General features: G+C 40.1%; 4 protein-coding genes across 4 annotated transcripts in view; 2 read left to right on the top strand and 2 right to left on the bottom strand.

The window, feature by feature from the left end:
* The window catches only part of LOC137271612 (uncharacterized), an 11,830-nt gene extending 3,441 nt beyond the window's left edge, over nt 1–8,389 (bottom strand). The window contains exons 1-2 of the mRNA XM_067804052.1: nt 8,263–8,389; nt 1–82 (exon numbers count right to left, since the gene is read on the bottom strand). The exon at nt 1–82 is cut by the window's left edge and continues 83 nt beyond it. Of these exons, the coding sequence (XP_067660153.1) occupies nt 1–82; nt 8,263–8,389 (209 nt within the window). The remainder of the gene's footprint in view (nt 83–8,262) is intronic.
* An 8,641-nt stretch (nt 8,390–17,030) lies between these two features.
* Nucleotides 17,031–24,151, top strand: LOC137273351 (uncharacterized). Its single transcript, XM_067805961.1, has 3 exons — nt 17,031–17,363; nt 19,805–19,957; nt 20,993–24,151. Exons 1-3 carry the CDS (start codon nt 17,315–17,317, stop codon nt 21,139–21,141), a joined length of 351 nt encoding a protein of 116 aa, XP_067662062.1. The 5' UTR covers nt 17,031–17,314; the 3' UTR covers nt 21,142–24,151.
* A 1,549-nt stretch (nt 24,152–25,700) lies between these two features.
* LOC137273342 (ATP-binding cassette sub-family F member 1-like) lies at nt 25,701–50,081 on the bottom strand. Its single transcript, XM_067805950.1, has 18 exons — nt 49,842–50,081; nt 45,802–46,039; nt 44,053–44,114; nt 42,222–42,332; nt 41,478–41,578; nt 40,352–40,437; nt 39,646–39,785; nt 38,377–38,525; nt 37,342–37,425; nt 36,180–36,417; nt 35,271–35,445; nt 34,335–34,409; nt 31,781–31,851; nt 31,450–31,482; nt 30,881–30,952; nt 29,969–30,130; nt 28,828–28,900; nt 25,701–27,671 (listed from the first exon to the last, which is right to left on the bottom strand). The coding sequence occupies exons 1-18, from the start codon at nt 49,950–49,952 to the stop codon at nt 27,496–27,498; spliced, it is 2,157 nt and encodes a 718-aa protein (XP_067662051.1). The 5' UTR covers nt 49,953–50,081; the 3' UTR covers nt 25,701–27,495.
* A 1,785-nt stretch (nt 50,082–51,866) lies between these two features.
* Nucleotides 51,867–56,728, top strand: LOC137273347 (ankyrin repeat and death domain-containing protein 1A-like). The gene is made up of 4 exons (XM_067805956.1): nt 51,867–52,065; nt 53,299–54,413; nt 55,642–55,843; nt 56,300–56,728. The coding sequence occupies exons 2-4, from the start codon at nt 53,321–53,323 to the stop codon at nt 56,643–56,645; spliced, it is 1,641 nt and encodes a 546-aa protein (XP_067662057.1). The 5' UTR covers nt 51,867–52,065; nt 53,299–53,320; the 3' UTR covers nt 56,646–56,728.
* Nucleotides 56,729–72,089: the final 15,361 nt, after the last annotated feature.

Below are 72,089 nucleotides of genomic sequence, written 5' to 3'. Positions count from 1 at the left end.
TTGGGACAGTGCGGCTGGAACACTCCTTCTACTATGTTGAAACACTCATAACACACTATCTGGCCCTCAGCAGCATTGAACTCTGAAAAAAATAAATTGTAATTATTAAAACAATAACATATAGCATTTATTAACACAATATGATATTATAATTATACAAGCAACATGATATTATAAATAGTTATCAGTGTTGACGCATAACAGTAGTGGAAGTAGTGGCATTAGCAACAGTAGTAGTAGTAGTAGTAGTAGTAGCAGCAGCAGCAGCAATAGTAGTAGTAGTAATAGTAGTAGTAGTAGTAGCAGCAGCAGTAGTAGTAGTAGTAGTAGTAGCAGCAGCAGCAGCAGCAATAGTAGTAGTAGTAGTAGTAGCAAGTAGTAGTAGTAGTAGTAGTAGCAGCAGCAGCAGTAGTAGTAGTAGCAGCAGCAGCAGCAATAGTAGTAGTAGCAGCAGCAGCAGTAGTAGTAGTAGTAGTAGTAGCAGCAGCAGCAATAGTAGTAGTAGTAGTAGCAGCAGCAGCAATAGTAGTAGTAGTAGTAGTAGTAGTAGTAGCAGCAGCAGCAATAGTAGTAGTAGTAGTAGCAATAGTAGTAGTAGTAGTAGTAGCAACAGCAGTAGTAGTAGTAGTAGCAGCAGCAGCAGTAGTAGTAGTAGTAGCAGCAGCAGCAGCAGCAGCAGCAGTAGTAGTGGTGGTGGTGGTGGTGGTGGTGGTGTACTAGTAGTAGTAGTAGTTGTTGTTATTGTAGTAGTAGTAATAATAGTAGTGTGGTGGTGTCGATGTCAGTGGTCGTCGTCGTCGTAGTAGTAGTAGTAGCAGCAGTAGTAGTAGTAGCAGCAGCAGTAGCAGCAGTAGTAGTAGTAGTAGTAGCAACAGCAGCACTAGTAGTAGCAGTAGTAGTAGTAGCAGCAGCAGCACTAGTAGTAGCAGTAGTAGTAGCAACAGCAGCACTAGTAGTAGTAGTAGTAGTAGCAGCAGCAGCAGCAGTTGTAGTAGTAGTAGTAGTAGTAGCAGCAGCAGCAGCAGCAGTAGCAGCAGCGGCAGCAGTAGTAGTAGTAGTAGTAGCAACAGCAGCACTAGTAGTAGGAGTAGTAGTAGTAGCAGCAGCACTAGTAGTAGCAGTAGTAGTAGTAGTAGTAGCAGCAGCAGTAGTAGTAGTAGTAGCAGCAGCAGCAGCAGTTGTAGTAGTAGTAGTAGTAGTAGTAGTAGCTGTAGTATACGTGGTAGTGATAGTAGCAGATCGAGTACAGCATACATGTATATGTATAGTTCGTCATCGGATTGCCTACAATGTGTGAAGCCCATTACGGTGTAAGGCGTGTGTCTATATGTTATGATCAAATCACCAGCAGTGTAGGTCTGTAGTTTATGATCAAATCACCAGCAGTGTAGGTCTGTAGTTTATGATCAAATCACCAGCAGTGTAGGTCTGTAGTTTATGATCAAATCACCAGCAGTGTAGGTCTGTAGTTTATGATCAAATCACCAGCAGTGTAGGTCTGTAGTTTATGATCAAATCACCAGCAGTGTAGGTCTGTAGTTTATGATCAAATCACCAGCAGTGTAGGTCTGTAGTTTATGATCAAATCACCAGCAGTGTAGGTCTGTAGTTTATGATCAAATCACCAGCAGTGTAGGTCTGTAGTTTATGATCAAATCACCAGCAGTGTAGGTCTGTAGTTTATGATCAAATCACCAGCAGTGTAGGTCTGTAGTTTATGATCAAATCACCAGCAGTGTAGGTCTGTAGTTTATGATCAAATCACCAGCAGTGTAGGTCTGTAGTTTATGATCAAATCACCAGCAGTGTAGGTCTGTAGTTTATGATCAAATCACCAGCAGTGTAGGTCTGTAGTTTATGATCAAATCACCAGCAGTGTAGGTCTGTAGTTTATGATCAAATCACCAGCAGTGTAGGTCTGTAGTTTATGATCAAATCACCAGCAGTGTAGGTCTGTAGTTTATGATCAAATCACCAGCAGCATCAACGTGTGTAGATCACTACTTTGTGTATTGATAGTAAAGTGCACAGAGCGTGACATGTTAAAAGTGTGAGTGAAATACGAGCCATACTCCATTACACTCAAAACACACACACACTCTGACTTTGTTACAATTCACGTTTAAAGTTCACATGTGAAAGAATGGATCTAAACACCAACGATGTAGACAACCTCTGTCAGAACTGATACTCCGACAACTTAAATGTACTTCGAAGATGTCCCCAGTGGTGTTTTTTTCACTCCTATACACGTCTCTGCATTTGCCAACAGTTTGACAAGACGAACATGAACGCCCAGTGTCCCGTCATCTATGTATGTATCAGGTCAACAGTCCACAAGGATGTACAGCAGGTCGCACTCCCGCCATTGTCTGGCGTACGTTCTTCCGCACGCCTGTTTGCGGTGTCAACAAAGCCTCACAGGGAGATCACCGGCATTGACATTAATGGTGTACTCCAAGTGTATGGGCTCACTGGGGACGATCCTCTCACCCTGTCTGTAGGTGATGTGTTTCTTGGTGCTTCGGGGAAGTGGGGTAGCCTAGTGGTTAAAGCGTTTTCTCGTCCTGCCGAAGACCTGGGTTCGATTCCTCGCATGAGTACAATGTGTGAAGCATATTACTGGGGTCCCGCGCCGATATTGCTGGAATATTGCTAAAAGCGGAGTAAAACCAAGCTCGTTCACTCACTCACTTTTGACGGTACGACTGCCTTCCGTCTTGTGGCCACACTGCCATCTTGGACAGCGGAAGTTCAGAGGATTGTTAAAGATATAACCTAGTACTTATTGTTACCCTGGCAGTGAGGTGGAATCAGAACATTACTTTTTAATATATTAGAGGAACAGGTACATAGCACCATCATAAGTCCAGACCTCGAGGATCAGTCAAACACACGTGGCAGCATACACGTGGCTATATCAGTTCCATAACCCTTAACACAACCTCAAAGCCCATTTGGTGACGCATGTGAAACACACTGTAGTGAGTGAGTTTAGTTTTACGGATCTTTTAGCAATATTCCAGCATTATCACGACAGCAGAACTCAAACTACCACATCAAATGCTTTGGAGAAATCAGGGTATAGCCGCTGGAACAGTCCAAACTCTTGGGACATTCACTCTTATGCTCACTTTTTATTGATGTGCTCTTTGAAGGTTGAAGGGTCATGGAGAGTTCTACCTCACATGTCGCTATATTTGATCACGAAAGATCGGTAAGAATCAGAAACGGGTTTTCCACATTAAGTGAGGAGAACTGAACCCAGAACTTCATAATGATGAGGGAAGACTTTACCCGAAAATCCTTTTAGCAGATTAGTGAGTGACCGAAATTCTTTAACGCCGCGTTTTAAGCAATATCCCGACTATATCTTGGGCGGGATGTAGCTGATTAAACATAATCTTAGCAGCTGCGGACTGAAAACTCGACTTCAGATGAAACAAGGTGACACTGAAACAGTTTGCTTGACAGTGCTGTACGCAAAGTGTTTGTTTGTTTGTTTGTTTGTCTGTCTGTCTATTTGTTATTGTTCATTCTCAGAACCCACCAAAGGAACTATGAATGAAGAAAACATTTTCCGGTTATTCGAGTTTCGAAGTGTATGAATCAGAGGAAAGTTGTTCACATATAGAAATATAATTTATCGCAATATGTCATGAAATATTCTTTCAAAATACGCGGATGACGTCAATTCCGACAACAGAATTACCTGTAACAGTTCATACAACACGGCCCTGACCAGTCTAGTTCCTCTGATTACATATCTATGTTCAGGGCGTCACAGTAATTCCTTGGGCCGGGGCTGTGTATTTTGCAATTTACACTAAGAACGTTTCCTGGTTATCAGACATAAATAGCATACATTACAAAGATACAGTCTTCACTTCTTCCGCCATTACTGTACAACCGAAAATAGATTTCAAAAGACATTAAAAGAATTCCGTGACCTCCGTGAATTAACTCGTAGTTATTTGTGTGCTGACATTGTGAAATCCCTTCCTGAACTTATCGGATGCGTATGGCAACATTTAATTAAAGGAGGACACTACACCCTGAAATCAGTTCCATCAGTTCTCATTTTGCATATATATCGTATCGCGATACCATGTTCATCGCATCGATAACACCTTCCAGTATATAACACCTTCCAGTATATAACGAATCGTTCTGTATCCGCCTTGCCCACCTATTAATATCTAAGGAAATGTTCTTTCAGATTCGGGTGACCTGTTAGTATGAGACGTCACTAATCACAGAGTTGTCTCCCTTGACTATGCCAGGATCCAATGATCTCTAGTTTGACGCATAGTTTGTGATTATTTACAAATGAACACTATACTCATATTAACGCTATGCTTCGACTTAGATTTTGCTCACATCATGTTATCAAACAGTGTTAAATGACTTCTTAAAATACCTTTCAAAGAGACAGTCAGTCAGACTGAACCACTCACTCGTGAAAGATTTATCATGACCATGTAATCAATATGTCCTTTGTGAATATTGTGGCGTGCTATGCTCATCGCGACATTTCGAAAATCTCAAACCGATTATGATAACTCGTGTTTTCCAGCACTCCATCCGCTATTTTTCAACACTGCTAGTGCTTTTCAGCACTGGCCAAACACGCATTTATCACACCTAATTTTCTTCAATCCTTAAAAAATGATTGAAACAAATATGCCGTCTGTTTATTATATCGTCAGAACGAATGAATTCCTACTCTTGACATCCCCAGATTCCTTTTAATGTAATGGGGAAAAAACAACTGTGAACATTAATAGAAATGGACGTCTAAAAGTACAATGAACTCACAGAAACAAGAACACATTCATTCATGAAATAACAACTAAATGTCATGTCGACCTAAGGAAGCATTCGTTGTACGAGGTGATGGTATTGGGTGATTGGCTGGTTTATTGACATCTGACGATCTATGACAGGTCCCACCAACTTGCCATATCTCTTCAGTCGAATTTTTCACTACTGATTTTTACTCCGTGAAAATCCTTCGAGGTTACCTGTCAAGTTCCAGCACCGAGGTGTTAATCCATGGCTCTCTCACTTCCGATACATTGCCAATGAGGCTATTCTGACAATGGTTCTGTTTCCCTGTCAGCTGCTGTTATTTATTAAACGCCCTACACTGGCTGTCTGGCTGCCTGACACGTTCACATACAAACATGTTCCCGTTGGCTGTTACATAAAATTTTGATGTTTAATGCCGGTTTATAATGTATGGCGAAAAAGCTCTGAAGTAACATGGCGACGGTTATTGATCAGTAGACATGCGCCCTCGCTGACAGGAAGTGGCTCAAAGGTTATTGGTGTCGTACACTCATCCACCGGATGTTAGAGCGGGATAATGCTATGGCATTTTCGAAGGTCATATTTTTCAGTCTATAAACAATCAGTTTCTGTTTAAGATAAGCGATGAGGTCAATTACAGAAAAGGTTTTCTTTCTCGTGAATTTCTCGTATAAGGTGATTATACAATGGTTACGTACAAGGACAAGTTGTTGATCGTAAAAATTAATTGTATGTTGTGGTGACAGTGCAATAGCATATAGGTTGTGTATCGACGACATACTACAACATTGCATTTGTATTAGTGGCCCTTTTTAAAAGCGCCTGTTTCCACACATTTATGCACGCTCAAAACGTAACAAGTTATTACCCCGGATAATTCAAGCTGCCTCTTAGGAGCTAGACGGGTTTTGTCACATGACATCCCACCGGGTACCCATTTTCTCATGGGTGAACAGATTCAGTTTTGAACAAACTCAATTGAAGAGGTGAGACCACATATACCTCATGTTCTTCGTTGCTGGGCAGGAGCGACGCCCTAGAAACTCTCAACAGTCAAGTTGCCAAACACGACCAGTCATCCACAACTCTCGTTGTGTAACTTCATCGTTGTGTAACTTCAACTACTTTGTGACCTGAGTTCTGCAGGAACACATACCACCAAGTCGTAAAATGTGATCATAACGCTACACAGCACCACATTGTATAGTGTTGCTTGGGCACGTGTACAGTGATCTACAGTGAAAAGTATACAATACTGCTTTTTCACATTCTACAACTCTACATTAAGACTAAAGAATGTCGCATTTTGTCACACTACTGTTCTCTGCCTAGTCAACACTATTTACTGAAAACAATATTCTATGTTGTCATTTTGACACGCAGCAACGCTGTTCAATGTGAAAATATACCATGTTGTCATTTTACGGAACTGTCCCTTCTACGAAGATACGATTTAGCCATGGTACGTGCACATGTATATTTATAGTAAAAGTGTGTAATGTTACGTTGACAAGCTACAACATTTTTGTATAATCAAACAAAGTTGATATCTGACATGTACAACTATGGTTACTGAAAATGTTGGTATTTTGTCATGTTGCAACACGCTGTTTACTGACATGATATACACTCTTCTTGGTCTAACATACCTTAGTAGTAGTAGTAGTAGTAGTAGTAGTAGTAGTAGTAGTAGTAGTAGTAGTAGTAGTAGTAGTGGTGGTGGTAGTAGTTGTTATTGTAGTAGTAGTAGTAATAATAATAATGGTGGTGGTGGTGTCCATGTCAGTGGTGGTGGTGGTGGTGGTGGTGGTGGTAGTGGTAGTAGTAGTAGTAAGTAATAATAGCAGCAGCAGTAGTAATAGCAATGAGCAGCAGCAGCAGCAGCAGCAGCAGCAGCAGTAGTAGTAGTAGTAGTAGTAGTAGTAGTAGTAGTAGTAAGCGACTAACGGGACACGTGCTATCGTATCTCAGTTGCATACATGGATGCTCAATCTGGATCACTGGATTGTCTGGTCCAGACTCGATCATTTAAAGAGCGGCCGTTAAACAACAAACAAGCCAACATGACAGATGTAGAACAGTAGAAATCGGAAGCAACAGTTCCATGTCTAATATCGTCAGTAACAACGAGAATCGACATTCGTAACTACTCGTGTCGTTCCGGCAAGTCGGAGTGTAGGTCACGGAAAGAGCCGAGTAGTTACGATTGGGGGACCAAGTCAGATCTCAGGAGGATAATAATTCGTAGTGACTAGCGTAAACGTCATCGTGGTCAATAATCCAGCCCTCAAATGAACAACGCAATGTTCTGGCGACGATCTGAGACTCTGAGGTTGGGCAGTGCTAGTGTTTTGACATGCTGGAAGCAGTCTCGGATTTTTTTCCCTGTGAATTCATGATCCGGCGGCGTCACCTCAAAGTAAGATAAAAACTCAAGTCGATTTATCATATTTGTGAGGGACTTTATCGGATTTGTTCAACCAGGTCAGGGATCGAGGGGGTTTGCCTCAGAGGAGACTAAACTGTGTGCCGGCCAAATTACTCCAATCCCCAGCTCCCCAACCTCGCCCTCTTCACAAACACGGGATCTGCTGGGATTACAGAAACATCATGGCGAGCTGTTCGTCGTGGAATTTGCCGCCTTTTGGCACATTTGGGGCTGATTTGAAATATGAAACAAGTCACTGTTTTCATTTTTCAAGTTATGTTAGTCGCATGTTGCAAATAGTGTAAATATGAATGGTTCGTTAATCAGTACAGACAGTTGAGGGACAACAAAGTCGCAAAGGAATTATGGGAAACGTGTTCGTTGTGACAGTCATGCGCAATGACCACAACGAACACAAGTCAGCAACGTTAATCTTTGTCAGCAATGCCGTATATTGTGAAATCAAGCTAGTTGCAGAAAAATATTATTTTTATCACGCAGCGATTGGTAACGCGAACATGTGAAAAGTCATGTCTCTTGAGCAGTTTAACTAGCAGGATACTGTTTATGTATTTATTAAATCAAACTACGAATAGAATATTTTAAAAAATTAAATTTTAATTAGCTTTATGGTAACAGACTGGGTGAAATTATAAGCACAAACACGGCATAAATGTGCAGGATCTGATTCGGGAGTCCGTTAATCCACCTAATCCGAGGCTTGTGAAGAGTTGAAAAGGCTTTTACATTTCTCAAAAGAATTCGACATCTGACAACTTTTCCAAAATACATTGTCGCGGAAATTCATTCTGCACGTGTGGCACCTGACATGATGTGATTGTTAAAACAACAAAACAAATCATAATAATACTCATGCCGAAAACAGAAAATCTTCTAAATCATATTTCACAACGAATTGGTCAGAGACTCCTGTCGTGTCACTTCAAGCAACTACTTGCTGACGCGGAGGGCAATGAAGCCGTAAGTGAATGCTATGTAAGAGCCATGATAGTAGTACTTACCATCAGAGGTGGCGGGTATCACGGCAAACGTCAGCAGAACTAAGACAACTGTAGAGAACGTCGTGGTAAGATGAGCACTGGTCGCCATATCAACAGTGACTGATAGCTCGCCGTAGCATATCCGCATCCTTGAACACACGGCATTAGATGTTTGACAAAGATCATCAGTCTGTTTACGCTTTCTTGTTCGAGTGACGGTGAGAGTATATTTGCATTGGTTTGGTTAACATTGTATCCAAGTCAAAAATAGATCGTTGTGCACTGTTTACACGTCAACAACAACAATCAAAGGTTGGTCTCCGATTGCAAAGGAGTGATCCTGTTTAATTTGTTGATTTAGGATTTACGCCACAGTTGCCTTGGGGTTTGTCAAATTTAAAGCAGTGTGACAGAGAAAATATGTTCTTTGAAATATGATTCCTATTTCATTTATTTCGAGTGAATCGTCACTTCTTAGCGTTGTAAATTCGAGAAAAAAATGAAAAAAAAATCACACGAAGATCAAACAGCTAGAAGTGCACATCAAAGTACATCTCTAGAGGTGACTGTTATCATTTTGATAAATATCTAAATACAACCAGTGTTATCTGAAATTTACAAAAAACAACAGCTTTAAGGTGAATGAATGAGTATGGTTTTTCGCCGTTCTAGCATCATTCAATATCAAGGTGATAGACACCCAAACAGATTATGTGGATATTGATGACTCTGTCTTCTTGTTAAAGTGGGTTTGTTGCAGTACATGCCTATCGTAAGAGGCGACTAACGGGGTCGGGTGGTCAGGCTGCTGACTTGGTTGACACACTTCATCGTATCCTAGTTACGATGCTCAGGTTGTTGATCACTGGATTGTCTGGTTAAGGCTCTGATTATTTTTTGGACCGCCACCACATAGCTGGAATATTACTGAGTGCGGCCCAAGCCTAAACTCACTCTCTCGCTCACCCCATCGCCACAGGTTATGGTTACAATCATGTCATGTAATATGTGGTAGCAGAGAGAGCAACGAAAAGGGATATCATCTAACTTATTATAACAGCTATAGAACAGGCAATGTAAATAGAACAGGCAATGTACATAGAACAGACAATGTAAATAGAGCAGGCAATGTAATCTTTCATATTTTATATGAGTATGTATACATCGGTTGCATCAATCAGAACACTAATACTGGTTACATTGGGTCTCAACTCAAGCGGTGACTAACGTGATCGACTCGCTGACCCTCGACTGATGCACGTCATTGTATCCCTAGTGCGCAGATCAATGCTTATGATGTCAGTCACTGCATTGTCTGGTTCAGTCTCGATAATATATCTAAACATTTCCGAGTGCAGCGTTGAACAGCAAATACAAGCTTCATCAACGATTTATAGACTATCTATTTACTGCATCTCATCAAGCTATCGGAGTATTTTTGAACATTTAAATTCCACCTACCATATCTCCAAAATACCCACACAAAAAGCAGAGGTACTCGTAATTTCTTTGGACCTTACTACACACTTTTCGTTTAGAATTGCTGTACCTTGTTTGAGTCAGCCCGTCTCCCCCTCATGGTCTTCCTCGCACATCTCCGACAGGTGTTGAAGTGTCAGGCTAATTACACACCTGCATTCCGTGTATATTTACTTACATACGATGGCCAAGGTGTGTTCTGCAATAGTCACGTGGGGACAGGGCACAGGGGCAAAGCGCATGCGCTGAAACCAAACTGTTTCCTGTGGCCTTTAATTAACGATGCAATGACACATAATCTGCACATGTATCACCAACGCGCTGTAAAAATTCTCGGGCTGTTATTTGTTAATTGGTATTTTTTTATGTAATTGTTGGTGCGGCCTACTCCAAACGAGCAAGCAAATACTTTCAAGTTTGAGAACTGAAGATGCGTAATGTATATACTGAATTGTAACTGAATCGGAATTCGTTCTGTGATATGCATTTTAGAAAATGGTTGTAAAGACGAAGGAAAACCTTCAGCTACTACGCAATTGGGCCACAGTTGCAAGTAAGAACCAAGCCAATCTATCCCAGAATGGCGCGGGTGTAGACTTCCGTCCACAAGTAAATAAAGGAAAGGAAGAAAAGACGTATAATTTCATAATCTTTGTAATAAAACCGTATTATGCTCAAACTGGAGTTGTACTTGCATTCTTTTCTGTCATTTTTGTTTGTTTGTTTATTTATATTTTATGTACCTTTCCTATGTGTGTGTTTTCGTTGTTGTTGTTTGTTGGGTTTTTTTTCGTAATTAACGAAGACAACTGACATATCATTCTGTGTTTCGTCGTCTCTGACGTCATTGAACAATTAAACGTGACGCCAATAAAGTGAGCCGTCACAAATGGACGTGTATAAATGGCTAATATAGAAGTTAATTAACTCTCTCTAACAGAGGTTTAAAGTCGTATAACGTGTGGGAGGATAAAGGATCATAAAACCGCTCCATGCTTTTCGTCACGGAGTCTTTGTGTTCTGCTGAATTCAGATGACTGCTTCTGTCACATGGGAATTTGCATTGAATTGCCTTTTTGGCAAATTTTGACGATTTCGTGCTATACAGTCCGTTTGCTGTTTTTACTATTTGCTGCATTATCAAGGCAGCAGGGACAATCTTACCACTAAAGCAGCAGAGATAGGCTTTAACAGTATGTTGAATGGGAGGGCGAAGTATTTCGGTTGTTTGTTTTCAATTCACTTAAGGGCGGTGGTATTGCCCAGTGGTTAAAGCGACCGCGCCTCACCGATGGCCCGGGTTTGAGTCCCACGGGTACAGTTGTGGAGCCCACTTCATATATAATGTATAACATCGAGTGTTAATATCAACGTTTTGAGGTAGACTCCTATATACTGATATTTAGAGAAACTTCCATATATTATTTCAACTCATTAATGAATTCATAACTCGTATTTAGTATGTCAACTGTAAGCCATAACAAATGCCTGTCAAAGGATATTTTTAAATGGTTTACAATAGCAATATGTATTTTTACAAAAGACCTTTGTTGGCATTTAAACGTCTCACAGCAGATACAGTGCACAAGGTTTGTGTTTCTCATGAAGAATATGAGAGCTTCCAGATTTAAAAAAAAAGCTATTCGTGTATGACATAAAACAATGTGTCCAGTTATGTATATAAATAACATGGCCGATAGCCTCGACAAAGTTCGTTTCAAGTGCCCCTATTATTTGTCGAATGCAAATAAACACCACAAATCCAGACGATGTGTTTTTGAGCGTTAAATCGAGATCGACATACCGGGATGTGTGTACATTGACACTCCATCTAAAAACTCGCACATCAAACATGCTGGCGAGCAAGTAGCGGAATCGACGAAGGAAGTTTAAGACACAAACCTGCCACCGAGGGCAGACATCAACGCTGTAGGTATGTGAATATACACTGCCACATACGGTGAATAAAAATCTACAACAAACATATTTTTTCATTTACCAAGTGGGCTTTGTTGACAAGGTATAGGGAAGGTGGTGGTTTCCTTTTGCCACAGTAGAAGGGCGTTGTTTATATTTTCTTTATTTTTTTCTATTGTTGGCATTTGTGTATTTCACTTACCCAAGTGACGTTTGTTCTTTGCAGTCTGGTGTTTGCTATTTTGGGTTTTGTAGATCAGAGTAACGCCGATTCGTGTTTGTTGATAGTAATTATATCAACACGAGTTGATAAAGTTACAAATACCCGAGGCTTGTCGATGATAATTATTACTTTTATCAATGAGTCTTGATATAGTTTATCTCAGAGTACACGAGAGAGAAATTCTATTTATCATAAAAATCACTCATCATTAGATCTCGATAAAAAATGCACATCTCTAAACATGATAATGCCATTAGACTTGCAGTGCAGGTATGTCATAGCATTGTGACGTCATCATGTTTTTGACGTCACAGATGGTATTGATGATGTCAAAGCATCGTGATCTTACGTAAATGATGACGTCAGGGCAGTGTACAAATCTGCTGTCAAAAGAATATCTTCTAGGAGATATCGTTTAATCTCACACAAGTTAATCTTCAGTGGAACACAGTTTTGGATGATAATTACTAATAGTTTTATTACTCACGAAAGCGTACATATCGGGGTTCATATTTTACATGCTATGCCCTAGGGCAAAATATCACTTTGTCATGGTCACGTGACGTCGTGAACAATGCTATGACGTCACATTTCTTCTATGACATTTGTGCTCTACATGTGGCGACGGCGGGTAGTCAGCCTAAAGTTGAAAAGTAGGTATGGGTTCACTTTCCTTATATAGTTTGACGACTATGGTAATAAAAACAGAATATTATATTCGTGCCCATATCATACTATGTTTACGACACTCGTGTCCAGATATCGGTATATCCCTTGCTCTCGCTCGGGAAATGCCCACATGTAAGCACTCGTGTCGTAAACATAAAATGACACGGGCACTTATATAATGTCCTCTATTTACTACCCATTAGGGCGAAAATATCCGGGTTCGTGAACAATGAACAATTTCAGTGATCAGTTCATATTATAAGGTGTATGCTTCTCCTCGGGTAAAACGGTCTGATGTACGTTTCTTTGTAGCAGTGTCACCCGGTAGATCAATAGGCCAGGGATGACACTGCTACAGAGAGGCGAACGTCAGACCTTTTTAAGCTCGAGGTAAGCATACAACTTATAATATGAACTGATCGATGAAATCAGTGATACCACCAGGTAGAGGCGAGTCAGTTTCATTGTGTGAGTGAGTGAGTTATGTTTTACGCAATGTTAAGCAATATTTCAGCAAAATCACGACGGGGATACAAGAAATATCTTCACACATTGTACCCGTATGGGGAATCGAACCTGGGTTTTCAGCTTGACGAGCGAGCGCTTTAACCACTACGCTACTCCACCGCCCCTGGCTACATTGAGGATTCAGTCTGTTTTATTGTAAACAAAGTGTCACAGATCGTCTTGCTCCGAAGACTTTTGTGGCTCGGGCGCCTAACCATGTATAAACCACAGGCAAACTGTAGCTCAAGTGGGGTTGCGCAGCGTAGAGACAATGATCAGTCTTCGTATATGCGAGCGAAGCGAGCAAAGGTTGGCAACACACTTCCCTCGCTTCGGTTCAAAAAGTATTTTTCGTGTCAACATAAAATATCGCCACCATCAAAGGTATACTCCCATTTCCTCACTAGGTTGTGCTCTTCGATTTCCAACCCCATATTTAATAATTACTCACGTGAAATATGTTTTATTCAACATTTTAAACGCCACTCGTGGTATTCAGTTCGTTCTTCGCCTCCATTACCCCTGCCAACTTCCGGCTCAACGGAGTGAAGGAACAAGAATAAGCAGAAATTATTAAGATATACCATATTGCCTAAGTTTATCATGATTCTGTTGGAATGTATTTGTCTCAAGTGTCGGCGTTGTTGCTAGATCTTTTGTAACATTTATTCTACAATAAACACACTTCTGGCGTAGTAGGCGTACGAAGCATGGGAAGTAACTTTTTATGTATTTCATTCGGAATAATAACTTGTTCCTTCACTGCTTTCAACCGGAAGCTGGCAGGGGTAATGGAGGCGAAGAACGGTCTGATGTACCACGAGTGGCGCTTAAAATGTTGAATAAAACATGTTTCACGTGAGTAATTGTTAAATATGGAGTTGGAAGTCTGAGATCACAACCTAGTGAGGAATTTGGAGTGTACCTTTGATGGTGGCGATATTTCATGTTGACACGAAAAATACTTTTTGAACCGAAGCGAGGGAAGTGTGTTGCCAACCTTTGCTCGCTTCGCTCGCATATAGGAAGACTGGTCATATTCTCTACGTTGCGCAACCCCACTTGAGCTACAGTTTGCCTGTGTATAAACATATATTGTTTGTTAGAGGTTTTACGCCGCTCTCCGCATACATATATAAACATAGTTGTGCATCCTGTGAGGTCAAGGATCCGGAAGTCGCAAGTTTGTATCCCAGACTTGTCCTGATTGTAATTCTTACTCCCGGTTTAACCAAGAAACGTCTAGTCCCGAAATAGACATAATTTTGATAGCAACAAATATACCCATGTGAATTGAAAAGGAGTCCCAGATAGCTGGGAGATGAACCTGGGGAAATCTAGACTTGCTTCATTTAGAGCGTAAGCATTGCCGAGAGGACTAGGCAGATGGTAAAATAATGTGGTTCTGGGACTGTGAGGCAGACTACTTCTAGAAACACACCACTTCCAGCTCCCCTTCCTCATCAGCTGACTCCCCGCAGCAGAAAACAGCATTCTTTCACTTACTAAATTATTGATGCTACTCTGGGACAAACAGGCAGACAGGATAATGAGTCGCACCTCAACATCTTACATATGTATATAAAAGGGACTAATAAAACGTTGAACCAATGTTTATAGACGTCTGGGAGACTATATAACATTTAAAATACAAAACCAAAATAATATAGGATATACAATACATATTTATAGTACCAGCCGTGTAAAGGGGCCGATAACGATGCAGGTTTTCGCTGTATAAATGGCACTTAAAGACATAAAACTTGCAATAAGTTGCTCACGTTTACTGAAAAGGAGACCCGTGAAGGTCCCGGAGTAGAACAGGCCTTCAGCAACCCATTCTTGCCATAAAAGGCGACGCCGCGTGTCGTAAGAGGCGACTAACGGGATCGGGTGGTCAGGCTCGCCGACTTGGTTGACACATGTCATCGGTTCCCAATTGCGCAGATCGATGCTCCTGTTGTTGATCACTGGATTGTCTGGCCCAGACTCGATTATTTACAGACCGCCGCCATGTAGCTGGAATATTGCTGAGTACGGCGTAAAACTAAACTCACTCACTCACTCACTCACTAAACAGGACACCTCTTTCAAAACAATACAGTGCAATAAAACATAACACTCATCTTCGATAAAATCTTTACAGTAAGTATCCATTAGAGGAGTACAGTTATCACGTCCAACATCAACACCACATCTCAAAGTGCCTCCATTGCTCATCGTACCATTTACATTTGACGTAGATTTTGTTTTTCCATGAGTGTGAGTGAGTTTGGTTTTACGCCGCTTTTAGCAATATTCCAGCTATATCACGGCGGGGGACACCAGAAAATGGGCCTCACACATTGTACCCATTTTGGGAATCGAACCCGGGTCTTCGGCGTGACGAGCGAACGCTTTAACCATTAGGCTACCCCACCGCCCCTTTTTTCCATGTAGAGTTGAAACGATCAAATAATAATTATCTACGTGTTTCTTCCGAAACGACAAAGAGAACATGAAAATTAACATGTGTGTTATTAAAATATTTGGAGACCAAGATCAGAAAATTTAACATGCGCTCTAAAATTTTGATTCCGTTTCCTTAAAACAGCAGAAACACTACTCCTAACAAAAAACTTTACTTGCTATGCGGAAAGTATCTAAATTACATAATCATCTAAACAATCTAGACACACCTCGCCACTGACTTACAAAGGGTGATGGTGTTGCGTGATACATGTAGTGTGTGGTGCTTTCAGTGTAGATGTTGTGTCTAAAGTTGTGCTTTAAGAGTCCGTTAATGACTAATGCGTGCTTTATGCCGTGAGTGTTGTGTTTTGTGTGCATTGTTTGTGTTCTGTGGAATGTGATCGATGCTTGGTTACGTTCTGTCGAGTATTATTTAGTCTGACTCACAGTCCACATTATTTTCCACATTACTTTCCCTACAGCATAGACACCTTGCAATGCCAAAGCATGGAAAGAAGCAAGTCTGGATTTAGACCAATCACTGTTCCCTTTGGGGCTTCTTTTTCAATTAAAATGGGTCTATTTGTTATATTCAAAATCACAGGGAGACAGACAGAAACACACGCATGCACACATGCACGCACGCACATGCGTTCTTACGCCAATGCATGAATTGTCCGTGTGGAGCAAGTTATAATGAGCGAGTTAGGTCAAAGTGTGACGCCGTGGTAAGATCACTTGCAGGTTTGTCTCTACCAGGAAGATGCGTTCTAGACTAACAGGTAGTCTATGAAATGAACAAATTTAACAGAATAAAACGTTTTAAAATAATATGAAATACAATGAAAAGGAGACCGAAGACTTTTTCAGAATAATGTGACAATCTAGACTCGTCACACATTCTAGACTTGCATGGACTGCATGGGGTATTCATTTCACCCGATGTCAAGAACGTAAGATGTCAAATGATGTATTTTGAGGACGTTTCAGAATATGTTCTTTACTCATCCTCAACTGAATGAAAAACTATGAAGCAGAAATCTATATAAACACACGTGAAACATCAACAGTGTTTAGACAACAAGGGAACTTTCCATACAATGTATTTCGACTGTTAACTAACGACACCATATGGATACTTTACCATTGTTGATGACAATAACTGCACAAATCCACAGACATTTTCTTGAAGTGCAAATACAAGAAAGAGGAAATGTGACTTCGTTTACATCGTTTTTCTCATTTTTAAATTTGCCATCGTTACCATGTGCGTCAAGTTCCCATTACGTCAAACATTTCGGAAAGTCGATTCCGGTCTTGTTCATCGATGTTCACATTTTGTGAAAAAAAATCCAGAACAAACATATTTTTCCTGGCTAATATTTAACAATCAAATCACTTGACGTGTTAAAAGACTCCGCTCCAGCAAACTCGGTGAACCAGCTCCAAGACTGCTATCTTTCACCGTTCAGGACATGCTTCATCAATTCCCCGAACACTTCATTCGGTTACATGTAATTTAAATGTTGCATTTCTCATTCAGGCTTCAAGCATCTAGGTGTTCGATCTGCCGCAAGTCTGTTTGAACTAGTGGTCATGGCGGCAGTAATCGGGGATTAATGGACGATGTCAGTTCACATTGTTTGCCCGCTCGCTTTACACAACGCCATGTTCCAAACATGTCTGGGTTCAGCAAGGTCTTGTAAAATACGGAAATCTCATGTGCTTCCTCTTTTTAATTACCTTGTCTTGTTTGGCGTCCACTAAGAGGGGTAGAAAAGGGGACGTTGATAGTGGAAGGAAGTCTAATATTCTGGAAGTACCAAGATGAGACAGGTCGCGCTTGTCGTGATAGCAGTGTGTATTGTGACAGAAGGTAAGTGCCAATGATACATATCTTTGAGAGGCATCTGGCTCAGTAGGAAACAATGAGGTTATGTGGATGAACAACTTATTGCTGTCTATCCTCACTTGCTTGATAATGGCGTTAGAACCTACACCGAAAAGTCACAATCAAAGTAACAGAATACGTTGTTCGTCCATATACATGTATTGTATGGTACCGTGTCAGTGGTGAACTTTTTGAAATTGCAAGATATCATGAATTCTGTGTGGATTCATTACACAAAATATACTGTTTTTAACGGAAGTCATACACATAATGGCAAGCAAGTGTATCAGTGTATCATTTCTAAGTGCCGTTGAAATACTCAACATGGAGATGGTGCAGTTGGTCTCCAGATAATCCAGTGATTGACGTCATGAGCATGGACCTACGTTCTAAAGATAAACAGATATTATTTGCTCTCCTCTTTTGACAGGTTTGCTCAAGACCGATTCTAACCCGGATCATCTCTGGTTTTAATGTTGTTATGAAATGCATATCACATACTCCTGTACTGTATCCGTGCCATGACAAAAGTTGACTGAAATCCCTTCCGTTGCTTCTCTTGCTGCCTTGTATGATATGACCTTTTCTAACCCGGATCTTCACGGGTTTTAATGTCCTTATGAAACGCATTTTCATTCTCCGATACTGTATCCGTTCCATTACAAAAGTTGATTGAAATCCCTTCCGTTGCTTCTCTTGCTGTCTTTTATGATATGACCATTTGTAACCAGGATCTTCCCGGGTTCAAGCAATGACAGGACGTAAACTTTCAACATATCGCTCGCCTGTTGGGGCGATGGGATGGCCTAGTGGTTAAAGCGTTCGCTCGACACGCAGAAGACCCGGGTTCGATTCCCCATACGGCCACAAAGCGTGAAGCCCATTCTCCTACTTCATACTTCATCCAAAACAACGACATGACACGGTGCACCAACTGAGAAATGTGTGAAGACCAGTTCTGGTGTCCAGCGCCATGATCTTGTTGGAATACCTGCTTAAAGCATCGTAAAACCCAACCCGCTCTCTCATGTGTCAAATGTCCGTTCACTGTAACCAAATCACTTCAGTTGGCAACAGTTCAACACCATGACACACCATCTGTACCGATAAGGTCAAAAACTGTTCTCTGCTACATCGCCAACAACGTTTACTACCATTGATGAATCACAACCAAAACCAAGAAGGCATTGGCGCACATCTAGTCCCTGACAGTGCTTAGACCACCTCAACCCTTGTTGGCTATGATAAACTGTTATGGTCAAATCCTTCACAGGACACCTTGCGCCCAAGCATTTAAAGCATGTCTTATGCTCAGTTTCAATAGTAGTTGTGAATTCAGCTTTGTGCGTTCACATTTAACAAAAAATCGTACCCGCATGATGCAATGTTCGACTCATAAGATTTTGCGTTCGGATGCCACGAGGTAGCCTAGAGGTTAAGGCGCTCGTCACGCTGTTTAATACCAGGGTTTGATTCCCCACACGGGTACAACGAACTCCATTGCACGTGTCCCCTGACGTGATATTTCTGAATTAATGCTGAAAGCGGCGTAAAACTGAACTCACTCACTAACACTTTTCAGATGCCACGCCTAGGTGCTGTAATCAATACCTTAGCTTCACCTACATAAAATACGCATTCCCCATAAGATAGAGTGAGTGTGAGTGAGTGAGTTTAGTTTTACGCCGCTTTTAGCAATATTCCAGCGATATCACGGCGGGGGACACCAGAAAATGGGCTTCACACATTGTGCCCATGTGGGGAATGGAACCCGGGACTTCGGCGTGACGAGCGAACGCTTTAACCATTAGGCTACCCCACCGCCCACCCACAAGATAGAATATACTACTGCGTCATATGAATTGTGAATGAGTGAGTAGTTTTACGCTGTTTAAACAGTATCACAGAGGGACACACCTGAACTGGGCTTCACACACTGCACCCATATGGAGAACAGAACGCGGGTGTCAAGTGTGCCGATCGAACGCTTTAATCCCTTGGCTACCCCACCATCCCGTGTCATGTGAGCACTGCAGCCGTGTGACTGGAGTTTTGTCATGAACTAACCACAGATGCATTGTGAGATTTAGATGTCGGTTTAATAGCAAATTAATAGTAGTATTTATCTAAAATGGTCCATATAAATATTGAGAGCCAAGTTTTTACTACTAAGGGATGTATGTCTCTGAAAACAACCATATGTTTTTATTGTGACTAAAATGTCGGACACCCCTTACCACACTGCCAATTGAAGGAAATGTATTCACATAAACACCAGGCTGGATTTCGTCAGTGACACATTGTGTTGTCGACTTTTTCTCTGTGTCCTATCTGTCACAGCAGCTGAAACACTGCAAAATCAGCATAAACCAAACTCACCCTTTCACTCTCAATGTGAATGCGTCTCTGTCTGTTTTCTTTTTCAGGAAATGGGCTCAGATGTTTTATGTGTCAAAGTGGTGACTCGAAGACTCCTAACTTCGACTGTCCGGCAGAGGGGCAGGTAGCGTACCCTAAAACCCCCATGGCCTCTTGTAACGGCAAGTGCTACATCAGAACCAAAGGCGGCGAGGGCAATGGTAAGTACTATAGACCTGTTTCTGTAGGGAGTACAGGTTGGAAAGGCTGCTGCACGTTACACACTCGCAAACAGAAGAAATATCAGTGTCACTTCCTCTGACGTCAATGGAACTCGGTCAATCCGTTAGATTTCATCTCTGTACCGAATAGTCCTCATATTGCCCTGAAGGCGTAAAACGTTGCATTTCTTCGTGTAGGATATGGCCCCCCATATCATGACACTCTCACAACCATATTTGCCACATTTCTTGGCAAAACTAATATTTCAACGTCGATGGACACGTACTCTTCCGTCATGGCACTGAAGCGGGAGGTGTTTCGACTCTGAACCAAACAGTTTGGTTTCTGTCTCCAGTTTTGTAGATTCCAGAATCTGACGTTACTGCACTATTGCATCCGGTGAATCGCGGCACAACAATATTGTTCCATTTACTGAAAAAATGACAATGACAATCTACAACCAAAATGGCCTTGTACAGGCAATATTCCCGCTCAAAATTCCTCGGAACGTTCGTGCATATTGCATATTCATGAAAGATGACACTTTCGAACGCAAACGTGCATCAACCTTTCCACAGATGCTTTTTCTGCGCCGTGCGTTCGTGTTCTGTTATAATGGCGAAATTATAACAATCAAACACTAAATCTGAAAAATATTTGAAACTTCAAGAATGAACGCGTTTAGGCGTTTCTTTTTGGGAGAGTATATCAACAGATTCTCATGGTTTGTCCATTTCTGAACCTAGTGATGACAACGTGTGTAGTGTCTCTATTATACGGAAGCTGAAATGGTGACATTTGGCAGGTAAAGTGGTCTGCTGTTGTGGTTTGTCGTTCACGAGTGTCCCACACAGCAATATTCTTGCCATATGACGGCGGTCTGTAACGAATCGGGGCTGTGCCACGCAATCCAGTGGTTGATGTTATGAGCTAAATCTGAGATCCATTAATTCAAGTTTTAATCACGATAAATATTAGTTTCTTGGGATCAGTTCCAACAACGGATAACTCACTTTGCCTGTGCTATTCTTCAGCGTCAATACACCGAGGTTGTCTGTCCACGAAATGGCTGCGGAAGTACCTCAAGGACGGATGTGACGTATTGGGCAGCGACATCTGGTGTTTCTGCTCGCGGACTGGTTGCAATGGGAGAAGACTAGGAGAGTGGTTCCCCATTATTTAAGTGGACAAGGGACAGTGATTCAGAGTCTTCGGGAACAAGTATCCGAAGTTGTGACCTGGGCCGAATTTCGCGAGCTGTACAGCAGACATGGACAGTGACGAGGGAGAATGTGAACTGTGCACCCATGGACCATCAAGACCATCATTGTCTCCATTTTAGAACCTGGGCCTCCTTTCACGAAGCACTAAAGTGACTGTAAGTCACTAAGGTGACCTTAGTGCAATGTTAAAGAATGGGACTTAGGTTAACCTTAGTGACGGTTGCTTTGTGATAGGAGGCCCTGATGTGTGGGGCGGGTATTGTTTTAAAAGTGTACTGGGTTGCAGACTAATCAAAACAAAATAGCTTGCCTCACACACACACACATTGTCTTTGTAAAACATGCGCGCGCACACGCACGCACGCACGCACGCACGCACGCACACACTGAACCTGGAACTCATCCCCTCAACTGTACAGTATATTGAGCTGATGTCTCCTGTAATGAGCCTTGAATGACTGGATAACCCCAGCGTCAAGGGGCTGCAAGTGGCTCCTTGTTCCATGGTGCGGTGGGGTAGCCTAATGGTTAAAGCGTTCGCTCGTCACGCCGAAGACCCGGGTTCGATTCCCCACATGGGCACAATGTGTTAGGCCCTTTTTCTGGTGTCCCCCGCCGTGATATCGATGAAATATTGCTAAAAGCGGCATAAAACCAAACTCACTCACTCACCCACTCCATGGTGTATTATTTTCATTATTTATTACATACTGTCAAGCCCTCCCGAGTCACTGGGCATAGACAGGGAGGTCGACGTAATCACACAGTAACTAGTGTTCAGTTTGAAAAAAACCTAATAAACCTGAACTCTACAATGCACACGTTTCATATCACCTCCAGTTTCAGTTTAACACGAAGGTTCATTCCCTCCGACATGAGCGTGTCATGGGTTGCATGTAACTAAATAGAGACTTCCCTTATTAAACTGCTAGAAGTCAGATATTTCTAGCTAAGTATTAACTGTTGCAAAAGCCGGGATGTATTCATGATATACAAGGAGTACTATTTCTGATATACAAGGTGTATTATTCATGATATACAAGGTTTAGTATTTATGAAACACAAGGGGTAGTATTATGGTATATAAGGAGTAGTATTAATGACATACAAGGAGTGGTATTATGATATACAATGGGTAGTAATTGTTGCATACAAGAGGTAATATTTATGATATACAATGGGTAGTAATTATTGCATACAAGAGGTAATATTTATGATATACAAGGGGAGTATTTTTAAAACAAGGGGAAGTATTTATGATATACAAGTAGTAGTATTTATGATATACAATGGGTAGTAATTATGGCATTCAAAAGGTAATTTTAATTATATACAAGGGTAGTATTTAACAAACAAGGGGAAGAATTTGCGATATACAAGGAGTGGTATTTATTATATACAAGGGTATTATTAATGATAATGGTTAGAAATTATGACATACAAGGGGTCGTAATTATGATATAGAGGGGTAGTTTGTATAATACACAATGAGTAGTACTTATGATATACGAATGAGTAGTTTCATGATATGCAAGATAGTATTTATGATATACAAGGGGTAGTATTATAATAAACACATTTCCTGGAGAGAAATCATATCAGGACACACAATTCATGTCAAACATTTCACCTAGACCGTGGCAGTGGGGTAGCCTAGTGGCTAGAGCGTTCGTTCGTCACGCCGAAGACCCGGGTTCGATTCCCAAAACGGGTACAATATGTGAAACCAATGTCAGATGTCCGTCGCCGCTATATTGCTGAAAATGGCGTAAAACTTAACTCACTCACTTAGATCCTGCCTTCACAGAGGTCATAACTCGTATAACGTATGGGAGGATCATGGATCATAAAACCGCTCCATGCTTTTCGTCACGTCTTTGTGTTCTGCTGAATTCAGATGGCTGCTTCTGTCACATGGGAATTTCTGCATTGCATTGTCTTTTTGGCAAATTTTGACGATTTCGTGCTATCCAGTCCGTTTGCTGTTTTTACTATTTGCTGCATCATCAAGGCAGCAGGGACAATCTTACCACTAAAGCAACAGAGATAGGCTCTAACAGTATGTAGAATGGGAGGGCGAAGTATTTCGGTTGTTTGTTTTCAATTCACTTAAGGGGCGGTGGTATTGCCCAGTGGTTAAAGCGATCGCGCCTCGCCGAAGGCCCGGGTTCGAGTCCCACGGGTACAACTGTGGAGCCCACTTCTGGTGTTCCGGAGATTTCTAAAAAAATCTTTACTGTTGTACAACGCTTCTCGTCAAGCTGACCTGGTCTGATCTTGATTTGATTTGTCTGCTATCAAATCTAGGACAGGTGAACCAATGGTATATGGCCCGGAAAGTGTCATCACGATCTTTCAACCAAGACAGACAATGGAAACATTGTCGTCTCCTTGGTTGATATTCTGGATTTATTTGTCTGTACATTCTACAGTGGTCTAGGATAACGTGTTGTTCTTACACTGTCCAGCCTGTCTGTACTGTGCGGGGTAGAGTGTCTACCCGGGAAACAGAAGTTGGTGGTTCGATTTTCATGATAGTGCTAGTTGTTACCTTGTTTGGCGCTCGGCATTAGATTAAACAAAGACTGCTCAGTTCCAAGTGACTAAAACTACATGGGATTGAGGTGTCCATATGTGGAACTGCGCATGACCTACAGACCTACCTCAAGGGTCTGGCACCATAAGGCCGACATACTCGGACCAGTACAAACCCTATCCGCCTACAATACACCTGCATTTACCTGGCATGTGTCTTGAATGCTGAGGCGTTGAACATATCCTGAAAATATTAATCTTTCTCAGACTTGTTTACATTGTGTCCCAGAGTGTTGTTTTCCGTTTAGTACTATATTTTCGCCAAAACAGATAAAACTGTACTTTTTTATATTTTCACAGTCTGGTTTCTTCGGTGTTGAATTCTGTATATAACGCAAACTGTTGATATTTTGTGCAATAAAAACTATCACTTTAGGCATTGTTTGGCTTACATTCCCTCCTTCCCGTGAGGATCCGGGTTAGAATTCAGTCTTCAGTAATGGGTCGTCAGACTCGCCATCTTGGTTGACACACTATCGTATCCCAATTGTATAGATCGATGCTCTTGCTGTTGATCACTGGAATGTCTGGTCTAGCCACAATAATTACATACCAACGCCATATAGCTGGAATACTGCTGGGTGCGGCGTTAAACAACCAGCCAACCAACTACTACATTCCCTCTGATCCTCAACATACCTACACGTATACAACGTGCTCCACAACCGAGGTGACTGACGTCACTTCCGTCACGTACTGCCGCTGCAGGACTTTAAGATATTTGATGTTTTGTTGTGACATTATTGTCTATACAGAAGAGGCCTTTTTGGCTGGGGTCGGTTGATGTTATTTGTATTATTATATCACGAAAATAATACACATTGTTTAGATAATAGAATATTCAGTGACAAAATTAAGAGCTATGCAGGAGTGAGTGAGCAAGTTTCGTTTTACTTCACTCTGAGCAATATTCCTACACGGAAGACCAGGAATGGGCTTCACACATTGCACCCATGAGTGGAATCGAACCACCTGTCCTGTTTGAATGAGAGACAAGGTTTATTTCCATAGTTTCACTGGTAACTTACGGATATTAGAAGTTAGACTGATGTTAGAGTGGCCCCCTTCACCTCCATTTTACTTTCTTATTTGGAACATAGGTATTCGGATATTTTATTGCCAAGGACAAACCATTGATATGTTTTGCTAATCAGGAATACATTATTCTGAGTCCGCATCTTTCCCCTTAATAGCAGGGTTTGTGTCCAGTGAAGGTAACTAATAGACCTGTGAAGGTCCCTGTTAGAATTGGTCGTCAGCAACATGCTTGTGGTAATAAGGGTGGTCTGGCTCGCTGACTTGACACATTATTAAATCCCAATTGTTCATGCTGTTGATCACTGGACTGTCTGGTCCAGACGTGATTATTCACAGACTGCCACAATTTACCTGAAATATTGCTGAGTGCGACATTAACCAACCACCCAAACAACTTAACTAAAAGGGTGGTTAGATTTGCTATTTTCGTTGATGTCCTTGTGACAATCACTAGATTGTCTGGTCCAGGGTGGATTATTTACATACTGCTCTACCAACTTAGAGCATCATTAACAAGGAAACAATTCATACATGGGTGTCTGAGATAAGATGAGTGGGTGAGTATGGTTTTACACTGATTAGCAATATTCCAGCAATATCACAACTAGGGACACCAGAAACTGGTTTCTCATATTATACCCAAGTGGGTAATAGAACCCAGGTGGGCTGACAAGAAAAGAGTTTAACCACAAGCCTGCACTCCACCACCAGATGAGAATGACTACCTTAAGTGATAGGCTTGCATGTGCTCAAGGGCGGCAAATGTACAAAACAAATGGTAGTACCTTGGAAGACTGAACCAACCAGTTCCTTCCCACACAGGGAATGGTCTAAAGGGTGTATTACAGTTGGAATCACCCCTACTTAAAAATAAAAAAACAACTTATTTTAGAGGAGTCATTTAATATATACACAATATAACAGTGCACCATATTCAAATAACCAAAGAATGTTCAGAAGTCAAGCGGGATAATTCTAGAATAGCCATAATTATTTCAAAACAATTCTGATTTTATGGAACACTGTAAGGAGCTTCAGAAACAACTTTAACCATCCCTCACATCAGCATACTAGTCTTGGATTCTTAATGAGTTGTGAGTCAGGTAAGACTGACCAAACAAACATCAGCCTGTCCTCAACAGATAGCTTTTGTCATACAGAACAGTAACCTAAATTTGTGGATAACCTTGATTTGTGGATCGTGCTAATCATCATGCTATCTCATACATTAAGTCTCGTATGACGTCACAAGCCAGTACTTATGATGTACATACAATGCCTTGCTGACAAAAATGTTCCGAATGTCTGCATTACACACAAGTACACCAAATCTTATTGTCCAGCTCTGAGATAAATGGCCTAAGATCACTAATACCAAATGTTATCTTTACAAAACATCAAGTAAAAGGGATACCAATAGCACCAGCCTTGTCACATCTCATCTGTGGCTTTCCTTGAGTCAATACTTACTGCAATGGGCTGTCCTACATAGTGATATTAAGTAACCAACTACATGATACATGAAACAAGGTGATGTCACATCTTGTGAGCACACAAAATGGTGATGATTGCAAATAGCTTATTGGGGGGTTAACGAATGTTTCATTCACAAGTAATATTAGCCATTTTCAATTTGCTGAATCAGTGAATAAAATAATCAGTGCATATACAAAATGAAATCATGCATTTAAAATATGATTTTTGCCACATTCCTCTCATATCCATGAATCAAGGTTATGCAAGCGTATATGATTTGTTCGAATATTGTCCAATTCTACTGGTTCGTCTTAAACTGATGTCCATTGCCATGTTTATCTGATGTCTACGCTGACACAGCTACAGCAACAGTAAGGTGCAGATATACTCAGAGAAACAAATAAAGGAACTATGTAAAATTCAAGTGTGTCTCAATATTTTTGAGTTTTCATCACCATCTTTGAAAAGTCACAGGGGAGGAAATATGAGAATAAATATAGGAGAAAACTGTCATGAAGTGGTATTCCCTCATTTGTTTCTCTGGGTACATTTCCAAAATAGAAAAGGTGTGGCCCAAACCTTCATAAAATGACTTTGTAAACTGACAAGCTCTGACCTACAAATATCCCTGATTGGTAATATCCATTTAAACCTTAATATAGTACGAATCAATTTTTACAGTTTTTACACTATTTCATGAAAGAGAAGATTTTTAGTTCCACCACAGCTTGCTTCACCATATTGGTATTGTTAGTATTTCATCCTAATACAACAATGTCCTGCAACATAATGACAGATGAACTTGTCAAAAACACAGGTCTTCATTGAGATCAGCAATCACTTAACCACTGGGCTACACAACCGTCCCCTTATGCTCAGCATGAAGCATGGGATGCATGACTTGCACCAGATGGTGTAGCCCACAGTGATGATGATGATGATGATCTCTGTGTCAGAATCTTCATGAAGTAATGATGACCATGCACCTGCTCATCCAATGGAATAGATCTGTAGGACAACATGCACTGTCACCATGACAATACATTCTTCCAATCTCTTATTGTCTGGACTCATGTCATTCCAGTTTATCATCATCACACTGGCTTATTGTCCAATATTGCTGAGCTGAGGCAGGTGCTTCTGTGATGTCCTCAGCCAGAATGATCATGATGGTTGCACATAAGAATTCTATGTTTATCTCCTCGTCAAAGTCTTTCATGTTCTGGTGCCTTGGCCACTGTCTCCCCAAGTTCCTCAAGAAGTTCTCGTCTGTAGTCGTCAAAGTCACCGTCGATCTCGCTGATGCCTCGGTTTTCTACTACCCACAGCTGACAGTCTGTCTCTCGGATGAGGCGCTCGTCGTGACTCACAATGATCACACCTTTGGAAGAAGAGCAGATCGTGCAAACCATTATACAAATCATAGCACATCATGAATGCAAACAACACTATCGTATATAACCGCAGATAAGCCAAATTTTGAAAACAAGAAAGCAACCTGTAGAAGGGTTTCAGCTTATCCATGGGTAACCCTTACATCCAGGTGTATTTTCTGGTTAGCAGTAAGAATGCGAACCATTACACAAATCATAGCACATCATGAATGCAAAGAACACTATCGTATATTACCGTAGATAAGCCAGCTTATCTGTGGGTAACTCTTTTGACATTTTTTTTTTTTCTGGTGACCAGCAAGAATGACATCATTAAGTTTCGGGTGAACAACAAGAGAAAACAACTTTGTCAGTGAACATACCCTTTTTATAATGGTTAGTTAGGGGGTCGGCACATCCATGGTAACATACAGTATATAATGAACACAAACAACAGTATATCTTGAAAGCAAATTGTCTTAAATGATGCAAATGTTATCAAATCATAAACCCTGTGCGTGTCAGGCTTCAAGTTCCCCAATGGAAGGCTCAAAACTAAGACTAACAAATTTTTCGATCTGCTATCATTCACCTGCACTGAACGTATGGCCCCATCTGGGTCTTACTTCATCAGTTCATGCCAGTCATTTAGTTAATCCATAACTTTTCACAGGTCAGAGTCAATTCTCTGAACCTAAGCCCCACACACATGCCATCTTCCTAAGAAGGTATGCCATGACTTGGGTTTGCCATTAGGGCTGCAACAATTCGACTTGATTCACCAAAAATCAAATCTGACACATTAGTTTTGATTTTTGATAACCATTATCACTATTTCAAATACTATCTAAATATCTATCTAAATACTTATCCAACACAACAAAAATGTAATTTTGACTCTAATTCGAACAGTTTCTAGCCCTAAAATAAGGTAAAACAAATGGTTTGGCGTCGGGCTAATTATCCAATGAGAACTGTCGTTGGTAGGCACTGCCAAGTTGACAATTTCTTCTATGAAGAATCAAAATCAAGGGCTGAAAATCAAACCGATTTGAGGTCGCAGCCCTATTTGCCAAATAATCAAACTGAAGACAAAAATCAGTAACTTCAAGTAGGCGCTTTCTCTAAAGTAAGACTGAGAATCTGAGACTGTCTGTCACATACCTCCTGTGAAGTCCTGAATAGCCTCGGCAAGAGCATCAATTGACTCGATATCAAGGTTGTTAGTAGGTTCATCCTGCAACAAAAGGCAAGTTCATGAGGTTTAAACTTCCATCCTACAGGTAGCGAGTATGGGTTTACATGCTCTTAGCAGTGTTCCAGCAATATCACGGCAGGGGGGACACCAGAAATACACTTCACACATTACACACTAATATAGTAAGTTGGGAATCAAACCTGGGATCTTGGAATGACGAGCAAACACTTTAACCACAAGGCTACCCCGCCGCCCTATCCTACAGGGAAACAGGGACAGGGCAGTATAATGAGTTCTAGTGAGTGAGTTTACTTTTATGCTGCACAAAGCAATATTCTAGCTATGCCCAGGCACCAGTTATTCAACTTGACAACTCTTACTTGACTGATACTTGTACAGACAATCAAGCTCAGTATTGGTGCTTTATTACAACATTCATTCAGTAACTACACGAAAATAATATCTTTCGTAGTACCATATCAAAATGTCTTGGTAGATTAACGATAGCAACATAGAAGTATAGGGTGATAAACATTAGTAATAAGGGACTGTTCATAATTTATGGCTAGGAGGGTTGATAATGATTTTAAGGGGGTTCACTGATTTTTTCCAGGGTGGGGACAGGCCAATCACTGATTTTGTACATGACATGCAGGGTCACTTACTCTGAATATACATTTTAACGGGGTGTCATTTATATTGTACATGCTTCTCCATAAAAATCATCATCACCAAGCCATAATTATGTACAGTCTCTAAAGAAGAATCGGGGCATCTTTAACTTCTTTTGGCAAGTAGATCCCCTTTCAGGGAAAGAAAAATGCCATTATCAGGATCAGACTCTTTTGACTATGCTATCATTATCATACACCAGGGCCCTGTTTCACAAAGCTCTCGTAAGCCCAAGGTCTTTTAAGTTTTCTTGTAGCATTCGTACCTCAAATACTGTAACACAGGAGATATGAATGCAAGGAGAAAAATTATGAGATCTTAAGCTTATGAGAGCTTTGTTAAACAGGGTCCAGCTGCTTAGATTGCTGCTGATCACAATTCATTTCACACATGCTCATGCATCGGCAAACATAAGATACCCCACACAATCCTCACCAAGATCAGAACATCTGGAGCTCTGCAGGAGAGTTCTGCCATTGCCACTCTAGCCTTCTGACCACCAGACAGATCGCTGTTCTTTATGGTGTGAGCGTGACTCGCCAGGCCAAACTTCCCCAGGATCTTCCGGCAATCCTGGTACTGCATGTTGAACAACCGCTGCAAGTGAGAGTGAGTTAAGTTTTAGGTCGCCTTCAGCAATATTCCAGCAATATCACAGGGGGGACATAAGAATGAGCTTCATACATTGTACCCATGTAGGGAATCAAACCTGGATCGTTGACTTGCTTTAACAATTGGTTACCCTGCCCCCCTGCCACTGCAAGAGTTGGCGCAGTAGTTTTGCATAGTTTCAACAGTAAGGGTGATAACTCCCATTCCTGGATGTGCTTCTATTTTCACGTGTGAATCAGATCAGTTTTGTTGTCACTTAAAAGTGTAGCACAGTATGTGTAGTATTTGATCAATAAGTAGACGTGTGTATGTCTGGGCATTGAATGAGTGAATGAGTAAATATTGTTCAATGATGAATCGGCAATTCTATTTTTCTGTGTGGACAATCAAGTGAGAGAGTGAGTGAGTATGGTTTTATGCCGCTTTTAGCAACATTTCAGCAACATCACCATATCATCACATATGGATACACCAGAAATGGGCCTCACATACTGTACCCATGTGGAGAACAAAACCCATGTGTTCGGGTGACAAGCCAATGCTTTATACACAAGGTTAGCCCACCACCCAGTTGACAATCAAGAAAGACAATGCTTGAAGCAGTAGCCATTTCACTCAGAGCCTGACATACAGCGACTGTCACTTACAACACCTACTGTAGATGAAATAGTATTTTACTGATATTCCAGGACACTTCAATTTCAAATGTCAATAGAACTGGTATCTAGACTTTACCTGAAGATACTCCACTGGTGATTCTTCCAGATTTAGCTGGTCTGCCGAATGCTGATCATATTTTCCTATCCTCTGAAAAAGCAAGTAAGAATGATGATAAGAGCCAAACACAACACACAATACAAAAAAAATTATTCAAATGATACACTGTTTATTGTTATTCAATCTTTATAATTACTGGATTAAAAAGAATAAAAGAAACAATAATAAGAAGTATTCATAAATATAAGATCAAATTTCTTGTATTAAATGTATACAGGCTGGAAATGCCAAAACATAAAAACAACAAAAGTCCCAGTACTGTTTAGAATCTTGCACATCATCATCATCATCATCATCATCATCACAGCTGACAACTTAACGCATGGCTCTACAGAACGATCTTGAAGCATACAATTTTTATATGTATTTCAACCCTTACAAGCTGATTACTCACCTATCAAAACAGAGCGGTTTTGATTTCATTTCAGCGTTAACTTACAACACATTCATTAATTACCGGTAACTAGATTCAAATATGTACAAACTGCCTTCAAAATAATTTCACCATTTAGAAGAATCAAACTTACCAGACGATGGTTCTTCCTTATTTCTCCTTGTTGCTGAAATCAGGAGAAAATGTCATCAGTCGTAGCCAGTAAGTTAACAAGTTTAGACAGGATAGAGAGTGACGTGGACAAAGAGATCTGTGGGGGAGAGAGAGAAAAGGGGGCAGAGGGCCTCTGAGAAAGGCCATGGTGGTTTGGAACTTGGAGTCTCTCTCTCACAAACCTCCTGCCAAGTTGCCCCTCTCCTTATTTTTATGTTCACAAGTGAGAGACAAAAAGTCTTTCTATGTATTTTCTGGTTGTACATTCTTAAGTGCGGTTATTTTTGAGTGTTAATGCAAAATGATCCTACTGGCTGTATCTCCTTTGTCAGCAGTTTGAGGAACGTACTCTTGCCCACTCCATTAGGTCCAACTATTGCAACTGAAATGATAAAAACATTATACTGTTTCAACAATACAGGGTCAGACAGAGTAAATTTGTCTCAAGAAAACCAAGAATGATTTGCATTTTCCCCCCTAGTATCTAATTCTCTTCCATTACTTAATCAAACAACATTAAACTGTGACTGGAGTAATGAAAATGCTGAAATATCTAAAATATTTTCATAAACATCATTTAGGTACTGTTACTGGAATGTTTGTCTCCCGACATACAGAGTTAACTCCCTTGCCAAATTCCACGCCAACCAGCTTGTCAGCATATTTCAGTAAAGACAAAGGCCAATCAATGCCCCAACACAGAGGCAAAAGCCTACAAGTTCAGAAAGAAGCACTGTTTGGCACTCAACAGTGCTTCCAGTTACAAGTTCCCAATCACATAAATAACGTAACAGTATGCTCCATATACTACCCAGGTATCAGATTACTGTGTGATTAATTGCACTTGTTCCTCAGAAAATATACCAGACTGGGTCCAACAAGCCTGTGTTTTGTTCACTGTTGAGTATCAGTTTCTTACTAATATTCCATATCAATCTCAGAAGGGCTGTAAATGATGCATTGAACTATCAATGGACTGCATTTGTTGCAAATTAATGGCTGGTAGAAACAAAAACTACTGATGCACAGATAGCATGTGTGGCTATCAAGAGTTTAGTACTTGACTTCGGTTTGAAAAAGCAAAGCAAAATACAGGATGCTTGGGTGCAGACTTGCAGATTCATTGAGTTTATGTATTAACTATTTACGTGATCTGGGTTTCAAGTTTCTTATCAGTTATGAAAACAGACTGAAACTACTACAACTTGTTATTTCATATAAACTAAACATCATTTGGGAAATGACTTCAAGTGAGACAATTCAAGGAGAAAAAGCTACTGCAATAGTACTGCAATAGTGAGTGAGTGAGTGAGTTTGGTTTTACGCCGCACTCAGCAATATTCCAGCTATATGGCGGCGGTCTGTAAATAATCGAGTCTGGACCAGACAATCCAGTGATCAACAACATGAGCATCGATCTGCTCAATTGGGAATCGATGACATGTGTGAACCAAGTCAGCGAGCCTGACCACCCGATCCCGTTACTCGCCTCTTACGACAAGCTGAGTCGCCTTTTATGAGCAAGCATGGGTTGCTGAAGGCCTATTCTACCCCGGGACCTTCACGGGTCAGTACTGCAATAGTACTGCAATAGTTGGTTGCAACAGACTATCACTACTGCTATCCCAGTAGTATGTCAGTAAAGATTATGACAAGCTTTTTATAGGTCCTGTCAGTTGATCCTTTTCATCAATGAATCAAAACGGAGGCTTCAAAGTTCTACTCACAAGCAATGTGAGTGGGTTAAGTTTTACACCACACTCAGTAATATTCCAGGGATAATCAAGTCTGAACCAGACAATCCAGTGATCAACAGCAAGAGCAGTGATCTGCACAACTGGGAACCGATGACATATGTCAACCAAGTCAGCGAGTCTGACCACCCAATCCCATTAGTTGCCACTTATGACAAGTATGGGTTACCAATACTCTATAAATATCCCAGCAAGGGACACAATGTACCCTATGGGAATGGAACCCTCTTTGTCAGGAAAAGTGAATGCTTCAACCACTAGGGCGCCGCTACCACACAAACAAAACATTCAGAACTCATTCTTGCATTTTGAAAATGAATGGAAAAAAGCTGTGTCAAAAGCAGGACAATGTTTGTGTTGAGTAAAATATACATAAAAGCTGTCATTCATGAGCACTAGAGCACCTACATACAAATGTTGACTGTCTGAAAATCTTTGCTCTGTTTGGTGCATTTTTTCGGAGCAAAACATTCAAATAACTGGGTTAAAAATAAAGTGATATTATTTCAAAAAGTTGATATCTGACAAGACACCCAAAAGCAGGCACAATTTCATTTTGTAAGGGCAGACAGAGTTCACTCTATTGAGAAAGTCTTGATCCCTTAAACTAAAATCTAAGTGGTGATCAAGGTGTGTAATTGTAACATCTTTGCAGATTCAGTTTGAGACTGATATGATTCAATATGTTTAAGAGTTGTTTTTCAGCTGCTTACAGCAATATTCCAGACATTATTGGTGGGGGACACCAAACTAAGCTTCAGGCATTGTAACCATGAAGAGAACTGAACCCTGGCCTGTGGTGTGATGACCATTAGCCTAACCCACCACACCAAATATTTACAAAATCTTGTTGGATATAATCAAACGTTTTGTGACAACACAGTGTGGTCATAACAGTTGCCAGCCAAAACCTATCATAAAATAACTGGTTGACACTGTTTCCATCAGCCTATGAGAAGACTAACTCCTAAAACCCAACCTCAAAATCTAACCCGAGGTTTAGCACTACTGAGGTTAGGTTTAACAGATCAGCACATGGCGTACCTTTCAGAGGATCCATCTCATTGGGTTGTAATGAAAATTAAGGGAGACAACTCCCAAGCCTTCTTACCTCTGGATGACATATCAATACCAAAGTCCAAGTTCTTGAACAGTGGTTTCTGTCCTTCATAGCCAAACGTGACATCTGAAATACACAACAGCATGCAATCAATGTACAGCTGACACCACTGGTGAGATTTCACATTCTTCACCTGCTATGAACCCATACACACATGCTGTGATGTATTGTAGTCTGCTTGTAGTTCAACAATATTCCAGTTTTATGGCAGCTGTCTGTAGATAATCAAGTCTGAACCAGACAACCAAGTGATCAACAGCTTAAGCATCAATCTACACAGTCTGACCACCAGAATCTGTTAGTCGCCTCGTAAGTTATATTAAGTTGAGTGCAACACACTGCTCAAAATTTTGTTATCTTTCACTTAGGCTTCTTTTTCATGAAAACGCAAATTAAAGTCTGTATTGGCCAGGAAAGATTCACCTAACATTTCATATCACTTTAATCCAATGTTCTACCCGAGTTTCATAAAAGTTACAGCTATTTCTTAAGAAAGATCCATAAAGTCACAACTATGGTTCATCTGCATGTTTGACCTAGGTTTCATGTATCACTGAACAAGCTCTGGAGTGAACAAGTGAGACTTTCGAGTTGATATTCCATGAAGCTTTTTCATATGCTCACATTGCAAAATAAACCACACTGAGTACCTATACGATCTCTGAACATAACTACTACACTTCAAAACTGGTCATTAACTTGGCCATTGCCTTGAATGGTAGGATAATACATTGACTATAGCTGTATGTGTGCATACTGGCAATAACCACATACCAGCAGCACAATCAGGGATTGAGACGAGTTTTTTCAATGAAACTTTTCCCTGCAGGCACCAGTAGAGGGGTTGACATTAAGGGGTTCTGTGATATACTCACTATGGGCACTCAGTAGAGGGGTTGATATTAAGGGGTTCTGTGATATACTTACTGTGGGCACCCAGTATTGGAGGGCTGAGAGGAGCGGGTTTTGGGAAGGAGAACTTGACAACATAATCACGAGGTTTCTGTAACAACTCTGTGGGTTTCTCCTCCTCAGCAAACATCGTCTGCTTTGCCTTGTTCTTAGCCTGCTTGCGTGTTAATGCTTCCTTCTGTTTCTCCTCCTACAATGTAACAGTGGTTCGTATAGTGAATATAAAAAGTGGGGTGTACGGAGACTATAAACAAGATGTAGAGTGTCGAGTGTTCAGTGAATATAAACAGTGGGGTGTATAGTAACTGTAAACAGGATGTAGAGTGTATAGTGTACAACAGTACCTGAAGTGTATGGTGAATATAAACATGCAGTGGGATGTATGGTGAATACAAACACAAAGTGAAGTGTATGGTGAATACAAACAGTGAGGTGTACAGTGACTATAAACTGGAAGTGGCATGTACGGTGAAAATTAACAGGAAGTGGGTTGTACGGTCAACATAAACAGGAAGGGATGTGTGTGAGAATATCAGCACAGAGGCTGTAATACATACTGAGTCAAAAAAGAAACTTCACATTCTTTCTTCAGGGCACTATAAACCAACAAGTGATGGTTAGGTGGTTAAACTGTTATCATTTCATTGCTGAGATCTGTGTGATGTACTCGATACTATCAGTTCCATTAGGCTACACTGCCGTTCCAAACCATGGGTATACAGACGTTTTTCTAGAGTCGAAAGATAGAGATCCCATTTCAGATATATAGATGTATCATCAGAAAAAAATTATCAATTATTTTTAAAAATTACATTATGTGAAGTTTCTTTTTTGACTAAGTATATATGAAGAAGATAGGTGTTGCATCAATAAAACGCAGAGGCCATGAAACCAGTGTCCTTCGTCTTCAATCAAGTTACATACCGCTTTCTTTTTTGACTGTCCTGAAGCCTTCAGTTCTTTAATCCTCTTCTCCTGCTTCTCATAATCTTTAATCTGCTCTTTCCGTTTTTGTACAAACATCTTCTTAAAGGCGGCAAAGTTGCCACGGTAATAGAAGAGCTTCTGCATGTCTAAGTGAATGACATCAGTGCACACGTTGTCAAGAAAACTCTGGTCGTGTGACACAACAAGCAAAGTCTTCTTCCATGTCTGCAGGTAGCTGTGATATGTAAAGGGAGATTTTAAAAACATCAGTTTGAATAAAGTAATTGTCCAATAATTAACAGAAGATGAGGTGAAAATGGATTCCTGTGCATACTGCATTAAACTTTAGTCACTTACATGCGAATGTGCATTACTATGTATGTTGCTGCCTGTATTTGCCCCTATTAATGGTGGTTTCATAGTGAGTGAGTTTAGTTTTATGCCATGTTTTGCAATATTCCAGCACTATCATAGCAGGGGAGAATAGAAATTATTGACTGACTATAATAGGCTTCACATGTGTACAGCCAATTTCCGATCAGGACAATTCTCCCCACGACATTTCCCCATCTTGACATTACCCCACACCTGTTTTGTAACCAGTAGGACAATTCCCCAACACATTCCCCTTCACAAATAATTAACAATCACAAGCTGTTATTGTACAGATATATATTGTACAGTGGAAGCTGTCTAAACCGGCATTCATATGGACCGAAGAAATAATCCAGTTGAGACAACATGCTGGATTTTAGAGCTAATGATATATGTACAAGTCATGAATGGGACTGGGATTTTATGCCAGTGTTGACAACTTGCTGGACTGGACAGATGCTGGTTATGACAGCTTCCACTGCGTTATAATAGTTATGTACCCATGTGGGAAACTGGAACTTGGCCTTCGGTGTGAAGAGCACATAAGCCACTAGGCTACCCTACTTACTACCTCTGTGACTAAAAACAATTACAGCTGCCAAGGCAGCATACATCCTTATAACTGGAATGACTGAGCATGTTTTTACGCCCCTTTTAACAATATTATCACAAAAATGGGCTTCACATATGTGGTGAACTGAACCCAGGTCTTTGGTATGACGAGCAAACACTTTTCCATTGCAGCTGCAACAGACATCTGAGAATTATCAGACCTATCACTTACTTGTCCAGCCAGATGACAGCATTCAGGTCCAGATGGTTGGTGGGTTCATCCAACATCAGCAACGTAGGCTCCAAAAACAAGGCCCTGAATCAACACAACAGACTTCTACGTCTGACACCATGACAGAACAGTCCACTCAAACAAAAGTTGGCCATCTCTGTAGTACTATCAGGAGTGTACGAATGAGTATGGCTTTATGTCGTATTCAGCAATATTTCAGCAACATCATGGAGGGCGGGACACCAGAAATGGGCTTCAGACACCTCTTTAATGCCCTGCTGAGTCGTACATAAAACAAATAACAAGTAACCTGAAATTCATCCAGTCTGGACTAAACAATCCAGTGACAGATACTGTGAGCATGTCACAAAGCCTGACCACTTACTCCTGGTGGAGGGGATGGGTGGGTGACTTGGATTTTTTAAAAGCATACTAGTGCAGTCCATCTGGGCAATATTCAAGCTGCTCATTCTGTTTCTATGATATTACTGGAACTTGTGTACAGTTTGTGTAGTAATATGCCAACATGTCCACCTCAATGAATCTCTTATAGCAACCAGGTTTTATCATGGCGGCAAGCTGCAAATTACCCTATTTCGAAGGAGAAATACTGTTAAATAGAATTTCCATGACAAAGAAGACCAACTGAACATGTTGTTGAGTAACATTTTTCCATCCTCTGTATTTATCCCAAAGGTGTTCCATTTCTGTGTATGACTTTAGTTTTATGCCTCTCTCAGCAATATTCCAGCAATATGGCTGTCTACTTCTGTGAGTGCATTCACTTTTATGCCACTCCCAGCAATATTCCAGCAATATGGCAGGCCGTTTCTGTGAGTGAATTCAGTTTTATGTCACTCTCAGCAATATTCCAGCAATATGGCAGGCCGCTTCTGTGAGTGAATTCAGTTTTATGTCACTCTCAGCAATATTCCAGCAATATGTCAGGCCACTTCTGTGAGTGAATTCAGTTTTATGCCACTCTCAGCAATATTCCAGCAAAAAGATAGTCCACTTCAGTGAGCCTGTACTTACCTGGCAAGAGACACTCTCATCCTCCAGCCTCCTGACAGATCTTTGGTGGACCTCTCCATCATATTTTTGGTAAAGCCGAGACCAGCCAGGATCCTCCTTGCTTTTGACTCAGCTGCATCAGCACCGATGGCACGCAGCTCCTCGTACACCTGGACAAGAGAAACAGGATGAGTTGCTTTATAAACTGTTATTTACATATTCAAATCCAAATCACTGACACTCATGAAGATCCTGGTTAGAACTGATCTTCAGTAACCCATGAATGTCATGTGAGGCGATTAACAGCACCGGGTGGTCAGCCTCTGTGACTTTATTGACACGTCATCGTATCCCAGTTGATTAGTTCGACGTTCATGCTGTTGAAGTGAGTGAGTGAGTTTAGTTTTACGATGCTTTTTAGGAATATTCCAGCAATATCACGGCGGGGGACACCAGAAAATAGGCTTCACACATTGTACCCATGTGGGGAATCGAACCCAGGTCTTCGGCGTGATGAGCGAACGCTTTAACCATTAGGCTACCCCACCACCCTCATGCTGTTGAAGGTCTAGTCCTAGACTGATTTTTCTACAGACAGCAACCATACACTATGATACAGCTGGAATATTGCTGAATGCGGCATGAAACTAAATTCACTCACTCGCTTGATCACTGAAATAATGCCATCATTTAAGACTGTTTTCTCTGGAAGAGACCTATCTTCTTTAGTCCAGAGTATTAGGCTCAACAAGGACATTTTGTTATGGCTTTACAGCTTCTTTACTACAATTCAGTGGCTGTTCGTTAGCCTGGTGGTTAAAGCTTTCCGAGTGCAATGTGTGAAGCCAATTTCTGGTGTCCCCACCTTGATTTTGCTGGAATATTGCTAATAGTGGTATAGTACCCAAATCACTCTCTCATTCAGTCTTGACTACTATTCAACATTTTGGTGTCGATACTGATGCCTTCATGAAGCAGTGATGAAATACAGCTTTAATTGTAATGAAGAGGTTGTTCATGTATAACAAACTTTAACTAGGCTTGTTGTTTTATGCCACTTTCAGCAATAATCCAGCCGTAGTAATTCAGGGGACACCAGAACTGGGCCGGACACATGAGGAACACAAACCCAGCCATTAGAGTCAAGAGGAACAGCTTTAACAAGGCTACCTCAAATCTTTTCTTTTGTTAACTGAGTTCTACACTGCTTTTAACAATATTCCACCAATATCACAAAAAATGCTTTAACTTCTAGGCTACTCCACCACCCCGATATTTGCAATGACCAACCTGCTTAAGCCTCTCACTATTGCTAGTGTTGCCCGCTTCCGACTCTTGCACCAGCTTCTTCTCTTCATCCATGAGAGCTACACGCTTCTTGTCTGCCGTCAGCACCACGTTGATGGCCTTCTCCTCGCTCGCCTGGACCTCTGCACAGTGGTAAGGCACACATAAGATGCACATTGGTCACACAAGTCACATATCAGTTTCACACTAGCCAAGTTTTGTGTCGTCTAAAACTCATTCTACCCAAGTTTTGTTTGTTGAGATTCCTCATAATCATGTCAAATATGTGTACCTCAAAGTCAAACAAGGATTAACCTGATGAAGGGGCTAAAAGTAGTAATCAAACGAGGATTCACCTGACAAAAGGGCTAAAAGTAGTCCTCAAACAAGGACTTACCTGATGAAAGGGCTAAAAGTAGTCCTCGAATGAGGATTCACCTGATGACAGGGATAAAAGTAGTCCTCAAACGAGGATTCACCTGATGAAAGGGCCAAAAGTAGTCCTCAAACGAGGATTTAAATGATAAAAGGGCAAAAAGTAGGTCGAGGCTGAGGAGGATCACACCAACAATGGAGCAATGAGCATGGACATCTCTAAGCCTGACGGCTTGACAAATTGAACTGTAATGTACTGCAAGAGTAGGTTGTTGGGGACCAATTCTCACTCAAACAACCAAAATATTTATATATAATTACAATGGTTATTTACCTTGTTCACAGTACAGCACATCAATGTTGGGGGGAATGTTCAGTGATCTGCTCTGGATGTGTTTCAACAACGTAGTCTTGCCGTGCCTGTGAAGTGACCACACACAGTCATTAGGAATGCATGAAAAAATAGTCTATTTAATGTAATTTTCTGAATAAAATTGATACGTATCCTGAATCATGCTTACTTGCTTGTCTCCCTCTCTATCTGAAGTTTTTGTGGAACACTTGAAATCCCTTGAAGTTCACTTCTTCAAAAGAGGACGTAAAATCATGCTCACCCACGAGTACCCTCCCTTTCCTCCATATTTTCGTCACTCTCGCCTTAATTTGATGGCCCAAACACAGAGATTTGCAGAGAAAACCAAGTGACATGAAGGGGAGGCTGTGAGGGTTGACCTCATGAGTTGGGATAAGCATAAAATTTCAATTCATCGATGGAAAAGGTGGTGGGTCTTAGTTAATTTATCGTGTAAGACAAAGTGAGTGTGGGTCTAACAATTTTGCATTTTTCACTAACAGTTATAACAAAACATACCAGTTAAACATAGGAAGAAATCCCGAAGTTATGAAGGGTCCACTTGTAACTCCAATACTTTAACATACAGTTGTGAACATCATGGTGCATATCCTACTTGTTAAAGCATTGGCTCATGCTTAAGACCTAGTTCGATTACCCACATGGGTACAGTGTGTGAAGCCCATTTCTGATGTCCTTTGCCATGATATTGCTGGAATATTGCTAAAAGCAATGTAAAAATATACTCACACACTCACTCACTTCATGCAAGTGGTCCCTTGAGCACAGGTCACATGTATCATGACAAATTATGGCAAATGTAGGGCGAGTGAGTGAGTGAGTAAGTTTAGTTTTACGCCGCTTTTAGCAATATTCCAGCAATATCACGGCAGGGGACAAGAGAAAATGGGCTTCACATATTGTACCAATGTGGAGGATCGAACCGGGTCTTTGGCGTGACGAGCGAACGCTTTAACCACTAGGCTACCTCACTGCCCCTGACAAATGTAGGACCTTCCCCATCGTAGGGTACAGTAGGATACTGGCACACCAAACCAACTAGAAGCTCTAGTTCCAGTGTGAAAAGGGAAGACACACAAATACCCACCCATTAGGTCCAACCAGACCATATCGCCTTTGGTTTGTGATCTGAAGTGTAGCACCAACAAACAGATCCTTGCCTCGTGCTGATATTGAGAAGTTCTCCACCTGATAGCATGAAACAATGTTTAATAGATGTTTGAAGAGCAGGTTTAAAACTGAAAGTAGATTCTGCCAAATTTCAAAATTTGAAAGAGGAGAAATGTACTTTAAACAATTTAAAACTGCAGAATATTATGACGTTTAGGATCATATCATTTAATACTAACCAAAATATTTTTAAATAATCTTTGTACCTTTCATTGACATACATTCTCCTGATTCCCAAGGTAACACTAAAACATCTTAATTAGCGTTCTATCGCACAAGTGTAAAGGTTATTTCATTTCTATATCTGTACCAACTATCAGAGTAGCACATTTACGTGTCTATGTCAATGCCCCAAAATGCCTTGTCTAACAGGCAATAGTATAAAAAAATTCAGATTTTCTACCACTGTGATGGCTTTCAAATCATTCAAAACCAATCAGGACAAGATTAGGATTTTATCACTATAAACAATGTGGTTTTCCCATCACACTCACAATATTTCTGCTACATGCCCATACATAATCCAGATTGGATAGATGATCCAGTGATCAATATCATGAACAACAACCACCACCATCTTGGTACGACAACGTGCACTCAACCAAGTCACCAGGTAACACTGTCATTCTAATACTCCGATATCTAAAGTCGACATGTGTACCTTGATGTCTTGTTGGTTCTCCAGCACTGCAGCCTTAGAGGACTTCTCAGCCTGGGACACAGAGAACTGTCCCTGTTCACCCATCATTTCCAATTGCTGCTTATACTCTGCCTGCAACCAAGATTGGTGAGATGGGTTTTTACTATGATCACGTCAGGGACATAAGTTTCATACATTGTGGGGAGTCAAACCTTAGTTTCTGGTGAGATGAGTGAATATTCTTACTAGAGAACTATAGCACTGCCCCTATGGCATAAAGTGATGAGGCACAATTAATGGTCTTCACACACTGTGCCAACCTACAGTCTATCTAACTAGCCTTAGGCTCAGTATTATTTGTTACAATGCTATACTAAGTCTAACAAACCCTAGACGGTCACATCAGCTAACCTTTCCATTCAGAACACAGCTTACCAAATCGCTAAAGTTGACATTCACGCACACCTTTTGAACTTTGACCTCGAAAATGTTTGTACCCAAGCAATTCTGATTACTTTTTTCCATCCGATCACTACTGAGTTATGAAACTGGAGAATGCTACAACAGTGAGTAAACAATCGCTAAAAAAAACTGTTTGTGTCAATAGCCAAGGATATCAGCTTGTGGAAATATTAGCTACTGATAACCATGTCATCAGAAAGGCTTGGTGTATATACTACAGGTCCAATATCTGTGTTTTATGCACATTTTCGTGTATTGAGAGATCAGTGTCAGTGACTGTGGAATTCTAGTAGTCCCGCCGAACATTAAACGGTAGCTTTTGACTGGTTGGTTAAATCCATTCGGACGTCTCGCATTTGTTTTATATGGTCAAAGATCACTCAAAGTTAGCTGATATGACCTTCTACAATGATTTGTTAGACTCAGTACAGCAGTGTAACGAATAATACTGAGCTTAAGTTTACTTAGACTGAACCTATGTATGGAATTAAACCCAGGCCTTAGTAGGTGTGATGAGTGAACACTTTCACTACTGAGCCACAGCACTGTCCCTATGGCGTATGGTGATGGAACACAGTTAATGGTCTTCATTCACTGTACACATGGAGATAATCAAACACAGGCCTTAGGTGTGATAAATGAACACTTTCACCACTGCACCCCCAACTGCCATTACAACACATTGGCAGCCATTTCCCTTGGCACAAACCCAACTAAAGTCATACTGATGCATTCGGCTCCCTGCTCCTTGATGAGTCTTCTGACCATGCTCTAAACCTATCTTTAAGATATATTTATATGGGGAAAGTTACATAACAGTCCAAACTTTCTTTCTGAAAAGTATTTACATAAAATCATAGGTCAGAAGAGCTATGTAAATTTGTAATAGCCAAGTCACTTATGAAAAATGTCAGATTCATCTGTAATGGAACAAAACTGTTAGAAATAGCTTGATCTCTGAAAACATATTTAGCTACTGTGTGGTTTAAACACACACGTGCCACTGTCAACTTCCTACTTGACCAGTATGGGACCATCAATGCAAACATTGTATATTCTTTCTCTCAATCCTCTCAGTAGGATGATCGTGCAAATTTACAGAAGTTATTCTGTATTTCAAAAGGAAAAGTAGCGTAACTACAAACGCTGGACCTTGAATTTCAGACAACTCACTTCCTAAACCTAGTTTTAAAATACCAGACACTGACAAAATTTGTTTTGAAATGTATTTGATAACTTCCCTCCTGGTCAAGTATGGTTCTAAATCATGTCAACATTGACAAAAGAATTTCAATATATTTGTGTGTTTTTTCATCCTGTCAATGGAGAGTATTGATATTATCTTTACAGCCCTGTACAAGAATCAGATACAAGTAAATACAATAAATACCTGTTTCTTTAACTTCTTCAATTCCTTCTTGCTAAGCTTAGGCTTTATTTCTTCTGTTACTTCTGGCGGAAACAAGAAAGTATCATTATTAGAAACATACAAACAATACTATACACAGTTACCCAAACATTCATCTTGGGCTCCTAATAGACTATCAGATTTAGATTAGAGCAAAAATACTTATGGCAAAATTGGGATTTTCTTGAACATGTTGAGTATGTTGAAGGTCCCTATTTGTCAACTTGAATATTTTATTCCAGGCCAAACAATAAAACTGAAGATAGAAACATTCATGTCTGTCTCATTATCAGACATATGACAGGGGTAGAATAGACCTTCAGCAACCCATGCTAGCCATAAAAGGTGACTGTGCTTGTCGTAAGAGGCGACTAATGGGATTGGGTGGTCAGGCTCGCTGACTTGGTTGACACATGTAAAAACTTATGGCTATATCAGGACCCCAAAGTGCCTCCATGGTGATGACAGAGAAAGTGACAAGCATGGTTGGTGGGAAAGGGAAGCTCTCGATGGGTGAGTGTATAGCACATCCACTTCAGTTAGAAGGAAACTTCAAGGGATTTCAAGTGTTCCACTATCTTTGCATAGAGTAAGGCAAGCATGATTAAAGATGACAAAAAATACTTTAATTTTCCAGTGGGCCATCGGGGAAATAGACAACACTGTACATATATAGTTTCACATTGGTTAACACTGTTCCTACAAAATCAGTTAGATAAGCCTATTGTGCTGAGGGAAGTTTTTATTTGTTGAAAACTGGTGTTGACATTCCCATGCATAAAGTCTTGAAATGCAAGAAAGTGAAACTGTAAATTATCGTAACATGAAAGATCATGGATCATTCCCAAGCATTAATAAAGAAACAAATATGGAAAATCTTAATGTGAAAAAAAGGATAATTTACTGAAGGCCTAAGGGCCTGTAACTATACTCTTCAAATAAAGTGGGGGATCTTCATTTGTTTTCATTTACTATTAAACATATTTAGGAGATTTAAAGGGGTCAATCAATGTTGATATGATATTATTGAATGTTTTGAGAGTGCATCACCATTTGCACTTCCTTACAACCATAGTTATTGAAATGTAGTCGCTTTTGAAAGTTGATTGGTGTATGGCATGTAATTTTCATGTATACGATTTTCATTTTAAAACAAACGACTAGAAACAAACATTAACAAATGTGTGATGCAAGATGAGTGTCAAAATTACTGTTCTAAGTGATTTTTCGACCTTCTTGAAAAAACGTCAAATATCAAGAATGGGACCCCATTCACGCATTCTGCGTTGTGCACGTGCATATTAAGCATTGTGTTTAGGGGTGGTAAGAGAGGGAAATGGTAGTGTGTTCATAAGATGTCTGTCCTTGAAACGTTTGTCAACATTTACACTTCCTATCCAAATTGAAAGTTCATTATTCCCTACATTTTTTGAAGAGTATATTTAAAACTGCCAGCCCAATACAATAACCATGATAACAAGCATTGGGCCTCCTGGCTGGTGATTATTTTGAACGCTGTCTATATGTCCATAACTCACATGTATATCACAGAGGGATGAATACCAAAGGAGCTTAAAGAAGTTTTTCAGATTGCGTTCTTTCTTATTCTGCAGGAACATCGACCATTATGGCTGTAAACGTTTCCTGTTGGACCAATAGCAAAAAAACACAGCCAATTTCAAAACCCTCACAGTGATTCAATGTTTTTCATCAACATTTCACAATCCTTACCTTGTTCCACCTCAGCTGAAGCTCCACAAGCATCTCTGTCAACTTCAACATCATCATCATCATCTGAGCTGTAATGTTTTACAACCCTCTTCTTGTCTTTAGGTTTGTCTTTGGGTTTCTCCACAACTGGCTCTGGTTCTTCCTCCGGTGGATCTTCCTCAGTCTGCTGCATCTCCTCCTTCAGCAGATCCATCTTACTTTTCTTTGGCTTCTTCTTCTTTTTTGTCTTCTCCTCTTCCTGTAAACATAGTAACAATAAAGTTATTCAGCTATTTGAATCTCACATTAAGTTCATTACGATCTGTGCCAACATGGAGTTCTATCACAAGGTTACACAAAATTAATACTCGGCAGTCTTCTACTCTTCAGACTAATATCGCTAAAGGTGATCATGAAGAATTTAAAAGCGTCACAGCACAACCTTGCCAGAGCTCCTGAAAAGGTGCGTATTTGCATATTTTGCTCAAATAAAAATCACATTTACTCTATTGATTACAAATTTGGGAGTACAAAAAACTCATAAGAATTACATAAACCCCAGTAGGTCTATAATACCATGCATACTTTACTCAATGAACTAAATTGGCTTGCGTATGATAATTTGTCAAGGACCCTGAACTCTACAACAATGTTAGCAAATGTGTCATGCTTATATATATACATATACTATTAAAGCCTTAGCCACTGTCTGGAGTTGACTGTACTAGTCACATTACTTCCATGTTGCCTGTTGAAAAATGGCTGCAAACTACTTGGGAATATAAGAATTACTGAAAAGTTAAGTCTATTGAGAAGCATTTAAATTTACATATTTGGAAGTGTTAATTACCCAATAAGGAAAAGACACTCTATGTAAGAGTACTCAATTCTTTAAAGTAGTGGGAGTATAAAAAAATGCTAGTTACTCCTCAAGAAATGCCATTACTCATACATAAACAGACATGGGAGTAAATACCCAATTGCTTGAAAAATTATCTGGAGCTCTGAACCTTGGGCTAAGGAAATCTGTATTATATGTATGATGGCTACTGATTACCTGCCATTCATTGAATTAATGAAACGAAAATAGTTCTGATACTTAAGTAGCTATTCCTCAATGTGTCCACCCTATTTTATGCTGGCGATCATGTTCTTATATCACCCTGGAAAAGGGAATCATGGCAGTACAGATACCTGTTAACTGTCACAGTTATCGCCATTTCAGAATTCCTCATGTCTTACGTGAAAGAAAATATATTTATATCATTAAGAAACCTCAAATAATTGATTGTGTGTCAAGTTGAGTTTTTTTCAACAGTAGATTGGTAGGGAATGAAACAATTAATGTTAGTGAACTTGAACTTGCTATAATACAGATTGTGTGACATATCCCTCAGCTAAGTTACATAATTAAATAACTCTATCTTCAATTTTTCTCTTATGTTACTTACTCATATAATAGTGAGAAGAATTTTGTTTTGCTGTCCCTTAAAGGGGCACTGATGCGGAGCGAATAATGTTTCTCGCCAAGGGTATAATTACGAAACCAAACCGCAAATTGGTCAGCGCAAGCTCCTTCGACCGTGACGGACAAAGGAACTGGGCTCCTGTCCATATTAGCAGAATTTCTTCACCTAAACAGTCAGGAGGCCGGATGCCCATCATATGCCATTTGTTTAAAAATATCCATGGTATTCCTTGTCTGATCGTAACCAAATATCCCAGCAGTGTAGTTCTTTTCGGATGCTTTGATGGTATAGTTACTGATCCAATTTGATCCTATTTCTGTGTTTTTAACCTCGATATTTAATCATGTTACATGAAAATATGATGTCTACAGGCACATAGCAAGCCATTTGTTTCAGCACGGAAGATTGCAAAGCTTTATATATAGGTAGTTTTGAGTGTTGGTTCAGCTGTGATAGCAAATATCATACGTAAGTTTTGGTAGCTATGGTGGCTACAATGGTTTATTATTTATGATAATAAAAACACACAGTTGATTTATTTGAATTCGTAAACGAAAAACGATGACTTTGAATTTGGTAGAGAAATCTGAAAATTTTCTTACGTTAAAAAACCCTTATTTCACCTATTTACCCAAGTACACAGCAAAGGCCTGTGTGTATTCCTTATGTAACGAAATTCCGTTGGTATCCTCAAAACAGTTTCGTCCCATAAGTATTTTCAGGCTGCGTGCGACACAGATATTACATCTTCCTTGCTGTAACTCGCGTTTGATGGTGTAAACCTACACGCGTTATTTGTCATCATTCTCTGGACGGTCAATTAGTGAATTTATAACAGGTATAATTAGTAGTAACACCACTTCGGTTACACAACAAAGGTTCAAATTTGGCATTTCTCCTGTCTGGAGTAAATACTCAGCATTATAAATTAAGGTCTGTAATGGCAAATGTATTTGCATGTTATGTAATATGTGCATGTAAGTGATGCAAGAGGGTTTATCAGCTGAGTTACAAAAACAAACATCGATCAAAGGATTAACCGATAACACACTGATTGATTAATTACTTGTATCTTCTAGCGGATTTGTCAAAAGGCAGTGTGTGTAGATGACTACACCCTGTCGTAAAGAGTGAGTGCAAAAACAACATCCTCCCTTCAAAGAATTAACCACCCTTGCGTTGATTGATTGATTGCTCATTATTGGTTAACTAAATTACTTAGAATAGTGGACATCATACAATTAGTTGCCAGGTGTGCTATCTTGGGAGACCAATGAGAGGTTTATCTGTTTTTCACCATCGAAAGACGTGAAACGATGTGTTACTTTTTCGCAAACTAGACAGTTGTAAGACACGCGACACAGAGCATGATTATTTACCAGCTGCAGATGAATGGAATACGATTTCTTTTATGTGGATATTGATGGATACATTCCTGAACAAGGTAGTAGCCTGACATTGTTGCTATAAAATTAGTCTGTTTTACATTCATTATTTGCATTTTGTTTTAATTTATTTGTTGTAGCATTCAGCAGAATCTGTATGACAGAAAACACACACTAGATCGCGTATGTGTGTGAAATAGGATCCACATTGGCAATCTATACAATGTATAAATGTTGCTTTTGTGTTAGAAATTTACTATGAGTATAAGCAGATCGTGTGTTCTTTTATTAATTTTCAGAATCATACAACTATGATATAATAATATCATATATACAATAAACTAATTAGGTTTATCAGACAAAATATAGAGAGGTACATTGGCTTCGTTATTTTTCTGTCCTGATAGTTTTTTACCATTTCTACCACTGGCAGATGATTAACCTTCAAAGTATTTCATTTGTTTTCATAATACATTTGTAATGAAGTAAAAATGACCTCACCTAAGTTGATCTGTCTATAACTAAACTATCAATTGCGCTTATGGAATGCGCAGCAGAGGTCACGAACCAGTCATGAATTCTGGGATATCATCCGGGTACTCACGGGAGAAAAACAATAACAAAAGTTTACACCAGTCCACGGAAATTGCTCCGCATCAGTGCCCCTTTAATGTTATAAATATGATGGGGGAAAAGTATCTGAAGTGTAACAGACCTGAACTGTGCATGTGTGATACATATGGATTGGAGATAACTGTTATGCAGCTATAGTTGTTCAGCAGGAAGTAGGGGACCACGATAGATCAGGATATCATGAAAAATTTTGTTGACAGCTGTGCCCATTTACCAGAGGTATCTCCAACATGTTCAAATGAGTATTTTTCTAAAGTGATTAATTAACATCCAAACACAGACTTTAAAAATATTCACAAATTATTATTGAATTCTGAGGCAACTTCTCTTGATTTCTGAACAATAACATATTTATTTTTATTTTTATTTCAAGTTAAGTGTTGAAATGTTTCTACCTTCAGCTTTGAAGGATTAAGGGGAAAAGAAGTTATTTCATCAATTGGTACATATTACATGAAAGATTCTTTCACAAAACAATGACAGACAAATGTCAATAACCACGATTACATGAACGATTACCACATACTCTGTCATCTAAAGCCTACGCAGTAACTAACATCTGGAACAAACATACCTTAGGATCATCGTCATCGACTGTCAAAGATTTCATTTTGTCATCTAAATTTGGTTCTTCATCTGGCCAGTCGTCGTCCTTAGACTTTTTCCCTTTGTTTTTCTTCGGCATTATGTCTGGTAAATGTCAGGTGGTTTAGTTTCTGGTTGTAGCGAGAAAATCCTTGCCGGTATTTCACAACTACAGACACACTTTCATGTGTCTCCCATGTGCTTTTGAAATCGAGGTTTGCCGGAAAGCACACAAGAGTTATCTCCCGCTAATGATATCAAAAGAATTCATAATCGCAGACTGGATTTCGCACTGTGTTCACGGGTCGGACGTTTTCCATTTTATTTCATATATGTGGTTTTGCACTCTTAAAGAAAAGAAACGACTGTCAATAAAAAAAAAGAAATAAAAGAGAATCAACATGCGCCTGGTTAGCGACAGCCCGAGAAGACGGACATGCGCCCAAAACTATCGAAGATATGTCTCAGAACAGCGCAAATAAATTTACTTGCCAAAACGAAAACATAGAGTTGTGTATTCAAGCTGTATAAGCAGGCTTCGAATTTTTTTCCTGAATATATTGACTTTGCAAATTTCCAACGTTTGGAATTCAGGGTAAGTAAAACTGAAAAATCTTTTCCGTTGAAGCGTGTAGTGTAAAGGTTTCCCCAATATCAACTGTATATTCCCTGTAAAACCAGGGATAATCTACAACAGGGATAGGTCACTCGCTTACTTTCTTTACCTTTTGTACTAATTAACGTGTGCCTCGTCATGCTCCAACGCACACAGTGACTTGGCTCGTTCCCAGCGCAACTTCAGCCATGCACTTTATTGTATCTGTCGGAATTTTACAATGAATGAATGAATTATAGTAAGAATTAAGAGCAAGAATTATATGTGAACGAATGAAAGAAATAAAGAAAAAGAACTACAGAAAGAAGTACATATGTGAATGAATGAAAATCTACTTTGAGATATTTTTGTTTAGATTAATAATTAATTGAGATATCTTATTGCATGTGGGGAATGTCATGCACATTCACAAAATGACACTGTCACTCCCATCAAAAATAGAAAGTTTAAAACTGTCACAAGGCGTTATAAACACCTTTCCAGTTTTGTCAAATAATAAGATCAACAAGAAAGAAAGAAGTTATAGAACTACAACCTTCAAGCATCACAAGCATCAATGGTGGATCAGATCAGATCGGCGATATGTCATATTTTTCACACACACCACATACGCCCTTACAATTTTTCTAAAATCTTAAAACTATCACAGTTACTTGCAAACACCTTTCACCTGATGGCAGATTCCCCTCATACAAATTAAAGGTGTTTGTGAAAGAAATGTTAGAATTAAACACTCGAACAACGCAGCATTTTACAAGTTGATGAATAATAATAATTATAATAATGGAAAAAGAAATTATGTAAAAATGAGGAACTTGCATGATAATAAAAATACGAAACAAACTATGACAAAGAACGGGTCCATTAAAGTATTTCTAACCTGTCTTTTTTGATACCGATTTGACGGGTGCTTGTTTTGGTGAAGGGGTAGTGTAGTCTGGTGGTTACAGCGTTCAATCACCACACTGAAGACGCCGGTTCGATTCGCACGTGGATACAAAGTGTGAAGCTGATTTCTGGTCTGCCCCGACGTGATATTGCTTGAACATTACCGATACGGCGTAAACGATGCTCACTCACTCGAGAGACAGCTGGTCTGTTCTGTTAATACATCAGGATACATTTTGGTACTATATACATCGTTTTAACATCAGCACATTGACGTTTCATAACGTAAAATATCATATCCGTTTCATTCGGAACACGCAATTTTAGTTGATATTCTAAAGAAATTGATCCAGAATATCAGTGATAAACCTAACACATTTCCACGCTGCTTCTCTTGATCCAGTGAACGAGTAAAACGTCCACAAGAATAATTGATAGAAGCATGCGTAAAATATTCTCCCTACCGGGTGCGTACAATGAACGGTCCCTTATACCTTCTTTGTTGAAGAGCACCTGTCATTTTTCTATTTTCATTCATGACATAATTATCTTTGCTTGGAAGATGTAAACAATGGCATAGCTTAAATTATGCTCACTGGATGTAACAGATTTGGATTATCGCTGTTGCATAATTGAATGATGGATCGGAGTCAAGTGGGCATGCAACGCAGTTGACAACGAGGGGATAATTTCGGACAGACCGAGACAGGTCGGTGGTGTGTTTACAAACTACAGCGATATCGATTTCTTGGTTTGACTATACATTGTCTTTATTTGTATTGTAACAATGGTATATTTTGCTCGTTTTGTATCTGAATACATTTTCACGTCATCTTTGAATCAGTGCTTGAGCAGACGATACTCATTTTAATAAGAGATTTGGTCTGAGATTTGTTTATGTTTGCCCTGTATTACCTTTGTCATGGCTGGTGAAAGAGTCAGGACATAAAATAACACACAAAGAAAGGAGCAGAAGTGGTCAACAGGCATTAACCCAATTAACAATTCCTATCCTGTGTTCACAAGGCAGTGAACAATAGCAATTAGAACAATTATTCACATCGATGATATATGATACAGTTAACAAGTTAGTATTTGGTAACAACCTCAACCTGTGGACCATACTGTGGAATTATTGAAAATCATGAAACAAGGCGAGGAGTATTAAAAGGTAATTTATACATCTGCAATATGTTAGGTTGCCCTCACCATGCTAACACAGACAAACCCTGAAACAGGTCACTGATGGAGATATGTGTTTTATGTACATACAATCATTTTCTGATTATTATCTGACAAAAGTAAAAAGGATCAATAAAAAATGTTTCAGTAACAGTCCAGGAAAGTAAAAATATATATGTTAATAATTTGAAAGGGGGGAAATTTAATATGAGTAATACATGGTGCATTTTCACTCCCTCATCAGGTACTGATGTGTGACAGCAAATATTCCTATATTTATGAATGGGAATTTGTTATATGGCAGTATTGTTAAACTAGTCATTGCCTTAGATGTGGAAGCACTTAACTGTTATTTTGATACAGGATTGTACCATGAAGTAACCTTCAAATAAATCTTTTTGAAATAAATTGAATTTTTCTAAATCTCCTTATGTAATTTTGGACATGTTGCACATGAAAGGTAATGGAAAATACTGAAGCAAATTGTTATGCCCCAGATTTCTTGGGATATAAACTATCAGCAGTATGAAAAGTAATGTAACAACTAAAGTGTTTGGCAAATATAGTCAGTATAGACGAATTTTATCATGTTTATGGATAACAGCTTCTTTATTTCATGAGTATGACGTTTTGATACATATTCTTGTGCTGGTGTCAAGCAAATCATTCCTGTTCCTATCCATAAAACAATCACTCCCTCACTCGCTAACAAGTTTTGACAGGCAACTGTTTAAGTTCCATATTTCCTTTTGACTTTCAGGTAAAACATACAGGTGTTGAACATGGAGAGCCAACCAGAGGACCAACCAGTAGTTACTCCAATGGATCTGTTCATTGAAGCCCTGAGGAACAATGATTCCACACAATCAATATCCTATCTGTCAGACCCAGTTTTCAGACTGAATGTATCCCTGGGGGAATGTCTTATTGAATGTGCCAAATATGGTAATCTTACTGCCCTAGACTTCATCCTCAACCTCCACAACCGAATCCATCAATGTCTGAGTTACACCGATGGATGCAACAAGCGTGCTCTTCACCATGCAGCCATGCATGGACCCCTGGAGTGTGTGGTGCGACTTGTCCGTGCAGGGTCGACAGTCAACTGCTGTGACAGTGAGGGTTACACGCCCCTGTTGTGTGCATGTCAAGGAGGCAGAGCTGATATTGTACAGTACCTAGTCAAAGAGGGGGCTCATATCAACTCATCTCGGTCGTATAAATTTGGGGAGACTGCACTTCATATCGCAGCAAAACATGGTCATGCCGAGACGGTGTCTGTCCTGCTTGATGGTCGTGCTGACATAAACGCCACCACCAGGAATGTTGATGGTAATGGAGGACACACTGCTTTACACAAAGCGGCAAATGGCGGACACACTCAGGTCATTGAAATTCTATGTCTGAGGGGTGCCATACTGGACTTGAAGGACTCCATGGGTAAAACTCCATTGCATGTATCGGCTGAAAAGGGAGACATTCTCAGTGTGGAGGTTCTCAACAAATATGGAGCGCCAATAAATCTCCAGGATGAGAGAGGTAAGACGCCACTGGCCCTAGCAGTTCGAGAAGGCTACCCAGAAATCGTCAAACTCCTGGTACGCTGTGGGGCAGATATTAATATGAGTGATACAAGGAGCCTATCACCCTTACATTCAGCAATAGCAGTGATGAACTACGAGATTGCCGAGTCTCTTCTACAAGCTGGCGCTGTCGTCAACTGTCAGACAAATGACACACAGGAATCACCTCTCATGGTGGCTCTCAGCATGGGTCGGCCTGACCTGGTGCAGCTAATGCTGAACAATGGAGCAGATGTGAATCTCTGCGACTTCAAGTGCTACTCTCCACTACATCGGTCACAGACAATTGGATGTAAGATCGAAAACTGTAATCAGTATTTGGAGTAGCTTTGCTTTTGTTTGTTGTTTTCCGTCACACTTTGCAATATTCCAGCTATTTGACAGTGGTCTTTCTTTTTGTTTGTTAAGGGTGGTTGGGTAGATCAGTCGTTAAGGCACTTGTTCGTCTTGTCAAAACCTGGGTTCGATTCCCTATATGGATGCAATGTGTGATGCCCATTTCTAGCTAAAAGTGGCATAATACCATACTCATTCACTCGCTTTAGTTTGTGGTTTTCTGCACTCAGGAATATTCAATCTATTTGGCTGCAGCCTATGATAATCAAATCACAAGAACTGGAAAGCCACAATAACAGAGTGTGCCTTATGGCAGCAAGAGTTGTATGGTCCCCAGGGAGTTGAGATTGATAATTAGATGTGCCAATGATCCAGTGATCGAGCAAAAAATACCAGCGCCTTGAGTATGCACTAGTGTGTGGATATATGCGCTATATAAATATCCAAAAATAAGTCCATAAAGATAGCCCAGTGATTGATGTCATGAGCATCATTCTTCATCAGTCAAGTCAAGAGACTGAGGTGGTCATTGTCAGTTGTTATTCCAAGCATTAAAACATTCAGTATTCTGTAGTTTTAAGTTATCACGTTCAGTGGAGGTTGATATTGCACAGTGTATATGGACTTCTGTTCAGGGTCACATGGACCAATCAGATAGTGAGGTTCTTAAATGAGGTAGGATAATGCACTTTTTAATATGACCTTGCTGAATTGTGAACTCGCCTGATGATCATATAATAAAATATCCCCTGTCCAGCCTCTGCAGTGACTGTTACTGATTCTAGTCTGTATTAGCAGGTGGAACACTTGTATTTACTTCATATAAGTTTCCTCTTTCGAACCTGTGAAGATCCGGGTTAGAATTGGCCTTCGGTAACCCATGCTTGTCGTATGAATCCTTTGGTCATGAGTTTGAATCTTGGTTTATCCTGGTTTAACCTGTTTTGATTTTTCAGCTTCCCTTGCTTGTTAGTTTCAACAATTCGGAAAATTTTCCACAATTTTCTTCAACATCAAACTGTAGCAATACTCAAGTATTGTTCAAGTACTCATGAAACAATGTTTCACTGAACACTCTAAATTCTACTACTTGCTGAAACCTATTCTTTTGTAAACATTCTCTTGTCATTATTCTATCTGTTTCCATAGAAATACAAAAAGCATGTTGCATTGTTGTGTTGAAGACCCAGATGCTGTCAAGGAAGAGTTGACAGAGTTGCTGTTGCAAGCAGGAGGGAAGCTGAACGCCAGAGATCATCAGGGACACATTCCACTTCATCGTAGCATCTTCACAGGATCCATCAGAGGCAGACAGTGTATACCTTGTATCCGCCTACTTGTAGAAGCAGGCTCAAAACTGAAGCAAGATACCTTTGCTCACACAAGGTAGGCATCACTGCTGAGTGGAAGCTAGATCCCCTCACTCACATATGGTAAGCATCACTGCTGAGTGTAAGCTTGATCTCCTCACTCACACAATTACGCATCACTGCTGAGTGTAAGCTTGGTCTCCTCACTCACACAATTACACATCACTGCTGAGTGGAAGCTTGATCTCCTCACTCACACAATTACGCATCACTGCTGAGTGTAAGCTTGGTCTCCTCACTCACACAATTACGCATCACTGCTGAGTGTAAGCTTGATCTCCTCACTCACACAATTACGCATCACTGCTGAGTGTAAGCTAGATCCCCCTCGCTCACATAAGGTAAGCATCACTGCTGAGTATAAGCTTGATCCCCTCACTCACACAATAGGTATTCACTATCAGCAATGTCCCACTGTAATTAACTTTCATCTGTGTATTATATGCTTGCTGACTTAGTGATTTTGTTCCAGAACGTCACCATTATACTGGTTATGTTCCAAAGGAGATCTAAACATTGCTCGCTACCTTGTCCAGTGTGGATGGGAACTACAGTCCGAGTCCTGGATCCGATTTGCAGGGAAGACTCCAGAGCAGACCCACCTCCATTATCTGTTCCAGATCCTCAACAAGTCTGTGCACTCACTGAAGATCCTGTGTCGAGCAGTTGTGAGGGAAACTATATCATTATCAGTGGATGACAGGGAAGTAGTATCTCCTATCTCTAGCCTCCCTTTACCTCTGGCAGTGAAGAACTTTCTCTGTCTGAGAACCTGTGAGGTTTCCGAGGATGATGTTTTGATGATGGAGAATCATTAGTCAGATCATTGTAATTGTCTTTGTAACAATCTCATTAAAACCAGATGTTTTAGTTGATATGATACAAGTGTGCATTAGGACCTAAGGACACCTTTTTGTCCTGAGTTGCCTCGTCATTTTATGGAGAAGCATGCACAATGTGAATGAAAGTATGACACTTTGTGGAAGATATTGTTGCTGGATTTCAGCTCAGAGATATCATATCAGATTTTGAAATCTGATTCTGTTGAGACTGTCTTTGTATTAACTTATGATCAAATGATTTTGAATGCTTCCAGTAGTATTTATTTGTGCATCACGAGTGCATTGTTATTGTTTATGTAATATGCTGGCAGGATAATAGTGTTCAAATGTGCAAAGGGATGCTATAGAAGGGCATATTACGTAACCACTGTCATAAGCTCCCTGTTCCAATTCGCGCTGCCTGATTAACTTCTAGAGCATTTTGTAAGTAGTATTGTGTATGTGCTCCCCAGAAAAAACAATTATTGACATGACAGTCAATATTTTCTTGCGTATATTAGAGATTATTCATAGAAAATATTTTCTGGGTAACTATATTGAACACATAAAGTCAGTGAACGTGAACATTTTAGTGGGTATTTTGTGAAATTGTTTGTTTAGTCCTAACTAACCCAAAAATATCCACTTTTGAACTCAAGTCTCTGAAAACAAGGTTTTCTTGTATATTGGTCTGAATAATCAGATCTTTTTTGTCATTCTCTGAGTTCCTGGGCAATTAATGCAAACAAATTAGTTATGTAGATGAAACAATGCTGTTTTACTATTCATGATGTTATGCTGTATTCCAACCTTAACAACCTGACAGTACTGGCACAAGGAGTGTAATAACTGCTGATTCTTAACTATAACCTGATATCTCACAGTTATACTTTGCATCCCTTTCCATCATCGTTTTGTCGATCTGCCTCAATGACAGACATGCCTGGTTTTGGTGGTATTCACCCAGTATATCTTTTGCCCAATGTGTACATCTCATTCTCGGTGGTATATTTCGTACGATTCCTACACCTTTACCATTGTGGCATCACTGTCCACGTAGCACCTGCTGCCATAGAGTGAAGAACATTAGAAAGTATGGGCCAAGGGGGATCACTCCCAATATTTAGAAGCATGAGCTGTAGTCTGTTTCCACTGTCTCCCTACACCTGGATGTTAATGTAGGGAAACTAAATCATATATTAACTGAATCTGCACCAATCAGTGTTTTTGAAATACTGTAAATCACGAAATTTTTGGGTCTTGATATTTTTGCAAATGGCGACCAAGAGACGTTTTTGCGTCATGATATTTTTGCGACTTGCCTAATTCTCAAAACATAGTTTAGTTTGACAGTTTCAATGCTTACTTGCATCTGAAAGTTTTATCTGAAGTAAATCCAATCACATATTAAAGTTTGCTGCTAATCTTGAACATTATTTAGTGGAGTACTTCCGCATGTATGCAATCAGTGATGTTTTCCTAAAAACAACGCTTGCTGCATAGGCCATATAAGCTTAAAACAGTTCAAAAGGGTTAAATTAAATGGAATGACTCTAATAAACTGGCATTGATTAAGGACCAGTTTAGTCAGTGTCGGCGAAGCTGTTGATCTCCAGATAAGTGTCATGAAAGCTATCCACGCCCGCTGGATGGCCTCGGCCTTTCAAACAGTCTCCAAGAAATGTGTGTTGCGTGGTTGGCGCCTGTCTGGAGTATCGTACGTACTGATTGAGTGACTTTTGTTCAGGTATCCATTGTTTGACATGTGACACGTGAGTAATGCTAGTAATTAGTCATTCTCCACGTTGTTGTCATTGCTTAATATATGTATTGTCTAGATCTATTGTTAATTATATGAAGTGGTGAATAATAAAGCAAAAATAGGACTGGTTGTTTGCTGATTATTCATTGCATTCTACCAGCAAATTGATATTTTTGCGAGCTTAAGTCATTCGCAATTTTCGCAAAAATATCATGCTCACAAAAATTTAATGATTTACAGTATGTCCAAACTATTTAATCTAGAAATGACTTTATTACATGTTTTCTACATCAGTGTCTGTTAAGACAGATGATATTCTGAAAAAAGTTGGGCATTTATCATCTGAATTTCATGGTTCCTTATTTGGAACCAAGAAAATCGTTAAGACAAGAAATGTTATGGACCCCATCATTACTGTTTATGACAGTTGTATTGGCTACTTCTTGCATCTTCATCTTATAAAGGGCAGAGTTGGTGCAGTAATGGTTAAAACATTTGCTCTTCACGACAAAGACTCATGTTTGATTCCAAACATTGATACATTGTTGGAACCCTTTCTCAAGATGTACAACAAAATGTTATGGATGTCATCGACGTTTCTGGACTATTCCTTGCCCATCAGGTCACCCACCTGATGAAGGGGCAAGGAATAGTCCAGAAACTTCATGAAAACAATAAAGAAGAAGTTGACATCCATAGCATTTTGTCGGATATTAGAATACCAACTCCCAAATACCTCTCAAGAACCTTTCTCAAGTGTCTCTTGCAAGAATAGAATTACAACTAGATATTTGTATAGCGCCGATATCCAGTTAGTTCAACTGCTCAAGGGCGCTTTTTTCCCCTTGATCAATGGATGTCCATAACGACGGCACATCATATTTTCAATTTCAACTCCCTGGGGATCATACAACTCTTGCAGCCTTAGCAGGCGCACCGAGTTAATGTGGCTCTCCCATCCTTACAAGGTACCCGATATTCACAGCTGGGTGGACTGCGACACCTAGTCACAGTATTGGAATTGGAATATTTCTAAAATTGGTGCAAAATCATTTTCATCCAGGCTCGTGGAAAAATTGTTCCATCGAAGTGAAGAATCAGTCATGGACCTGTCATATGATGTTGGCTACTAGGATGCCAATATTTGTTGAAATATACAGTGGAAGCTGTCTAAACCAGCACTCATTGGGACTGAAGAATTAATCCAGTTTAGACAATGTGCTGGATTGTAGAACTGATGATAAATGTGCAAGCCACGGATGGGACTGAGATTTTATGCCAATGCTGACAATTTACCAGATTGGACAGATGCCAGTTTAGACAGCTTCCACTGTATATTTGGCATTTCTTCTTTTCGCAATGAATGAAAGATTAATCAAATATCTAGCACCAAAACCATGGGCATATATGGTAACACAATCTGTGTGAAAATTTTGGTATAACTGTCTTATATGGAGAAATTTGACTCGAGTGTTCTTAAAATTGGTATCTTGGATGCCAGGACCAGGAGGGTTGGCACCCTGAGAATTGTTAGCCTTGAAACTGCCATGTCAGTAAGTCATGGAGTTGTGGACCAATATGTAAGGCTGGCCATCATTGTTGCCATGGTTACTGCTATGGTGACTTGGGTTGGGTCATTCATTTTCTGCAGCTTGACATTCCAATCATAGATGTGTTCCAATTAATTGTCACTCACCAAAATATTTATCATAGATTTGTGTCACAAACTTTTGTCAAAATATTTCAGCATTCACTTATTTTAAGATGTATTTTATAGAATTGTCACGATTCACCACTGTATGAAGAATTTACACATGATATATTCCACCTGTCCATGAATCTCTGGATTCTAATTAAATTTTGCAAAATTTTTTAATCAATAGTATTTATCCAGTTTTGCAGTAACAAATCTTTGTGACTTCCAAGGTCGACTTGGTATTGTCGGGTCCCAATCTACAGTGCGCACAAAGAGCTGTGACTTTCATAGGTCTGTGATGAACTATCGAGTTATGACAGGTCGTAAGGTTATGAACACTTTGTGGATCAGTTCCCAGGCTATTACAAAACACAAAGCTAAATTGATGTATAATGCCATGAGAAAAGGCTGGGTTGAACTCATGTTTGTTAAACTCTGGCTGCCTGATAGTGTCATGCTTTCGGAAGGAGTGCAATATTGTAAAGACACAGTACAATGCTGTATCTCAGTAGGATTCATTAGCAGATCCAGGGGGTAGTTAAGGGGGTTCGAATCCCCCCTTTTGAAAATGATCACATTGAAGTTCATGTTTTGCGTTGAACCCCTTGAACCTCTGTTGGCACCGCCATCGCGAAACAATGAAACCCCAACGCTTTGAAAACTCCTAGATCCGCCTATACGATGTGTGCAAGGACTTGAGTACCATTCTACTGGTATAAATAACAACATGTGGGTTCAAATCCTGTTTCGCCCTCCATGTACTTCTAGGTCAACCAGGGTTCAGTGGGGTAGCCTAAATGTTAAAGCATCTCCTCATCACACTCGTCAATCTGGGTTCGATTCTTTATATTGATACAATGTGTGAAGCCCATTTCTGGTGTCCTCCGCCGTGATATTGCTGAAATATTGCTAACAGAGGCATAAAACCTTACTCACTCACTCGAGATCATTTTGCGACATACCCATTTTCATGGGTTTTTATCAGAGTGTTAAATTTCTGATCACTTTAACCTTCCTATGCCCCCATTAAACGTACATGCCTTGATACTAGAATACAGTTAAATCTGCATTACAACAAACTCATTGGTAGGGTAAACTGACCAGGCTAGTTGTTCTCACTACGAAATTCTTAAACCAAATCTTACCACAATCGGCTATGATCAACTTAAGAATTCTTATGCTATGAACATTTCAAGAATAAGGTCTGGGGCCCAGATTTTCGAAGCTCTTTTAGCCCTAAGATAGTCGCAAGTGCGATATCTTTAACATTAACTTATGACTGTCTTATCGCCAAGGGAGCTTTGAACATCTAGGCCCAGGTCAGCTTGGTTGTTCTGTATGGCATTTCCTGTATGCCTAGCTGATGCAGATTGATCACTGCTTGTTCACAAATACAGAACCCATGAAAAATGATAGCATGAAAGAATCAGATCCACCTTCGATTGACAGTAGGTGCAGAGGGATGACTGGTACTCGGAATGTAGCACGCAGTTTTATACTATTCTCTTTTTCATGATTTTCTGAAAATGTTCTGGGCCTGTTTCAGAAGTGATGTTTTTACTTATGATGGTCATATGTCATTATTGAAATAAGGGGCTTATAGTTGTCTTGGAATTACGATCGCCCTGTTGAACAAGGCAATGAGTTTTACATAATGCTTTGTATGTATTACATTTCTACATTACCACTAACTGATATACAACAGATCAAATCCTATATATCGTGACCACATTATCGAGGCCAACAACGGTTCAGCATTATGTTGATGGTTACAAATACCCTGCTCAGGACACGCAAGTCAAGTCTGGTATGCTTAGGGGTGACTCTATCAATGAATATTTAATTTTTACATAGACAAATATCTAAATATTCATACTCCCTCACTTCCACAGAAACTTTTAGCTTTTTTATTGAGGGTTCCTCAGAATGGACAATGACTTCAATTTTGAACATGTAAAATAGATTCTTCCAGTTTGTGTTCAGCATTAAATGTGTTATTTTCAGAATAGGAACTTTTTATCTACACACAGATATTTTTCAATCAATATAAGGCCAGACCAGGTTTACTTCTTATTTTCCTTGTTCTACTGATCCGAAGGTCATATTTTTTCAAGAGTGAGAAGAAAAATAAAAATGAGTTCTCCCCACTAAAAAAATAGAATCCTAGTGTTTTTATTGGCCCAAAATATAAATTTATGGGAATTTTTCTAGTTTGTGTTTTTATCCCAATATACACTTCATAAACTGTCAATTCTAAAATACTTATAATAAGAGGAATATTACTTCAACTGGTGACTTTCAATCTAGTTTTTTCCCTTCTGCATGTTGATTTTCTGAGGACAAAAATTCATAAAACAAGAACTGAAATTGATCTGTTCTGAAGATAGGTCATGTTACTTTTAGGTTGATATTGATGACAAATTCAACTCATGGGCACTCATCGGAGTGAAGAATCAATTCTGGCACCGTCATATGATGTTGGATGCCAATATTTGTCGAAATATGCAGTGGAAGCTGTCTAAACCAGCACTCATTGGGACGAAGAATTAATCCGGTTTAGACAGTGTGCTGGTTTGTAGAGCTGATGATAAATGTACAAGCCACAGATGGGACGGAGATTTTATGCCAATGCTGACAATTTGCCAGATTGGACAGATGCCAGTTTAGACAGCTTCCACTGTATATTTGGCATTTCTTCTTTTTTGCAATGAATGAAAATTAATCAAATATCTAGCACCAAAACCATAGGCGTATATGGTAACACAATCTGTGTGAAAATTTTGGTATAACTCTTATATGGAGAAATTTGACTCGAGTGTTCTTAGAAATTGGTATCTTGGATGCCAGGACCAGGAGGGTTGGCACCCTGAGAATTGTTAGCCTTGAAACTGCCATGTCAGTAAGTCATGGAGTTGTGGACCAATATGTAAGGCTGGCCATCATTGTAACAAGTGGTTACTGCTATGGTGACTCGTGTTGGGTCATTCATTTTCTGCAGTTTGACATTCCAATCATAGTGCATTCCAATTAATTGTCATTCACTAAAGTATTTATCTTAGAATTTTGCCACAAACTTTGGTCAAATCTTTGTTGAACCTTATCAAAACCTACATACTCATTAACTTGTGTTTTCATAATAAAATTATGTTGTGAAGGTAGTGATCTGATGCAAAGTCTTTTATTACTGTCAATGTCTGTTGTGTGAAATCCCTGTGTCAAATACACAGAGAAATATGTGCTTAGTATGTTTAGCCAAGAATACTAACAAGTACAAAAAAAGATCCTAGGGGTAAAGGCATTGTAAAAGTCCTAAATCAAAAAAACTGATTTGTAGTGTTGTAGCGCTTGCTCAATCTGTCCGACTTTGGTCACATGTCATGTGAGTTCGAGCAGAAAATGCATAATGGCTGAAGCTCACATAACAGAAACTGTTTTTGCAATTGAAATGTGTATATAAATACTTTTGCATTAATATTTTTGGTACATGTTTATCATTCACCCAGCAAGTTATTGAAATTTCCTAGTAGCATTTTCCTTTAAGGGTTGAATGTACATCCCGTGTCCAGTGCTGTTTAAACATTATTCCTGCCATATGCACCAGGTGCTGTCACATGTGTTCAGCTGTTTCTGTTGTTTTTGTAGGTCTGTGGTTCAATAACTCTGAAAAACGAACATGTCGTGTCAGTGTCCGCAAAAATGGTGTTTGTTAATGTGATCTAAATGCTACTTTTTGTCATTTGATGTGTATGTTATATGTCAGGTTAAAGAAGTTAAAAGGACCAGATTCTTTCATATTACTGCAGTTGGTCTGACATGTCAGATCTGTTTAATGTGGCTATGGCATGATAACAAGTGTGACCAATTCGGGGAGGTTCTATCAACATATCACACAAGAGAGTATCCAGTTCAATTTTGTGTATTCTGTGAGTGTCCACATTATGAAACACATGGAGCAGCCTCACAGTATAGCTTCCCTCTCTCTCTCCGTGCTCATACCCACACACTCTCTCTGTCTTAAACTCTCACAGTCGCTCCCTCTCTCTCTGTGCTCATACCCACACTCTCTCTCTGTCTTAAACTCTCACAGTCGCTCCCTCTCTCTCCGTGCTCATACCCACACTCTCTCTCTGTCTTAAACTCTCACAGTCGCTCCCTCTCTCTCCGTGCTCATACCCACACTCTCTCTCTGTCTTAAACTCTCACGCTCACTCCCTCTCTCTTATCAGTTGATCTTTCACTCTGGACCAATGCTGGGGCGACCCTTGTCCTGAGTGCCTTAAGCTAACCCCAGCCGACAAGTCTTTATAGCTTTATCCCCAAACACTAACTCATGTGTCTTAAAGTCGGTATATAATGGAATCTCCCCATTACCTTAAGTGTATAGGGTAAGATCACCCTGTCACACAAGCGAATGAATTAAGTTTTACACCACACTCAGCAATATTCCAGCTAAATGGCAGCGGTCTGTAAATAATCAAGTCTGGACCAAGAATGAAGATTGTTATGGATATCTGATGAAGGAGTAAGCATTAACTCCGAAACATTGTGTTCTCATATAAAGCAGTTGATATCCATAACAATCCTCATTCTTATGTATTTCACTTCTAAATGCCCTTCAAAGACAAGCCTGGACCAGACAATCCAGTCATCAACAGCATGAGAATGTATCTACAGAACTGACAAGCATTGGTTGCTGAAGACCAATTCTAACCCAGATATTCAGGGGTTTATGGCTTGACAGATTAACTCTGGCAGCATGAAAGAATCATCTGTTGTTTAACTTCTTTCAACTTCTTTTTACCAATGTTCAGGATGTACAGTATTTATACATATTAATGTCTTATGTACCAGAGTCTCTATTGACAAGAGTGTTAGCATGGTTATAATCAGGTGCTGATGACACCAAGTGTCGAGGTCAGATTCCCACTTTGATACATTGAAACCAAACTCACTCATTCACTCACTCACTCACTCACTCACTCACTCACTCACTCACACCCACTCACTATGGCTCCAGGGCTTTTCTCTTGATGCAATGATCCCATTTCAGTCTCTGAGAGGGTTTGTTTGGTTTCATGCTGCTAGCAACAATATTCCAGCAATATCACCACACGGGCCACCAGAAATGGATGGACTGGTACATTGTACCTCTGGCTCATCAAACCAATGCCTTCCGCGTGATGAGCAATCACTTCAACCACTAGGCTACCACACCATCCCTGAAGAGAGAGAAACACTGTTGTGATGAACAAGACTAAGCTGCTGATGCTGTTCACGTGACCGGGAGCTGTTGTTAAACTGGTCATTTTCATGTGTGAAAGGGCAGTAAGGTAGCCCAGTTGTTAAAGCATTTGCTCATCGAAGTAAGAAGACCTGGGTTAGATTGGTTACAATGCATGAAACCCTTTTCTGGTGTCCCCTAGTGATATTGCTGGAATAGTGCTAAAAGCTGCATAAAACTAAACTCACTCATGGGTCCAAAGATGAGAGATATACACTGGATCAACAAAGATGGAACTATTGTGATTGACCACATATTGATCTTTGACCTCAAAATAACCCAACTTAGACTCAATTCAGCAGTCCAACTGCATCTAGCAATAACATTCATATTTCAAACATGTTTGAACATTGGGCTGATTCCTTCCTCACTGACTCACTGACTTAGTGATTCCTAGTATGTTTTAATGCTAATTGCAGCACATGTGAGAATCACATGATAATTCTGTATTGTACAAATTCATCAATGCATGTTGATATATAGGGTTTGTTGCTTCTGAACACTTTGTGGGACATGAATTTCCAGTTAAGAACAGAACAGTACAAAGTTGTTCCACAGCTAACAGAGGATCACAAATCATTGCTTGCAATAAAGTGACTAGTGATAGTCAGAGTTTTCTGTTGCTTATTTAGAGCTGGTTTGCAAGATTCCATTCAACCAAGCTTTGCAGTCATGACAGTATATCGTCTTCATGTGAGACTCACTTAGAGTATTGGGTTTTTATCACATTAGTTGGTCCTATGAAATAGAGAATGGCTCTGACGAATCAGTTAAGAGAGCTCTTCTCTCATGTGCTCCCCAGTGCAACTGAGTGAGTGAACTCAGCTATATTCCAGCTATATGGCTGCGGTCTGTAAATAATCGAGTCTGGACCAGACAATGCAGTAATCAACAGCATGAGCATGTGCAACTGGGAACCGATGACAGGTAGTCAGCGAGCCTGACCACCCGATCCCATTAGTCACCTTTTATGGCAAGCATGGATTGCTGAAGGCCTATTCTACCCCGGACCTTCACGGATCACTTGAGGTTAAGACTGTGGGAAACAATCATATGCATTCTGGTGAATGGACAAAATACGATTACGTACCGGCTCTCTGGTTGGTCTATGTCAATTAGAGGGTGATTTAAACACACTAACATATATATATATATATTCAGAAGCATAGTGGCTTGTCCCCTGATGGTTAACGTGTGACAACAAGTTGCCATAAGGGCACAAGCATAGCATACCTCAAGCACTAGTTAAGAAACAGAACAGTTAATCTTTAATTTATTAAAAATTAAAAAATGATATATAATAATATATAATATTAATAATATATTATGGTTATGACAGCTTCCACTGTATATATTAATGAGTTTAATTGGGTTGTGAATAAACTAACTGTAAAGTCCAAGTAAAAGAAAGTTAAGACATTCTGTGTATTCATATTGTCTTGGTTTGGGTGTTATTTAATGCCACAATCAGCAATATTCCAGCCATTTGTCGGCGGTCTCCAAATAATCGAGTCTGGACCAGGCAATCCAATGATGACAGCACGAGCATCGATCTACCTAATGGGAATGTAATGACATGCGTCATCCAAGTCAATGAGCCTGACCACCCGATCCCATTCTTCGCCTCTAACGACAATCATGGGTTGCTGAAAACCAATTCTAACCTGGATCTGCACGTACAGATAGCTTGGTGAAGTGTCATGTACAATCAACATAATCAAAATAAAAGGTTGAAAAACAATTCATTTTATCTCGTGCCCACATTATTATTCGCAGTGTGCCTTTTCAAGCTGTCCTGTCCAATGTAGATAGCTAACACCCATTATCTGTGGGATGCAGTTTCAGTGATGATCCTGGTATTGGGGACTCTGAACGTTTCCTTGAAGTGTGAGTGGGTTTAGTTTTATGCTGATTTTTGCAATATTCCAGCATTATCACAGTGGTGGACACCAGAAATGGGCTTCACACATTGTACCCAGTTTTCATGAAAGAGAAATAATGCAATATGTATTTGATGGTAAGTCCACTATGTTCACTTGTTCCGTTTGAAATTCAAGCAGCCTCTTTTCAATACTTGGAAGGTATAAATGTATAACATTGCTGAGTGCGGTGTAAAACTAAACTCACTCACTAACCTCAAGTGTTCAAGCAGAACAGTGGGCGCATCCGTGCATGTTCTGAATTGGAACATATAGGCCATATTTAGAACAGTTGTGTTCTGTTTTAGAACGCGTGTACAAAGTCAGTCAGGTAGGTGTTCAAGGTGCTAGTTACATTGCAGACTTACAACTTTATTTTATAGCCAGCCCTGTGGGCCAATCCATTTTCCATGGATATATATTGCATCATGTCATTGACTACAGGTGTTATTTTGAAAATAGTTTATGAGTATAGTTCATGATCAGTCAAACCACAACTTTCACTGATTAACCTACCTTTTTATCTAGGGTAAACGTGATTGGGCTAAAGAATGCTGCCATCAGTGATGAAGTTGTTTGTGTCAGATTTGCTGTTGGGCATGTTTACTTTTCACAAGGAGAGTTACAAATAACCTGTGCCACTTGCATGATAAACATGTAGTGACCATTCTTGCCAAAGATACTGACCATTCTGACTCTGACAATCCAAGAATTCAGTGGGTGGCTTATCCCCAGTCAGGTCTAGCCTCGAGGCACGCAAAATTCCTGCGGCAGTTGCAGACACAATTCTGGTTTCGAGGCGGGATTCAACAAGCGTTCAATATGAGGATAGGTGGGCCCGCTATGCACGCTGGTGTTCAGATAGGGGGATTGCAGATCCCTATTCGGCGGATTTAGTCCGAGTATTGGAGTTTTTGCAAACTTGTTTGGAAGAAGTCTTGGTGGCTTCGACCATTTGTGGCTACTCCAACCGCTATTTCCACTTTTCACACCCCTATCGATGGTGCACCTCTGGGGCAGCACCCTCTTGTGCAGCACATTTTAGCTGGCGTGGATATGGTTAGACCCGCTGTCATGCGTACCAGCCCACCTTTGGATTTGTCAATTGTGCTCGATTGTCTGTCCGGTCCTACTTTCTTACGTCTATTGGCTATTTCCATTCAGCTGTTAACATGGAAGGCCATATTTCTGGTGGCGGTAACATCTGGGAGAAGGGTTGGCGATATATATGCCATGTCAGCAGACCCAGTGCTGACTGTGTTTCATCCAGACCATGTCAGTATTTGTCTCCTGGATTCTTACCGTCCAAAGATAGATCATGCTTGCCATGTGACAGCTCCTGTCGAACTTCCTACTCTCACCCAGCCTTCTACATCGGGGACCTCTGCAACGAGCTCTTCCCGTTGGATGTCCGTAAGACCCTCAAGGCCTATATCAAACAAACACAAGGGATCCATACAGGTACCCATCTCTTCTGCTGTTACGGTGGTGGGAAGGGTGGATTGCTGACTAGTAAACAGACCCCATTCAGCTGGCTAGTTTCGGTCATCTGTGCTCCTTACCAGGCTAAGGGCAAGCCTCCCCATGAAGATTTAAAGGCTCTACACTGGGGACCTCTGCAACGAGCACTCACCCGTTGGATGTCCGTAAGACCCTCAAGGTCTATATCAAATAAACACAAGGGATTCGTACAGGTACCCATCTCTTCTGCTGTTACGGTGGTGGGAAGGGTGGACTGCCGACCTCATTCAGCTGGCTAGTTTGAGTCATCTGAGCTCCTTACCAGGCTAAGGGCAAGCCTTCCCATGAGGGTTTAAAGGCTCACTCAGTCAGGGCAGTCGCCACTTCCAAAGCATTCGCATCGGCACTGCCCATTGAGGAGATTTGCTCTGCTGCTATTTGGAGCAGGCCTAGCTTGTTTATTAAGCATTACCAGCTTCATAGGCACTCACGTGATAGAACGCGCTTTGGCCGTACGGTTTTCTCCAGTGGACAGTGTCCTGCCACCCTGGCCGTGTGAGTCCTGGTGAATTAACAGTTGACGCTGCTGTTACTGTGTATTAGTGCTATGTCTCCACTGTTGACGTCTCTCACGACAGATGATCTAGTACGATTTGTTGTCAGTCTTCAGTTGGGTTTTCCCCCTTATGGTGCTCTTTATAGAATTCACAATGTGGGCGGGGGCTATGTTCACACTTTTTACAGTGCTATGCATCATGCTTAGCTCTGAGGTCGGTTATCAGTGCGGTTGCTCCCTGTCGGTTCCCTCCCATAATGCCTCTCACGGAAGCTTCAGGAGATCACAGGTGAGCGTTTCTGCATAAGGTAATAATTACATTACATTACTAATTACATAAGTCATAATTACAATTGCTATTATTACATACTGTACCAGAATTCAATCCTCCCGAGCCTCCGGTGTCTTATGCATATATGTATTTGATTTAAAACATTAATACAACTCTCACGTGACATTTTCTGGCAGCAGAAAATGCTTATATGTGCCCCAAAGACGATTCTCTTCAAAGAATTGGAAACCTCTACAGTTGATAAGAAATGCACTCTGGTATATCTACAATGTGTGAAATCACTTTAATGTATATCCGCTAGTGACTTGTATTGGTTGAACTGTGTATGACATGGGGCTGTTTGGTGGAGCTTATTTCAATCTAAAAATAACTTGTGGGGAAACCCATTTACAAGCGTCATGGTCTAAAAATAGGAGTCACTCATTTTCTAAAAATTGACTCAAACCAGATGCCAGGTGTTGGTGACGTCATAAATCCAAGATGTCGGATATTCTTTTCAAGTAGCCTGGATACAACACATATTGTACTTTTACATTTGATAAAATGAGCATGTTAGGACAGTATCTGTTCTACAGGCTTCTTCTACTACATCCATTTGTGGGCTAACAAAAGGATAATTACAATAAAAATTCAAAATGGGTGTTCATAAAGTTTTGAATAATGTCAAATTGTTGCTGCTTTTATTCGTTCATGTTAGAATTTAAGTTTGAGAACACTAATGTTCTGAAGGTTCAGAACACTCAAATCACACTAAATCTGTTACACAGTATGAGGCGTCCACGCGTGTTCTGCATTGAACACATACAGAAAACACAAGGAGTGTTCTGAAATCTCGAACACAAGTGTTCCCCAAAAGTGGAACACTAGCGTTCTGGTGGCAGAGCACATTGTGTCTCGATTAGAACACTCCGACTGTGTTCTAAATCTGTTACAGGAAGGGTGTTCTCATAGTATTCAGAACGAGAACACTTAAGTTTAAGTGCATTTCACTTTTGAAAATATGAAACGTGAACATATGTTCATGATTAATGTACACTGTGAACTATCTTCAAACAGTCATCCGATAATAAACTTTGATGGTGTTAGGTTTGCTTTGGAAATGCCTTCCGCCTCATAATGTGAACAGAAGAGTGGGATTAGCCTTGTGATTCAAGTATTGTCTGGTCACATCAAGATTTAATTCCCCACATGGGTTCAACGAGTGAAGCACATTTCTGATGTCCCCACTGTGATATTGCTGAATACTGCTAAAGCCCGCACGACACTAGTCACTCACTTTCTACTGTCATGCATAATTATGAAGGAACATCACCCAGGTAACACTTTAACACATGACGAATACACAAAATCTTATAATACCTTATTCTTTCAACTGAAAGTACATTTTTTTAAAATAGATCTATCAATGGTGATGGCCTCTTCGTTAAGCCATCGCGAGCAGTGATATGTCCTGGCTAACAAATACAGTTCTCTTTACCCCCATGAATAGTGTAATAACGCACAGTTTTGCTATTAAGCATTAAATACTCATCCTAATAGTGGGTGTCACCCCTGGTCTGGCCGGACTTTGTGGGTCAAGAGTAAATGTAAAATGAATATTTTAACATGAACAGATCAAAACCTCATTTTGTCTCAGGCCCAAATTATTATTCCCACCTGCCCTCGCCATATTTTGAGGGCCCAGACGGGAGGCGTGGTCCACGTATTCAGATTTTAGGAGTGAGAATATGGGTGGGAAGTGTACCATGATGCCACGAATGGCGGGATACCAAGGGGTGAGAAATGTCAGATAAATTATTAAGACTTATGTATAGCCGTTCAAATAAATATTCACGTAAATACAAAAATGCTCAGATGGTTCAGAAATTCCGAGTGTCGATGAACTTTGTCGTTGTTGTAGTTCTAGTTTCCAAACTGGATGGTGTCAAAGGTCCCAACAAGATCCAACCTCTAAGGGATCCCCAATTTCTGATGGACCACCAACCTCTGACTATGAGTGGTTGTACCACTCTTGACTTCTGTCTCTTCTATGTATCGACAGTACTTACGGTCAGTGGTAATGTGTATTCCTACATTAGAAAAAATTCTCAGCAGTGCGAAATTGGCTGGGGATAGTGTTCGAGCTAGATATTCAGGGTCTTGGCCTGGGATAGTCTTCCAGACACAGATTATTCTGATTCTTGGCTGCGTATAGTGTTCAATACAGATATTCTCGGTCTTTGCTGGGGATAGTGTTCAAGAGAGATTATTCTGGGTCTTGGTTTGCGGTATTGTTTGACACAATGGGATGTATTAAAGTGAGTATAGTTTTACGCAATTTAAAGGTCACATGCAACGTAAAACACAACTTTGCAGATTCTGATAGCTTTCGGTATGCACTTAGCGAGAGAAATCATCAAAAATGCTAATTCAACCTATAAAGTTGAAAAGAACGCGATGAAAAAAAGCCCGCGAATCAGAGTTCAAACAATTCA

This window comes from Haliotis asinina, chromosome 2 (genome assembly GCF_037392515.1).
Source record: "Haliotis asinina isolate JCU_RB_2024 chromosome 2, JCU_Hal_asi_v2, whole genome shotgun sequence".
NCBI classification, from domain to species: domain Eukaryota; kingdom Metazoa; phylum Mollusca; class Gastropoda; order Lepetellida; family Haliotidae; genus Haliotis; species Haliotis asinina.
This window is presented reverse-complemented; position numbering and strand designations above follow the sequence as displayed.

Bases quoted from the DNA above. Each gene is read 5' to 3' on its own strand.
- LOC137273351 (XM_067805961.1), top strand. From the start codon at position 17,315: ATGAGACAGGTCGCGCTTGTCGTGATAGCAGTGTGTATTGTGACAGAA. The intron at 17,364-19,804 runs GTAAGTGCCAAT...TTTCTTTTTCAG, and splicing joins AGTGTGTATTGTGACAGAAG to GAAATGGGCTCAGATGTTTT. The intron at 19,958-20,992 runs GTAAGTACTATA...GCTATTCTTCAG, and splicing joins CAAAGGCGGCGAGGGCAATG to CGTCAATACACCGAGGTTGT.
- LOC137273347 (XM_067805956.1), top strand. From the start codon at position 53,321: ATGGAGAGCCAACCAGAGGACCAACCAGTAGTTACTCCAATGGATCTG. The intron at 54,414-55,641 runs GTAAGATCGAAA...GTTGTGTTGAAG, and splicing joins TCGGTCACAGACAATTGGAT to ACCCAGATGCTGTCAAGGAA. The intron at 55,844-56,299 runs GTAGGCATCACT...ATTTTGTTCCAG, and splicing joins GATACCTTTGCTCACACAAG to AACGTCACCATTATACTGGT.
- LOC137273342 (XM_067805950.1), bottom strand. From the start codon at position 49,952: ATGCCGAAGAAAAACAAAGGGAAAAAGTCTAAGGACGACGACTGGCCA. The intron at 31,852-34,334 runs GTAAGAAGGCTT...TTATCATTTCAG, and splicing joins TATTGATATGTCATCCAGAG to TTGCAATAGTTGGACCTAAT. The intron at 30,953-31,449 runs GTAAGTTTGATT...TTGCTTTTTCAG, and splicing joins TAAGGAAGAACCATCGTCTG to AGGATAGGAAAATATGATCA.